Below are 60,948 nucleotides of genomic sequence, written 5' to 3'. Positions count from 1 at the left end.
TGTTAAAAAGGCCTTATTACACTTTGAACTAAGTGTGCATCCATCAAAAAAAATGGACGAGGAGGTAACTCAGGATTGATTCAAGGACATGATATATACAAAGACATAATCATACAGCCAGAAAATCACAGAATATGCAGAAGTGAAAGGGACCCACAGGGATCATGGAGTCCAACTCCCTGTCCTGCACAGGACAGTCCCGAAGAATCACACTATGTGCCCAAATTCCAGCTTACATTGTGTACACTATCATTGTGTACACTATTTAAACAGAAATTAATAACGTGTTACAGAAATTATAAGCCTATCTTGAACAACTTAAGGCCACAGTATATAGAAGACAAAGCCAGAATCTTCTTCAGTGTTACACAGTTAACAGGAAAAAAGGCAAAAGACATAGGATGGTGTATCTCTAAAGTCTAGTTACATATTAGGGAAGCCAATTTACAGTGAGGACTGCCAAACAGAACAGTGAAGAACAGAGAATTTGTTCCATTTGATTTTTTAAAATTTACATGGAAAATTCTTTGAGTAACTACTTAAAGTTGTCTGTAATCTGACTGAGAGGTATGACTAAGGCCTTTGGAGGTTCCTTTCCATCCACATCAGTGTGGGAATCTGTAGAATAATGCCATTCTTTCCCAAATCTTGCTCTTTTCACAGATATCAAGGGATCTGCTAATATATGCTTTAGGGAATCAAGAACTGAGATGCAACTATGTTTATGTAGACAGGCACTAATAAGTCAAGCACAAAGTGTAAGAAATATTCCTTTTGCCACGATCCTTCATTAACAATGCATTGGGATAACTAAGGGGCTACATTTGTGCTTTCAATTATTCAAGGAAGAATACCAAATGAGAAAAACTAGTGCCTTCATGCTGCTAAGCGAATGTTAAGATGTACTGTCAAGTTTTAAAGCTAGTCTGCATATCTTGTAAAAGCAGATGTCCCAACAAGGCCACATCTTTCAGACACACACAAATCTAAAAGTATGTCAGCAAGAATAAATCAGTTGCAGAAATAGAAAAATAAAAGTGAATCAAAAAAGATGCACAATACTTGTACCACAAAATTAAAAAGCAAACATAGTAAATACCCACACTCAGATTTTTCTTAAATTAAAAAAATTTTACTGTCTACAGGCAGTCTTTTCATCAATGTTGACAGTCAAAGGGAAGTTTGAAAGGGCTAGTCAAATCTGGTGACTCAACAAATGCTTCTGAGACTGTGTGCCAGCCAGGGTTTGGTTGCTTTGACCATGGGACTTGCTTTTAGAAATTGGGTGTACTGAGGGCTGATGGGTTCTATCTGTCAGAAGCAGGGAAGAGCATCTTCTGCCAAAGGCTTGCCAAGCGGGTGAAGAGGGCTTTAACCTAAAGATGCCGGGGGAAGGGAAGTTCAGTCCATCCCACTCCTACCAGTTTGGTGCCAGTGCAAGCAACAGATACCTAGAGCCTGAAGAGGGATCAAAGGTCAGCAGAAAAGCACCTGAAGAACTGCACAAAGGAATGTCAACCACTCCAGTCAGTAAGTCAGCTTCACTGGGGTCTCAGCACCAAAGCATCCATGCAATAGCACATAAGAACGGGAATAAACAAGATGAGTTAGAGACACGGGCATGCCTGCAGGCTACCGTGGGGGGTGGCTATTACATCCACCCAAATGCCTCCTGCAAGAAGCAGGGATTGGTCACCCACATGTGTTGCACTGTATGGTGATTGGATGGGAAGGCACATGACTGACAGGCGCACTGCCAATCCCTGCCTAGCCCGCCAATTGGAAGGTATATAAAGGCTTGTTTCTTTGTTCATAAAGAGATTTTCTGAACACCATCCAAGGAGATCATGCCTTGCTCCACAATGCTACAAATGACTGCCCGATACAGGGACTTATAAAACACAGTCGAAGGAAACAGACTGCGTGGTAGCATCTCCCTGCTAGACTTAAGGATTTAAACAACAAGAAAAGGAAGATCCAGGAAAAGAAACCAAAGACGCAAGCGAATCACAGCTATATTTGAGGTGAGCAGCAGAAAAAGAATGGGAAATAGAACTTCTCTGGAGCAAAGGCGGAGCCTGGATTTTATGAAAAGGCTCCCGCATCGGCAGCACAAAGACATCTCCAGTGCTTACTTAAATGCCTTGCAGGACTGGATGTCCCTGCATGTAAAGACTTCCCCTTTGTCAAGGTTTTTGAATTGGAGACCTGGCAGATAGTGGGACAGAGACTCTTTGATATCGCCAGAAACAGTGAATTTGAAGCTTTTAGCCATCTCTACATGGAGTATGGTCATGACAGCTCGTAAAGAGAAGCATGCTGAAGCAGAAAACCATGTGTACAGCTGCCATCTTGATGGTGCAAATCACCATTCTGTGAAGCCATCCACCCCACCTAGGCCTAGTTTCTACGATTCCAAGGTCAGTGAATATGATCCTAACCCATTCGACCCCTTTGATCCGGGACCCTCAGATGTGCAATGGGAAGTGGACCCATCCACACCACACCAGGGCAGCAGAGCCATGGCAGTATGGTGATGCCCAAAGTCAAGTCCATGTTTCCTGTGGAATGACAATGGTGCAGAACAGCGTTGCTGGAGAAATAATGTCAGAGGACAGTGCTGGCAAAAAAACAACTGTGTGGCACATTTTCACAGGTGGGAATGCAAGAGAGATGCAATGCAGGGGGTCGAGTGAAGCCTGTAGTAAGGGGGTGGCGGAGATGCAATCCGAGCAGCCCCACCGGCAGCCCATGCCTGGTGCCCCCTGCCATGCCATGGGCAGCCCCACCATGGCCCACGCTGCGGGCGCCCGCTAGACTGTGGCCAGCAGGAGGCACGGCGCCCGGCTACAAGCCTGCAAAACAGAGTGGTGGTGCTGAGCCAGTTAGGTCAGGCCGAACACGGTGCATGACTTCCTGGATGAGCTGGCAGCCACAGGTGCCAGTCTGCCTCAAGGTGGTGGCTCACATGTGTCCCGCCTGGGTAAGAGGCCACGTGTCCACGCAAAGGCGGAATACAAAAGCGCGTATTCTGGGCAGGTGCCGTGCACCATGGCAAATGGCTGTGGGAGCCACCTCGACCCCTTGCCAGGAGCGAAAACAGCAGCGGCCCACTGCAAGCCACACAGAGAGACACAGCTCTGTGGTGTCATCAGGAAGCACTGCAGCAGCCACAGTGAGCTGGGCTCCGCAAGTTGCACAAGATCTATGTTACTACAGAGACCTACATGTTACAATTTGTCTTAACTGTTGTAAGACACTAACTTTCAAACTACACTTGCAGACTTTTCTAGTCAATCACTTATATATAAAGTTGTGCTACAACATAACCCCAGTCCACGAATTTTCGGATGCATCCAGCAAAACCAGCAAAACCGCAGCAGTGTAGTGTGTAAGTAAAACTGCCGATAGTATATAGTATTTTGTTTGCAGGTCATGACCAGTCTGTTTTGCGTTAAAGTTTTGTGTAAAGTTACCTAAGGTCTTTCTATAGTTGCTAGTACCACCTTGATGCATTTAATGCCTACAGGAGTGCAAAGAACACTTGGAAATTATATAGATGCTTTATTAATTGGATGTTATTCCACCACTAGATTGGGGCCTTTTGTGTTACTGAGTTATAGATCTGAAAATTTTTTTGTTTACCATACTTTTGCATCTTAAAATTTCAACCTTTTACTGATTTATTTCAGTGTTTCATAAGAATCCTTTACAAATACTAGCATGAAAAAAATGGGCAAGGGGTGGCTGCAGACACTCCAAAGCCACAGAAAGGTCTGCTGGGGGACGCCCAAGTAGATTTTAATTCTATACAGAAACCTCTAATGCTGTAATTGATTCTGCATTCATCTAGAGAGCTCTCTTATCCCCTTTTTGTTTTTACAGAGTTAAACACTTATTTTTAATGGCAACCACACACCGGAGAAAAGGCCCATGATGTCTCTTGACACTAGCTAACCTGCTTTAGCATTTTAGGTCTCCCAAACACTATTAAAAGTGATAATAGCCCAGCTTGACATGACAGATTATGAACATGGGGCAGAGGTTCTCCACAGGTCACTACACGAAATGTATTTCATCATGGTATGTGTGAATTGATATTGTTCATGTTGGGGTTTTCAAAAGATTGTTGCCTTATTATTTTTTCAGATTTTTCTGAATAACCTTGGTTTTGGGATAAAGTTTGTGTTTTCATGGAATAAACAAAGAAGAAGATGTGGGGAGTGGCTGTTAGGTCCACCCAAATGCCTCCTGCAAGAAGCAGGGATGGGTCAGCAAGATATGTGGACACTGTATGGTGAGTGGATGGGAAGGAGCATGATTGACAGGCACACAGACAATCCATGCCTAGCCTGCCAATTGGAAGGTATATACAGGCTTGTTTCTTTGCTAATAAAGCAATTTTCTGAACACCATCCAAGGAGATCGTGCCTTGCTCTCCAACACTACTATGATCTCATTGGCATGTCATGGACACAGAGGGATGGCTCCAAAGAACGGAATGTTGGAATGGAAGGATACAGGGCCTTCAGGGAGGACTGGAAGGGCAGACAAGGGGGTGCTGTTGCCCTCTATGTCAACGACCAGCTGGAGTTCAAGAACTTCACCTGCAGATGAATACAGAGCTGAGAGTTAATGAATCAGGATTAAAGGCAGTCAGGGGACAGGTGACTTTATAGGGGGGTCTGTTACAGGCTGTCTGGCCAGAAAGACAGATAAGATGAGACTTTTACAGACAGAGGGGAGCAGCCTCATGTACACAAACCTTGTTCTCATGGGGAACTTCAACCACTCCAGTATCTGTCAACACAGCAGCACATTCCTGGATTCCTGGAATGCACTGATGATAACTCCCTTCTCCAGGTAATAGAGGAGCCAAGGAGAGGAGGTGCTGCAGTGGACCTTGTGCTCACCAACAAGGAGGGGCTGGTGGGGCTGGTGGGGAATGTGAAGCTCAAGGGCAGCCTCGACTGCAAGGACCACAAAATAGAGCTTGAGATCCTCAGGGCAGCAAGGGAGATGCACAGAAAGCTCACTACCTTGGACTTCAGTAGAGCAGACTTTGGCTTCCTCAGGGATCTTCTTCATAGAGTATCATGGGATAAAACCAAAAAAGCTGGTTGGTATTCAAGAATCACCTCCTCCAAGCTCAGGAGTGATCTTCCTAACAAAGAGGAAGTCAAGTGAAAATGTCAGGATGGTATTAGATAAACAAGGAGCTCCTGGATGAACTCAAACACAAAAAGAAAGGCTACAGAGGGTAGGAGTAACAACATTTAGGCTAGGAGGAAAAGAGGTTTTTTGAGCAGTCCAAATCTATGACACAGTGAAAGCTAAAGCTTCCCTTGAAAAGGGGAAATACAGTTTGTAAAAAGGGAAATAAGGAGGACACAGGGAATTCTAAGTCTGCCAGTCCCACCTTGGTTCCCAGTCAGACTATGAAGTAGATGGCTTCATTAAAGGCAAATTATGCCTGATAATTTACTGGCCTTCTACAACAGAGTTACAGCACTAGTGGATAAGAAAAGAGCAATTGATGTCATCTACCAGGACTCATGCAAAGCATGGGACTAGCCCAAAAAACATCCTTGTCTCTAAACTGGAGACGTGGATTTGATGGGTGGATCTCTAGCTGGAAAAGGAATTGGCTAGATGGTCACATTCAAAGAGTTGTGGTCAACAGCTTGATGTCCAAGCAGAGACCAGTGACGAGGGGTGTCCCATAAGGATAAGCACTGGTACCAGAGCTAATACACCTTTGTTGGCAACATGGACAGTGGAATTGAGGGCACCCTCAGCGAGTTTTCTGACAACACCAAGCTGTGTGGTGCCATCAACACACTGGATGTCATCCAGAAGGACCTGGACAGACTGAGAGGTGGGCCCGTGAGAACTTCATGAAGATCAACACATACCATTCTATGATTCTGTGAAATCCAAAAAATTACATCTCTAAGGGGCATATTATTCCTAAGCCAGTTGAACTTTCCAGTACATAGCATATTCTGCATATTTATATAGTTGTGTTGTACGGCACTTATTATAGCTACATATGTATGGTCAGATTGGCTGCTACCATTGAGGAACATGTTCACTGAGGTAGCTCAGGGTGCAGCTGCAGTGGGAGCTGCAGGTTGAGCTCTGGCTGGTGGAGCCCAGGCAAAGAGACCATGAAGAGCTGACCCTCAGCACAAGCGCCTGGGGACCTGTGACCCAGCCAGGGTACCAGACACTGAGACAGGGGCAGGAGCTGATGATCCCAGACCTTCCCACACTTAGACTACAAGGAGATAAAAGCCCAGGAGTTCCTTTGTTCCAGGTCCATCCTAGGAGGCATCAGCTCGAGCTTGGGGTGGTTTTGATTGGCCCAAAACATCAGCAAGGTATCTTTAACATCTAAGAGAAATTTAAACCCCTCAGAAGCTGTTGTAGTAAGCCTGAGAAAGTGTCTGAGGGGTGGGGAGTGGCACAAAGATGGTTCCTGTGTGTCCTGAGTTAATGTTCTGGAAGTTTTTACATCCAGTCCAGCAGAGCCAATCTCTGATAGCTCTGAAGGTGATGGACATGCTGCCAGCCAAGTGTGAGCCAATTAGAGGTGCTAGTTACACCTCTGTGAAAACATATTTAAGAAAAAATCAAAACAAGGTAGTCACGCACTTCTCTGTAGTTGGAGGAGGAGGAGGTGGAGGTAAAAATACGTGAAGGGAGAACAGCATGGAGACATCAAGGTCAGTGAGAAGGTGGGGGAGGAGGTGCTTCAGTGCTCCAGGCGCCAGAGCTGAAAACCCTCTGCTAGCTGTGCTGAAGAGCATGGGGGAGCAGGAGGTCCCCCTGCAGCCCATGGAGTCCACAAGGATGCAGAAATTCACCCACAGCCCATGCCAGAGGAGCAAGTGGATGCCTGGAGAAAGCTGAGATCCAGTTGGAGTCTCATCTAAGAGTTAAAACTGCAAAAGGCCTTGCAAAGGAGAGAAAGGCCTTGCCTTGCTCCTGGCATGGAAGCAGCCTGGCCTTGGCTCAGGAGAATCTGCACAGCACCTTATGGACAAAAACTCATGTTGCAGCAGAAATTCGGGCGGGATGTTGCTCCTGAGATTGGACCCACACCAAGAAGTTCCCAGAGGACTGTCTCTTGTGGAGGGACCCCATGGCTAAGTAGAGAACCCCTCTCCCTGATAGACTGACCAGAGAACAAACCCCTTACCCTGCCCCCTGCACATGCTGCTGGTTTGGAAAGAGGGAAGGGGGGTGAGTGCAGAGACTGCTTCTTAAGAGGGTGGGGGTGAGAGCAGAGAAACTGTCTGGAGACAGAGATAAGTAGACATAAAGAGTATTTGTAGTAGAAGAATTGTGGTGATGAATAGATTTATGGACCTGCTCTGTGGACTGAGAAAATACCCACACCCTGCCCCCCTACCTGAGCTGCTGGTTAGAAGGAAGACAGCGGGTGAATAAAAATGGGTTTGTAAGAGGGAGGGGGATAAGTGAACAAAATAGTGTATGAAAAGTTTATTTCTGCCTCTCATTTATCTTCTGACTCGGTTAAGTAATTAAATCACTTTGCAACTTTAAGTTTAGAGCCTGCTTGCCCTTTCTTCCATGCGTCCTCCTACCAGCATCCTATCTCACTTAACTCAGGAAATTGGTGTGTGTTTTTACAGTTTTTTTTCTTTCCCCTCTCCTGCATGTCTGCAGCAGGAGAGAGCAGAAGTGCCTGGCATTTAGTCAGGATCAAACCCTGACAGAGCTGCTGATTTATCATTTAGTTATTGCACCAAGAGGATCTGGACATCTGAGCCTTTGCTATGGGAAACCTGGGCTCAACCCAGTAAGGAAACCTGGTGTGACTGTGTGAGTGGGGGGCGGGGCTGGGAAAGGGCCTCAGTCCCAGCTCAGGTGGTGCAAGAGTGACTGCCTGAGTGGCTCCTGGATGGTTGAGCAGGGAAGTTTCCTTAACACTAAATCTGTAATCCATTCATGTATATTAAGCTAGTATCTGGCAAGCTAGTATTGTGCTGATTTTGCAAAAATAATTCAGAGAGAAAATTTGAAAGGTTTTCTTACTCTGGTAAGATAAGAAAAAGGAGTGAGAGATCTAAACCTAAATAAGTTACCGCTGTGCCCCTAAACATGAGAAAGAAACAATTTTGTTAAAGAAAGAAGCAGAGAATGTGGACATGTACAACTAATTGGAAAAGACACCTGTGGATAGTTTGCTAACCAACAGTAATGTAACATGGAGCACCTGCCATGCATGTGAAGAACGGGTATAAAAGATGTACCAGGAAATAAAAAAGGGCTGATGCTTGCTGCCATGGTGTCAGCCGTGAGCCCACCATCACACCACAGGCTACTCAGAACATGGTAGAAACATACTAGAAAGATAAAGTCATACAATTTAGATGAATGAAAGCAATTACAAGTGGCAAAATGTTACAACAGAAACAAATTCTGCAACAGTTAGAAGTAAACAAATGCCACGTTTCAAAGAAATAGGTCTTTAAAATGTGACAAAGTAAAATAATTTTAATCTTCAATTAATTTTTGTTAAAAAATGCTAGAAAGAAAATTCCTAAAATTCCTAAATTCCTAAAATAAAATTTAGCTTTTTAAAATACTATCAGAAGTCATTAGTATTCATCTGTAAACTCATGACCAAATTTAACTGCATCTCAGCTCATCCCCCAAAGAGAAATCAAGATTTAGTATCCACCATCTTTTCATACTTACAAAGGAAAGAATGATAGCATTCTATTATTTTAAGTTTAATACTGATAAAGATATGCAGAAAGCCAAAAGAGAATACTCTGATACAGCCAGTGTCTCTCAAAAAGTTAGATGAAGTGCAGAAACTGAACTGTATTTGCTGTTTGGCCTCTATATATAGGTTTGTTTGGGTTTTTTAGTGTATTTTTTCTGAGTGTGAATTTTTTATCAGTGAAGTACTACCATCAGAGAAGTACATCTAGGTAAAGAATCCCTGTGTGATTACACAACAAATGAAACCTAATTCCCACGTATATCCAATATCCATAAGAAAGTAACAGAAACTAGAATTCAAAGTATTACTTAATGCAAAAATATATTTTGAAGTATCATGGAAAACATTTTCAAAAAGACCAAGAGGAGAATTTTCACAAAGCCCACAACGTTTTTGCAAGATACTTCAGACAACACTTTTACCTATTGTATCATACACACATAGTAAGGCACATAATAAGAAATCAGGTAAATACACAGTAATTTAAGTATCAGACTTCAGAGTGGTAAAGAAACTCAAGGTTTAGTTTTTCTGCCCTGAACGATGACCTTAACAAAAATAATTTCTTAAAAATTTGAGAAACCATCACAGACCTGAATATTTTCCATAAGACTGCAAACATTTAATTATTTAGAGATATGTAAGAAAGTACTTTAAATCAGGACCATTTTCTTGTCTTATTTTCTCCAAAGTACTGTTACACATCACTTCATAGTAGAAACAGGTCATGGTCAAGGTAACCTAACTCTCCAATACCACATCTTGAAGAAACTTGTCAAATACCTTTTACTCCACAGAGAGAAGGCACTGCCTTTTCTATAATAATATAATCTATTAGAACAGCACATACTTTTTATTTTTATAAACAAGTTATTTGTAAAGATTTGCCAAAGTATGAACACATACCCTGGGAACATAAATACTATTTAGTGGATACTCACAGTTACTATTTGTTTTTCTTCAAGAAACCCAAGCACTATTTCACATTCAAATTAGTGTTTAATCTGCACAGAGTAGATTTACTATTTTATTAAACATACTCCTCATTTGGTATATTGTAAAAGCACTCTAAATTGTTTTGTAAGGTTGATCTCAAACAAAAGCTGAAAGTATGTTCTCAAAATATAATTTTAAGTAGGAAATTTGATGATAAATATTGTTGCTAAAGCTATTTCACAGAAGAATATGGATGACATACTTCCAGCTAGAGTCAGAACAAACTTAATTCTTTGTGTATGAATGAGGTTTTTCTTTTAAGAGACAGAGTTGGTCACAGCTGTCTCAGTCTCTATTCAAAGATTTTACTAAAACCATTATGCAGCCTTAAAGGGAAAGTTCACAGCAAATTCAGATTGTAGATTTTGAGAAGGAAACTCGGAGATGTTGGTTTTCTCCAAAGTCATGATTGTGAAGCTCAATGAGAGCGTGAACTGCTTCTTCCACAGAGCCCAGTTGGATAAGAGCCATTTTGCAATCTTTCCTGAAGTACAATAAAAAAACATTATTAATCCTAACTAAATTTTCAATAGCCAACACAGAAAAGTGACATGAGGTTGTTTTTTTTTCAGCCATATCACACATACTGGACACTTGTACAGCAAAAGAATCAGAACCATTTATGCACCTGCTAAAATGTAAAGATAAAAGAACTACAGAAATTTTGCAAATCTATGGCTTGAAGCCATGTCATTCTTTCATTACACTGGACTTCAAAACATTAGGTCAAAATAAGGCTTGAAGACCTCTAAGAAATACTTGTATTGTCCATATATATAGGATTATTCTAGCAGGTATGATCATAATAAAATAATGCTGCCAAATAATCTTAATTAATGGAGATAGATTGTCATCACTTTCATTTTTATATGGCATTTTACATACACACAGCTTGTGTTTTTTCAAGAAGCAAGCATCTACTTTCCTTAAATTTTTTTCTCTTTGAACACATGGAATTTTTCAAAAGGCTGCATATTTTTAGTTTAGTTATGCTAACACAGTATTCCATTTAAAATTTTAAGATTAAAAGTATCATAGAAATCGTGATAGGTGTACTGCTTTTTCCTATAGCTATATATACATGGAATTCTGCCTATAGTTAGATATACACATAGAATGTCACCAAAAAAAAAAAAAAAGCAATTAGCTATCTTCCAGCATGAAAGCTTGCTTAGCAATTTTACAAGAGAACTTACTGGAAAAATTTGAAGCCTTTCACAGTTGATCCTTTACGTGTAAAAAGGTTCTTCAAATCATCAACAGTAACAGAAGGCCTAATTAAAAAAAAAACAGAAAACAAACAAACCAAAACCAAAACCCCCTCAACTTGTAGAAGAGCACAGAGTTCTCTAATAATATCAAGATGTCAATTTTGGCTTCTAAATTAGTTTTTGCTGTTCAAATTTATCTCCACCAACTCAAACACTGTCAACACTTCAGCCCAAAACACTTGCCTTTGACTCTACATTTTAGTACCACATTGTACTACAAAACTATTTTAGACTCTATAGTTTTTCATCCAAAACTTTTTCTTCCTAGTTAAATTCAGGCTGCAGCAACATCTCTTAAAATCTTAAGGAATACATTTCATCTTGCAATTTGTGCAAGTGTATTTCACATATTTTCAGTTTTGAAAGATTTTCATTTTACTCATAAAGCTGCTTTCAAAGTGTGGTTTTTTTTTTTTTACTTGGACAAAATTCCATGGTTTCCTTTCTTTCCCTCCCTGCACAGCTGCCAAACAAGAGAAGCCTCTAAAAACTTGTGTTTGGCTGTTAATCCACACACAGTTGACAATATTTTAGACATAAAAAAGATTTCCATCTTAAAGAACATGCTTAATGCTTTTTTTCTTACAACTTCCACATAAGAGGTCTGAATTCTGTAGAAAGTGCTCTTTTAAAAGTGTTAGAATTATTAAAAAACTGTATCCATACTAAACAACGTCAATGATGAATTTGTTGTCACGCAGATTATCTCAAAAAACATGTATTTAACCTTTGTGAGAATTTGTCAGACAGGATTTAATATTAAAAAACCAAAAGCATACTCTCAAGAAAAAGTAATCTAATAAAAACCTCAAAGATTATTCAGTTATCCTCTTTGCTAATGATAAAAAAAGGGACAGTTAAAGGATTCACTTATTGTTAACTCCACACCAGAATGACCGACAGCATAATGAATTGTAAAAGGCCAAGGAAAGAAACTAAAGCTTTTATCAGACTTTGTAACTTGACAACATAACCTAAACAACATCTTCCTAAGATCACACATGTAGATACTCACGGGATGTTGGAGAGATGCAGGGTAGCAGAGGGAGGAAAGATATTTTGGAAGTTCTTAGAGCAAGGATTTTTAAAGCGATGTAAAGGGCTATTGCTGTAGTCCTTTGTCAGACCTTTGTCCTCTTGTCCCTCACGAGGAAGTTGAATTGTGTGATATTTTGAAAGAGTAGCACGCATGACTCTTCCATACAGCCTTTGTCCATCCAAGTAATTGATAGCTAACAAGTGGAAATGCAATTTGAACAGAAATTAATGGAGGGGAAGAAAAGATGATTCTTCAAATACTAATACTGTTTTCTACTTGGTGTCAGATTTCACATGCTAAATTTAAACTGCAACATCCACATGTACCAGGTGGACTGTGTCACAACATTACATTTAAAATAAGTACAAGGATGTAGTATAATCTCCAGTTCAAATGCCAAAAAATTGCAGAATAGCATTTCAATGGCAAACAGTTGATTATTCTTACATAGCTAAATATAAGATAAATCACAGAAAAATAATATAATGTATTGTTAAAACAAATGACAGGAAAGTCGTATGTTTTAATTGTAACATTTAGTAGATTGAGATTCACAGGACTTTTTTTTTTAAACACTAAGAGCATTATCAAAGTTTTTATGTAGTAACACAGCATAATGCTTAATTTAATTTGTTTATGCTTGTCACTGACAGATGGCAAATTCCTTCTTCATTTTAAACTCATGGTAGCTTGAAGCATAACTGTGCCTTAAAAATCAATTACCTATTTGAGCCTGGGTTGCATCTGCCATCTGAACCAAAGCAATTCCTCTTTTCTTAAACATGATCTTCACACGATGCACATCACCATACACACCTGTGGAAATCCAGAGAGGAATTTTTTTTCAGAGCACTACTATGAAAAGCACAAGGCCAAGTCTGTTCCTTTTGACTAATATTAGTGTTACAAAGAATAATCACCTCATTAAACAGGTTGGTTGAAATATTAGTATAAGGAGAGTTTCAAAGTTTGTGTATTATTTTCTGAGGCTCAAAACTGGAGGAAAATCCCCAGGATCCTAGTCATACAACTGCAAGTTTACGTTCAGTTTTTAAACAGTGCAATAGTTGTCAAAATCCTCTTAACAGAGGCATATTAAAATATTACTATGCCAAGCATTGTCCCCTGTAACTAACGTACAAGCCAATTCTGTACAGTGTTTCCTCTGACGCAATCTCTGTTTTTTCATCTTACTTTGCTTTCTCACTTTTTGCAGTAAACAAATTGGACCACACACTGAAATTCTTCTGACACAACTGCTTTGCCTTTTTGGTACCTGTGGCTTGTAACTCCTGACTCAAATTATTGCCATTTTAAAACCAGTGCATTCTCTCAGTGCATTTTCTGGACATGGACAGAATAATGGAGTTTGAGTTAACCAGCATGGGTCAGATAAATAAAAAGAACCACTAGCCCTGTGGTTTCTCAAGGTATATTGACATATCTTACCAAATAGGATGAAAAGTCCATAAGGTGTGATGGCCTGTTTAAATGATAAAATGAGTATATTATTTCTAAAGCCATGCAAATAAAGACATCTATTCCATAAGTGCATGGTAAACAAAAAGAATGGAAGAGATACTACATACTAATACATAAACCTGTCTCTCCAAAAGCCATTCCCTGCATTAACCAGTGTATGGCACTCTTGTTAATACACATTTGCTCTGCACATGTAAAATATGTAAACAAGCTAACACTTCAGCTCACACATTTTCATCACTCAACTCATTCTGTCATGCTGCAGAACCTACTAATATTTAAAGTAGCTTCATTATTTGACCTTATTCTTCTAAGCTAGCAGCTCATTCCCTGAAAAAAATGAAAGATATTTGCTAAACTAACAATAAGGCATTAAAGAACTCCTTCATATTTTGTAAACAACAGACACTACCAACAAAACTAAACCCAGTTGCTTCAAGATGTGTTTGCTTTGTCTTCAGTTTTATCCCCACCTATCTACATGGCCGTGACATTCTAAAGGGAGACACATAGAATTTAACTGTCTATGTACAAAGCATATAAAAATGGTATTTAAATTGTATTCAATTAGAAGCTGTGAATAGAAAGCTAAATATTGAAAGGAATTAGTTTTCTTCAGTGATTCTCAATTAAATTCTTGTGTGCCAAGCACCAAAGAAGAAAATTTACCCCAGTACAGCCAAAATTTATTCAACTGAGGCAAACATGTACTAAAAATACTTGTGTATCAGGAGCACTACTCACACTCTCTAGCCCTGCTCCTTCTCAACTCTACTTCTCAAATGTGTATTAAACATACCTAAATTATTGAAAAATAGAAGACCTTGCAGCCTAAGTGCAAGCCCATGCCCATTTATCATCAGCATTTAGTAGCAGAAAAAAATTACTACGAATGTAAAATTTAAATTCATCAAGAGTTTATTCTTCTGGCCCAAATATTTTAATTCAGGATGGATGTTTCAGTTTTAAGAAGAAATTTCTTATTCAAATGAGACTACAATATTTCTACTAAAAAAAAAAAAAGGAGTGGGATTGAAAGACAAAAACAGATAATTTAAAAGTCATGAAGGAATGTTTAAATGCAAACCAATACCCTGCAACAAGAGAGAAATATGAACTGAAATAAGGTCAACCAGATTTCCTATACATCGAAAAAGAAGTGACAGGAGGCAGACAATGAGTACTGAAGGACAAGTGTTACAGAGCTGCCAAGAAATATATTTCCAACAACTAATGCTTTCATACATTCTTATTTTTATCCTTTCAAGAATTTGACCATCACTTACTATATTGATATTGTAATCATCCATTACAGCGCTAAGTTCTACATAAGTTCTTAGCTATGATTAGTACTATGTAAAACATCAGTGTCCTAAAAAGAGATCTGCATATGCTTCACATATGGTTATTCTTAAGAAGCACACTTTTCAGATTCAGAAAATCATCTTAAATAGTCAGCTGCAGAAAGCACATCCACAGCCATCATCAGAAACTCACTGATACGATATATTGACAAATCAAAGAAAAAGTGACTTGTCTTACAGCCCTACCTACAGTTGTTTCTTCTGATGCTTACTATAAATTTGGCTGTTAGTACGAAAACAGAAACAACAATTACTTAAAATTAAAGAAACTGGTCAACAGATTTTTAAACCTCAGAATATGAAGCTAACTTCCATTTTGCCAACAATTCCTAATTTTAACAGTTTTACAGTTAAGTAAATGTGCTGAGTGTGTATAACAAGAACTTATATTGCTGCAATAAGACTGGTTATCAACAGTCAAACAAAATTGTGTTTTAAGTCATGGTCTTGGTAAAGCTTGATTTTAATTTCTTTAGAAGACATACATTGCTTTTAGTTAAGCACTGATCAGTGTTTGAGTAACATGAGTAAGATTACAGACTAGCCTAGCCTATGTAATTTCCACTATAAAAGTAATTTTCCAAGTTGTCCTTGGTAATTTTACTGCCAACTTATGAGAAAGCATCTGTGTGGTACTATGAGAAGTGAACATGTACTTATTAACTGCTAAAAATAAATGTACAGTGATGTCAATAACATAGTGTACCTGTATTCTTTTTCAATCTGAAAGAAGTTGCAAAACTAGAAAGATCCTATCCATGTTTAGAAAGGTACTTGATTTGGCATGCTTTTATTTCTCTCCCCTATTTTCCATCTAATTCCTTGGTTTTTAACAAATGAAAAATTCTTTGCCTTCTTTACAGATAAAGCAGCACACAGAGGAGTCATTAACAGAGTTATCAGTGAATTATCAGATGTATGTTGTTTACATCATCAAACATTTCTTACATTTGACCACAGACTTCTCTCTAATTGCTCGATACACTTCTAACATAGGGTTCCTAAAGTAAATTGTGTTAGGAAGCTTTTCACTGACTACTGGAATTTTTAAACCTCACCAATATTGCCAACTACCTAAGAAAGTATAGAGCTGTAGTGTTTTTTATATTATCAGCACAGAGAATTTCTCTTAATCGTTCAGCTAATGTCAATTTGCAAGGACTCTGGCAGCTGGCATAAGGTGACATTTGCATCAGTTCTGCCAGTCAAACTTACTTCAGGGTTGAGGTTGCTGACTAGTAAAACAGAATTTCCTGGAATGCCAGGAATAGTCATGTGTCCAGGTACTGCTGATGTGGTAACTGCGACAGGACCAAGTGCTCCGGGAACAGGAGGAACTGAAGGACCTGGAAGGGTATAAATAGCATCACTTGACATCTCAAAGAGATAAAGGAAGAATACAAAAGCAGGTTATATTTGGCAAAAACATCAATATTCAATTTAAAAATGCATTTAAGGAATTTAGTTATTACTAGTATCTGACCAATAAAGCAGGAAGCACCTCTCTTTCAGAGAAAAAGAAATATTCAGCTATGCAGACACAAAAATAAAGGGGACATAAACTACAGCCTAAGAAAGAAGAAGAAGAATTCAGCACAAAAGTTTATCCTGCACCAGAAAGGAAAAGATCACAGTCTAAAATTCTATCCATTTCTCACCTGATAACCAGAAAAGGGGAGACTTCCCTTTATTTGGTTCGAATGTCACAGCAGTTTTATGATTCTTAGAAAAACAAATGCTTAATTTTTTCTCTTGCAGGTAATCTTTATTACAGCATTTAAGTTCTTTGCTTATTGAATGATACAGTACATCAGGATATAGTTTTTATTACAGAAATTTATTTTACTGAGTATATATACGAGAAGGAGAATTAGAATTACTCAAATTAATACTGTGTTCTGATTGCTATATTTTTAAGAAAATGGCTCTGAGCAGGTGTATTCAGATGGGCCACTAGGCATAACTACAAACACCACATTTCTAAAAAACACACTTACCTGCACCTTGAGGAAAACCCAAAGCTGGGGCAAACCCAGAAGGCTCTGTATATGATGGAAAGATGGCACCTTGGGGAGCTAGAGAGAACGGATACATCTAATTAAATTCAATTTTAAAAGTTTTGGAAAACATAAGAGACTTCAACAGTCACAATCAGCTGCCAGTGGTGCTATTTTGACTTAATCTGTGATTCCAGATGTTTATGAAACTTCTGGATTAAAACTCTCATTGAAATCCAAGGTTCTGTGTTTTACAAAGACAATTTTCAGCCACTTTTGAAGGCAAGTGTTCTGGTCAGCCTCAACATTCCTCTCTAAAATGAAGTCAAGGCAATATATAAATTAGACAATTTTGAATAGGAAAGCACAGCATAGATTAGTATCCATTAAAGTTAATATGCCTGTAAGTATTCAATGATTTTTAGTCACACAATGAACATGTATTCTAGAAATTTTCTGCAAGTAAATACAGTCAAAGATGTTCTGCAAAGATGAGATACAACTCCTGAACATTTCTAAGATCAGTATAAGCTAAAGACTACAAACATCTACAACTAATATGAGATTCTGAACTTTACTAGCTGCTGAAATGCATAAACTATACATATTCTGCTTCTTAGGGAGATGTACTTTCCCAGTTTGTGTAACTTCATAAATAACCAGTGTTGTTATGGTTCTCCTGGAAATCACAAGCATTAAACCAGATTTGGCATAGTAACATATGGAGAGTCCCAGTGTCAAAGATAGTTCAGTGATTTCCACATTAGTATGTGGGGTTAAGTGCTACCCAGGGTAGAACACAAAGTTGTGTTCTAAGAGACAGTTGGACACAAACTTGAGCTGTGGATTCTTTCATATGTAAGCACACACCAAAAGTTTTATTTTTTAAATGGGACATGGATAATCAGAAAAAACATTCTACCAGCTTGGTAATATGTCTGTTTTACTACTCAAACCTCCACACCACTGACTGAAATAGAGCTACTAGCAAATGGTTATTGCTAGGGATGACACAATACCAAAAGAAGCATCTATTATGAATTACAAAAGCAAATGGAACAGACACCACAGATCACATATTCATGAATATTGTATCACATTACACCTCCTCTTATCTGTGGCAACAAAGTGTCTTTCATACAAAAAACGGAATACATTTATCACACCAAAGCAAGCAAAAATGTTCTTGAAATACACACAAGAACATTGGTGTATTATACTGACATATATAAACATTGGTGTATTATACTGACAAGTTCTGGCAATATAGTTATTAATCACTTATTCACAACCCAAGAATGGTAATGGAAACATGAATGAAGAAATAGATCAAAAGCTTTTATTCTGCCAAATAAGACCTGCATGTTGCACCCTGATACCAAAATCACGCAAGTAAAAATTGTCAAACTGAGCTAATGCAGAAAGATCTGGAATTCTTTGTTGCCTTTTTTAAAAATTCATTTGCTTCATGGCTATCAGCCTAGCTTTCTAAGCAAGCTAATTAAGGTATTTCTATTTATGGTCACTGGCTGCAAGAACTCTTTAAATGCAAAATATTCACAAAATCTGCTTGTTTATAGTGCAGTATCTTTTGCACAAAAAGCAAAAGAAAACTAAAAAAAAACCAGCAAAAACCCGTTTCAAGAGCAGTTCAGTTATGTTATTAAACTAACTTCATTTCTACAGAAAAAAAAATGTATTATTCTGATCATTACCAGCTTTATCCTATAATTCTACATCTAAACTACATCCACCAATAATAATAGGTAGTGGAAGTACTAACATGACTTAGAACATCTTTTCCTCATGTTCTGTAACTAAGCCTCTCAGAACATGCCAATATATGCATCTTGTCACTAACATCGTGACGAGAGGGAACTCACGGCACTCTCAATATGAGATATAGAGTAAGCTCCATTTTATTTCACCAAACGAGAAACTTATATACTGTTACAGATGCTACTAATTATAGCTACACACACATCTGCAGTCTGTTCTCACACATTCAGGGATCCTCCTGGTAACTCCCTTTTTCTTTCTCATAACACTTCTGACTCCCTATTCTTTCCCATGACATTCTTCTCACAGAACATTCTCAGGTAAACAAGTCACTGTATCTTGTTAGGATTTTACTGAGGCCCTGCTTAGATGTATTCAGTTAGCATAAGTTTTGCTGGAAAACTGTGTTTTCCAACATGTCACCACTGACAGAAAGGCTAGGAAGCACTCTTCTCTCCATCTACAGCCTTTTTTTTTTTTTTAATATCTGTGCAGCTGCTTCACTGTGAATGTACCACATGCAAATTTTCGTACAGACAGACTATTTCAGCACTTCTTACCATTACAATGAAAGAAAAAAGGGGCTCCTAGTAATGAGAAACTTGGGAGAGTCACGAGGAAAATACAGAGAAGCACTCATGTTATTCTCCAAAAGCATAGTTATTTCTGCCCTACAAGCAAGGGCAGAAATAAACTACTCTGACTATACTTTCCCTTTGCATTGACATTTCAAATAGTGCAAGTCTAATTAATTAGAATATATTAGACCTGTAACAGCACATTTCTATAATGCTGTATGGTAAATTCCACTCTCCTTCTCTGCCCCAACTATAATGAGAGCTCTCCACAATATAAAGATCCAAGGCCTGCCTTTAAGGGGAACAGCAAAGACAAAAATCAAGAAAGCAGTGAGTGCAACTCACTTTCTTATTCTAATCTAAGCTAACTCAACTATCCAAAAAAATCAAACCAAACCCAGTATTTGCCCTACCTACCACAGAAAAGTAAAGAAAAATAGGGGATTATTCTCCCATCCTTTTTTACTGTGCTAATCAATTGAACAGCACTTACCTAGTCAACAGCTAAGACAGTTCTTATCTGTGTATTATTGCTAATGGTTGTCATTAGAAATAAAGAAAATTAGCTGAAATCACTCAAATTGCATTGTGAGCACTTCTCCAGTGTCACTTCAATCAGACACTGTCTCCTCTATGCCAAAAGTGACTTCTAAAATTTAATAAAATTTCTTAAATTTCATCTTTTAGAAGATGACTACAGACATATATAAATAAATATAAAATTCTGAATTTTCTTATAGTTTGTTTCTTGCAGAAGGCAGTTATCCTAAAATATTAACAAATAAGAGCTAATACCCTTAAAACACTAACTTTCAAGCAGCTTTAGGCAACTGGTGTCAATCTGTGATGACTTCCATTCTGACATGCAATATTTACTACATTACCTGTACCAATTATACCATTTCACAGAATTTTAGTAGCATTTTGTAGCTTTTTAAAAAGACTTTGAATTTGCCCATGAGTTTTCCTGATGTTATTGCTTCAAATATTCATTTATCATGACTTGTACTTCATGCTTTCCATACAAATTTTACTGGACCTAACAAACAGAAATGTATGCAAAATGTACCATTCCATGAAACTGACATGAAGCCAGAGCATAAATGCAACATAAAAATTATGATCTCAGTGTGTATTTAGCACTAGAAGTGAAGGTTTCTTACCAAAGGGTGCCTCCAGGGTTCGTTGGCCATCACCATAAGGAAGGTCAATGCGAGTGAAATCTCTACTTTTGTCATTGTTGTACTTTATTGTTAGGTTAGTTAACTTGGAGAAGTCAATATGCAGAGTGCAGCACCCAGTGTAGATACTATGGCCGTCTAGAGTCTGAAGAAAAATAATTACATTTTCAGAGATAAAACACCTTGTGGCAGCCACTGCTATAAGTTTATATTATTATTGCAGCCTATCAGTACTTGAAGGTGGCTTATAAGAAAGATGAGGACAGATCTTTTTGTAGGGCAGGCTGGGACAGGACAAGGGGTAATGGTTTTAAACTGGAGGGTCAATTTGGATTAGCTATATGGAAGTCTTTTACAATGAGCATAATGAACCACTGGCACAGGTTTCCCTGAGAGGTGGTAAATGCCAATTGGACAGGGCTCTGAATAACCTGATCTAGTTGATCCCTCCTCACTCCAGGGGATCGGGCTCGATGACCTTAAAGGTTCCTTCTAATCCAAACCATTCCATGATTCCATCATTATACAGTTTTCACCTTGCAATTGTATCCAAACAGTAATTCACCTTCTGGTTTTAAACTCATCGTTTTAAACACCAAGTAGACAATGATGCTGCCACTATCCTTACCTAAACATCCTGTGTAGAGGTCTAGTGTAGTCCACTAGTTAGTATTATATCAACTTGTGCCAATTGGACAAAACATAGCTTTAAGCATGACTTGACTTCCTGTGTTTCTAATCTTACTTCTCTCCCACTTAACATCCAGAATGAGACAGTAATAGGAATACTAATATGGAAATTGTAACTCCATGAACTGACCCTTACATGAGGGACTCTGATGAAGGACCTGAACCACAAGTCCTGTGAGGAGTGCTGGAGGGAGCTGTGGTTGTCTGCCTTGGAGAAAAGGAGGCTCAAGGGAGACCTTACTACTCTCTACAGCTACCTGAAAAGAAGCTGTAGCAAAGAGGGGGTTGGTCTCTTCTCCCATGTAACAAGTGACAGAAGAAGGGAAAATGGTCTCAAGTTCTGCAAGGGGAGTTTAGACTGGATATTAGGCAAAAATTCTTCATCAAAAGGATTATCAGGCATTGGAACAGGGAAGCAGTGGAGTCACAATCCTTGGAGGTATTTAAAAGATGTGCAGATGTGGTGCTTCACAACATGGTTTAGAAGTGAACTTGGCAGCACTAGGTTTATCATTGGACGCAATGACCTTAAGGTTCTTTTCCACCATAAGTCCCCAGAGCTGGGCATGACTTCCAGGGAAGTAACAGAGCAGAGAGACCCTGTGCCCAAGATCACCCAGAAGTGGTGCATAATTGTTGTGGGTGACACCCTGCTGCAGCAGAGGCACCCATCTGCTGACCTGACTACTGTCTAAAAAGGTCTCATCTGCCTCTCCAGGACTTGAATCACAGATGTCATGAAAGGATTGCTGAGGTTTTTCCACACATCTGACTATTTATTACCTCCTGCTCCCTTTACATGAAAACTAAAGGTGACTTTGATGAAGGGGCAGATGCCTCCTAAGCAAGCTCACTGATGTCATAAAGCTGGGAGGAGTGGCCAATAGCCCAGAGGGCTGTGCAGCCCTTCAGAAAGACCTTGACAGTCAAGATAGGTGAGCAGAGAAAAACAGTCTGAAATTCAACAAAGGCCAATGCTAAGCACAGACTGGAGCCTGATTTCCCAGAAAGCAGCTCTACAGAGAAGGACCTGGGGGTCAAAAAGATGCTGTGGGCCAGCAATCTGTCCTTGTGGCCAAGAAGGCCATGGCATCCTGGGGTGCATTACGAAGAGCATTGCCAGCAGGTCAAGGGAGGTGATCCTGCCCCTCTACTCAGCCCTGGTGAGGCCACATCTGGAGTGCTGTGTCCAGTTCTGGGCTCTTGAGCACAAAAGAGACATGGAGCTCTTGCAGCAGGTCCAGTGTAGGCCTACAAAGATGATTAAAGAACTGGAGCACCTCTTTTACAAGGAAAAGCTAAGGGAGCAGGGGCCTGTTCAGCCTCGAGAAGAGTGAGAGGGAATCATAAATTACTTTTATTTTGATAGACTCATGCAGGTCTTGGATTATATGCAATATATTTATTTGCAGTTGATGATAGAATGCTGTCTTCTTAACTAATGAGTGATGTCAAAGTTATTCGTGTGCAACAGGAGTGTTAGAATTACGAGAAATCACGAAGTTAATCGTCAAAATATTCCTAATGGTTCCCCTGTCCCTAAGCAGGGAAGACCTCCCTCCAAACAAACAAAATCAAGCTGAATACACTACACTTACCATTTTGGCATAATATGCGTTCATTGCATCAGCATATTGGAGCAAAGCTTGAAAATGATTGTTCTTATGGAACATGACAATCTTCAAGACAAGGCCAAATCTAGAGAAAATCTGTTACAGAAAGAACACAGGCTTTAAGAAGCAATGAATAATTAATGCACACTAAATACTAGCATTTAATATTTCAAATAAATTTCTGAAAAATACTTCTGTTGTTAGAGCTGAACAAAAATGGTGTGAACACAATTTTTTTTCAGGTAAAAAAAAACTAAAAGAGGAGGCTACAAAAGATGGGAAAGAAGCGTAACATTTCCTTAAAGATTTAGCAATATCTAGTCAACTCAAAGCAGGGAAGGACAGTCCAAACAGGCATTTGTCCAGTGTCTGCAGAGAAATTCTGGAAAATTAATCAGAGTTGAGGTTTGAGAAATGGACTTGAACAAGTCATAGAATCATGGAACATGTTGAGTTGGAAGGGATCCACAAGGATCATTGATCTAGTCCAATTTCCAGCCCTGCACAGGATACCCCAAGAGTCACACCATATGCCTGAGAGCATTGTCCAAACACTTCTTGAATTCTGTCAGGCTGGTGCTGTGAAAACTTCCCTGGGGAGACTGTTTCAGTGCCCAACACCTTCTGGGTAAAAACACTTTTCCCATCCAACTTAAACATCCCCCAACTCAGCTTCGTGCCAGTCCTGTCACTGATTACAAGACAGAAGAGGTCTGTACCTGCCCCTCCCACTTCCCCACCTGAGGAAGCTGTAACTGCAGTGAGGTCTCCCCTCATTCTTCTCTTCTCCAGGCTGAAGAAATGAAGTGACCTCAACCACTCCCCAAAAGGCTTCCCCTCCAGACCTTGTACACTGCTGACTCACATTCAACTGGGCATTGACCAGGACCTCTAGGTCCCTTTCCACAGTGTTGCTCTTCAGCCTCTTGTTCCTTAGCTTATACACATTCCCCTTCCCTGTTCCAAGCTAATTTAAAGTTCTGTCAACAAACCCCACTAGCTCCTATGCTAGAACCCTTTTCCCCCTCTGAGAAAGGTGCATCACATCAGGTGTCAACAGACCAGGTGTTGAATAGATCATCCCATGGTCAAAACCCCCAAAATTTATCCAAGTACACTACAGAGCCACCCATTGACCTGATCGATCTGTCTGTTTCTATCAATATTATTCCTTGTTACTGGAAGTCAGTTGAGATGGGAACTGCAAACTGCATTTCAAGGTATACACCTTTATGTAATGCACATTAGAAAAATTCTGCAAATCTGTTGAACAAAAATACAATTTAAATAGTTGATGTGCTTATTAAGACCCACTGCCTAAACTAGAAAATGAAGAGGAAAGAAGCAAGATAAAGACCTAGATTGGAACCTACCCCTATACTTTATAATCAAATGGTATTTGATTTATTGCAAATTTTAAATTGTAGAAATACTTTTGAAGGTTGAATTTAAATACATATACATTCAAAGTAAGAGTGCATGAAGGTATCTATACAAAAGCAAAGCCACAAAGAGTGAGGACAAAATTAAAGCCAGCACATATCATGCACATGCAGAAAAAATATGTCCAAATTAACAGTCAAAGAAGAAAGCTGTGTTTGAGAAATACTATTAGTTTTCAAACAAACTGTTAAAATCAATGCAAAGACAGGAAAGCAGAAACCCCTGAGAAATATTAAACCTGCAATGGAAAGAAAGGCCATAGATAAGGATAAACATCTCTTGCCAGCCTCTTAGACCTAGAATCAATGATACAAAACTAATGTCCCACCCCTTTGTACCCAATTTTTCCATTTCTCAGAAACAGCATTTTAATACTGCAGTCATCATTGAGACATAGAAAACAGAACAGAAAGCTTTTCACAGCAATTTAAAATTATTCTTTGAGTTGCTGTTTATAAAGCACTTCCTCTTAAGAAAGACCTAAACAGAGCTTCTCAACATATGCTTTTCAAAGTTTATCCAGAAAACTTAATAGACCTTTTCAAGGTAATGAAATTTAATGTATTCCCTCCTGTTTGATTTTAAACCTAAACACACTGCTTGTATCAATTTTGTTTCTGCAAAGATAACACTGAATTTTCAGCTTCTTATAAATACTTTAAAGTGAACTGTGGTTAAAAAAAAGTTAATTGCTTGGCAAGCAAGACAACTTACAAAATACAATCCGAGTTTGGGGTTTGGGATGACAGCTTGTGTACTAGTGTTCCATAAGATGCTAGACTTGTCAGTGAAAATATTTATTTCCATTAACCTTACTACACAAAGTAAAAGTTAAATTGTAGCAATCGGGCACAAAGTTATTACTTTTAAACTTAGAGCTTTCAACAGCATAGCCCAAATACCTAGCCGAAGTTACAGTAATGTCTTTCATAACTACAGCCTACCATTATTCTTACTGCTTTCAGAGGTAGTCAAATACCATTCTAAAGATGAACAAACAAAAACATTTGTCCAAGCAATTTGCATATTACATCACATACATTGAGTTATAAAAGTGAATATAAATATATTCCCTAATATATTCCCTAAATATAATGCAAACTACAAAGGTTACTCAGCAGAAATTGTGCTAAAATATGGATTCGCAAGTTTATAACGTTCAATATTTCACTAGCGCATCATGAGAGCAACAGTAAACGTTCAAGTTTGTTGCTGCTTCCATGGAAAGAAACTTAAAAGAGACAACACAAAAATCTGAGTACAGAAGCCATTTACTTGAACTTTACTTGTGCAGAATTATTTCAAACCTAGATCTTTAAACTCAGAAAATAATTTTAAAGAGACAGTCTTCATTCAAAAGATTCAGGAACCACAGGTACTTAAACAAATTAATGGATTTAAAATAGCAATACTGGAACAAATTGTAACTTCATTTATTTATGCAATTGTCATTACCTGATACAGCACGTCTAAAGTGACAGGGTAAAAAACATTTTCAACAAGGATTCGAAGAACAGAACTATAACTTGGAAGGACTCCACCTTCAGCAGCAACAGCACTTGTAATACCCAGGTTTCCATGCTGCACAGCATTCACACCTTGCAAGGCAGCTTGGGGTCTCTGAAATTAGGTCATAGCAGAGAGCACAATTAATTTACATACAAATTATTCATTCTGAAACACAGTCCTCCTAAAAGAAAAGCACATAAAACATAACTTCAAAAAACACATTTCTTTCATAATATTGATTCAAATCCCACATTAATAAATAACTCTTACTTTCCGTGCTCCTCTCTTACAACTAGTCAGTGTAATTCACAGAATTAAAACCATTTTTTAATTAATTGCTACTAATTTGTAATATCCTATAAATATGATTTTGCTTTGAATCAGTAAGCTATTGTCATTCTAGACATTTTTCCAGCAATATTGTTGATGACAATACTGATGACAATATTGTAATAGACTAACAACCCATCAGCATACCAAAACTTACTTGCTCTGCTTTATTAGGATTTCATTCTCTTCAGAAACTAAGATTTGGTGGGGATAAGCTTAAAGGTGCACACCCTACTCTTCGTCCAGAGCCAAGCCATCAACCTCAAAAAGTAAGTTGAAATCTCACTCATCAAACTGGACTTCTGTGACTACACAAGTCTCTACACTTGTTTTTCATGGGCTTTCCTCAAAAAGGGCTTCATACCTCTTGTGAGAAGAAGCACTTTGGAGAGATGCTCCTTTCCAAATGCAGTACTATGACCTGAAGTCATGTCTCAGATACACTAGTTCTTCAGAAGACAGACTAAACAGGACACATTTTACCTAGTTTCAGAAAAATATAACTCTGCAAAATAATCTGCACTGCAGGCCTAAGCCTAGGTACTACGACAGTAACAGTGTTCAGCTGCTCTACCACAGTCTCTTTAAAATTTAGATAAAACTCAAATATAAGTGCCAAACAGCTTATTTTTAAAAGTAGATGATGTTTTTATAGGAAAAAGCAAGTGAGTTGGGTGAGTTGCAATCAACTGTCCTGGTTGAGTCCCTTCCCATCTTCTTGTGCACTCTCACTGTCAGGGCAATGTGAGAAGCAGAAAAGGCCCTTAATACTTCCTGTCACAAACTGCTGTGAGGAAAATTAACTCTGCCCTAGCCAAAACCAGTACAAACTCATGCAATCTTATCCTGTTAAATGCAAATATTATACTTACAGCCTGATTATGTTGATTGTCAGTCCTAAGTTCTTTGTAATTGGAATACTGAATATAAACGGGCTGATTGTTGAGGTGAGGTGTAAAAGGAGTGTAGTAGTTCACCATAGAAACAGCAGCATCTACTGAAGCCATTTCCAAAAATGCCTGCAACCAATACATAGTTGATTTCAGTGCTGGTTTTGTTTACAAGAGAGAAGAAAGCATCATTTTTTGCCATTTCCACCCTCACTAGAAAAACATGACGTGAAAGTACAGTACTGATTTGCTCAGCACTAGAAGGCATTTGTGTGTGCATGTTTACGGGGCTGTTTTATTCAATTAGTGGGTTTTCTGACAAAGTTTTACATTGTGAGTACACTACATCATTTAAGAAGAGGTGGAATAAGTATGACATATGGGAAGCAATGCTGCTAAAAATACCACACTGCTAATAATTTGTAAAATTCCTGAAACCAAGCATTATTACCTAGGTAGCTGATATGCATACCCATTGGAAAAGTTGCAACAGAACATTAAACTTCCATCAGTTTATGCATTGTATTAATCCAGCTCAGTGCTCTAGACAATTTTTTGAATGAATACTTATTTTTAGGATTTCTTTGTTTCCTCATGGTGTAAACTACTCTGTCACATCTAATAGGATTAAAAAGATGTTAAGAAATTAATATGCATGTTAGTAACTTAAGCAGGCAGGCTCTCTGAAGACATATGTCATCAGCAATAGTGATAGTGTACTTTATCATCAATATGTTCTTACATAAAGTGGATATAATGTTTTGCATTATTATTAAAAATTTCTAGTTCATTATTTAATCCAAAAGTATATTAAAAAATAAATCTCATAACATCCTTTCATATTTAAAAATATGAATATCTTCACCTATCAATGAAATTATGCTGCAATGATTTCAGTCAAGCACAAGATCAAAATTGTCGCAATATAAACCACATCTGCAGCCTAGTTCTTCTAATTGAAACATTGAAAATTACATACCTGACCTTTTCCTCTTAGCATCAATAAATTGGTTACTTTGCCAAAAGGGAGACCTAATGAAATGACTTCTGCTCCAGTAACACCACTTGGAATACGACGAATATGAAGGACACGTGAAGGGGAACATGGTGATCTTCCTTTGCTTTTTTTCTTCTCATTACCTAAAATATTTCAGTGAGGGAGACAGACAAGCAAACAAGACAAACCCATTGCACAGTGTGTGTATCAAAACCCAAAGGAGAGAAACTGCTGCCTCAGCACTGACTTTGACTTGGATAGAGCTCTTTGAATCTTAAGAAAGGACACTTCATATCAAACAAAGGGACAGCGTAAGAAGACCTCATCAGCTATTCCAAATCTCAACAGCAAGGGGAGGGTATGGTATGTTTGGCTTTGTTTATTTTCCAGTGACTTGGTTTAGGTTTGCTGGGGTTTTTTTTAATGGAGGCCAGTAACTTCTCCCCAAATGCCTACATAAGATATTTACAAAATGTTAATTGCACAGAAGAGGGAAAAATCATAATTGATAGGTAATACATTAATATTCCTTTTATCACCAACTCATCTGTGACTGAGCTGCTAACTCACAGTTTGGGTTTTGTTTTTATTTTCTTAAAGAAAGCCTACTTCCAAATGATTTTAAGTTTTAAAAAGTATCTTTCGAAGAGATAGACAGCATGAAATCCATACAAACTCTTAAGTCTTCCACTTTGACACACTGCCAGAAGTGGGTTTTTTTGAATATATGCCTATTTGGATCCTGTATGTGACCAGTTTGGATTGGTAAGTAAATAATGATTATATTTCAAGGACAGTATTCAGTATCCTTGAGAGCACTTTTAAGCAGAACACCACATCTGGAACAGGCATCTCATTCTAGAAGCAGTTGCAATGGAGGCAAGAGAGATAGCCTTAACACCTAATCTGTTGCATTTACCCTTCCAAGGAGAAACAGAAAAGATTGGGAAGAAATTTCTGTATGAGCTTTACAGGAAACTCCAGATTTTGCTTTTTATTAGTGGAAGCCCGTAAAATTTCAAGTTAGATGATCAAAACCCCAACCATACCATATTTAACAATTCTCCCAACTGCAAAACTGAAAAAAGTCTGTTATGCATCGACTTCTCCATCAATAATTTTTAAATGGCTTCATGTGTTGTTTATGTACTCTGAAAAATGAGAACTTTAAGACAAACATGAACATATCAAACACAAATCAATTACTAGTAAAGTCAAACAACTTATTTTGTTTTCAGGTTCAATATGGACAAGACGTCCTTGACTTAGTATATACTAAATCAAGGAATGCCTAATATGAATTTTGCCTTTAGTTTAATATGAGAGACTCGTGCAGAAGCAGTATCTTCTGGATTCTGACACATTGTCAGAGGTGACAAAATGGAGCTAAATGGCAAGCTATTAAAGTGCTTCTTTTCCTGTGAAATTTTAGTGAAGTTACTAAATCAGCAATAAAAGCTAGCACATCTCAAATATAAAGATCTCATGTTTTTTAAACCATGCTTCTTTCTCCAGCTGTGGTTTGATAATAATTTTGATGCAGAGTGATAATAATGTGTATCATCCAACATCCAAATTTCAAAACTGATTCAACAATTCTTTAAAGCATGCCAAACCTTTTCTGACTTTTTCACTCGAGTGAACGTAAAAAATGCTTTCAGACAGACAAAAAGAAGCCTTATGAAAAAAGTGAAATATGGTTACTGATGTACAAAGGGAAGTTCATTACAATTGCAATTCATGACTGGTACAAATGTATTCCCTGAGTAGCCTGAGATAGAGAGGTGCACATTTTAGATATGTGACCCACCAGACCAAAAAAACTCGCAAAATCGCAAACATAACAACAAAAAAAAAGCATCACAGCTGAAGCAGCTGTTTCAGGTAAAAAGATACATTTCAACAGAGATTACATTTAATTTTAGATTTATATAGTGATTAACGAAAAATTCTCCTAATATGTCCCAAAAACTCCCAAATACCTCTACATTATTTTAAAGTTTAATTCCATTTAGACATCTTGGATACCACTGTGAAGGATCAGTCATTGCACCAGTAGTTAATAATATATATTTCAGCTATTACATTGCTAAGCGATGAGCTAATGCAATTTCAAGCCAAGCAGAAACATTTGGACATCACGTTGAATTGATTAGCAGAAGTATAAACACTCTGACATGTGCAAGTCAAAGAAATCAAAAAGAAAAATCTTCAAGTTAGCTCCTCAGACAACTTCTTCCCCACTAACAATATAGCAAGTCTTAGATACTTATCGAGAGGCCATCTGCTCTGCCCCTTGCCCCAGTATAAAATAAATTGTCTGGAAAACAATGCTGACAGACAATTGCCTGTCATGATTTAGTTAATTTATTTGACATGGTTCATTCATGCAACCATTGGTCATTGATGCTCCAAGTGCCCTAATACTGAAAGTAACACTAACGAAAGCAATACCTAGCTTTCTCTCACTTTCAACTTCTTGCTTGGTCTAAACTACAGGTAAACGTAAACACAAACACTTACTGTGTTTTTCTCAACACACACATGCACACACACACCAAACAACACTGATTTTTTTTTTTAATGTATACCTGTAGCTGGAGTAGAATTGCTCATGGTAGATGGTCTGTTACTGGCACCCAGAAGAAGCTTGACAGGACCACACTAAGAAATAAAAGATAAGATTACTAGCAAAAGCTGTTACAGAGAAAGCTAAATACAAAAGTGCAACAATTTCCTTTATTTATTCTTCCCAAGAACAACCTCTTTGTATACACATTATCCACCACTGCCAGGAACTTATTTTTCAGGAAAAAAATGCCAACAACATAACTTTTTCCTATGTCTCAAGAAATTAGAAAATTCAGCTGTGTTACACTTCATACTTAAATCTATCCCACTACAGTTCACTTTTTAAAAGATCAGAAATAACAAATGCTTATGAAAATAAATGAATTGGCTGCAGACTCTGAGTCTGCAATACAACATTACTTCTACATCTGAGAAAATGCACAGCCATTCAGGTAAAGTCTGCATTTGCAACAGGGGGACCTTGAGCAAAACTAGTTTGAGTACATATTTAAACACACCTATGGCACTTAAAATAAAACAAAAAAAACCTGGTTTTCTATATTTTTTCTAAATACATATGACTTACCAACAAATTTTTATGACAAGAATCAAAGTATTTGCTTTTAGAATATTAACTATTTGAGGCTGTAACTGCTAACAGAGAAGAGTTTGAGTACTACAGGTTCTTCATCCAAAAATCAGCATCTATCTGCCAGTTACGTCTGTTTGCTCATTAAGACTGCTCTAGTATTCCAGCCAAGCATCAACTTCAAAATGTCAACAAGAAAAAAGGTACCACAACACCTCTGAAAGGCAATTAGGTTTCCTGAAACTATCACCACACTCTTCCATAGCATTTTAATGAAAAAGTTGAGACCAAGGGAGTGATTCTACAAGATGGAGTAAGTTGATCCAAACAGCTTCTCACCACATTGGTGGAAGGAGATGTTCCCATTGCCCTTGGTCCAGTATTCCCACATATGCATGGTCATGAACTGTTTATCTTGCACCAACTCCACTGCCTAAGAGTTGTTCTACAAGATAAATCAACTCTCCAACCTGCCAGCACTCTACGCTGAGTTGGATTAGTTATTCAGCTGAAAGAGGGGTTGAGAAGTGGCAGGGACCACTGCAAAGAAAGGGGTAAGGATATGCCATAATGCTGGCTTGCACTGGCTGCACAAATACTGCTCAGAGTACTCATTTATATGGAGTCTGTGCTTAAAGGAGCAGTTTGATTCTGTTCATCCCTGTTAATCATGAGTTCCCGCTGCTCCCCTAGTGTGGGAAAGTCATTCACAACAGAAGGCTGTGACGAGGAGAGGGTGCTTAAAAACCTTTTCAGCCAAATTTAGCTGCTCATGAAGGAGCACAGGTTTTAGTGTGGGATGGAAGAAAACATGACTGTGTTCATTCCCCTCTGGCAACGGTACAGACTTATTTTTAACCGCAAAACTGCATCTTAACAGTATATTTAAATACAACATGGAATTGTGTCAAACAGCAAAATCATTTTTACATTAAGAGAACTAAAAGATATAAACCCCGTGTTTTAAAGAGGTGTCAATTAAATGGTTACTAGATGTCATGCATATCACACTGTACTTGCACAGATACTAATGTAATTAACATGAATACTGGTACTAATTTTCACTTTTTAGCAATACATTGAATATACCAACATTCAGATATTGCACATAAAGAGTATAATTTTAAAAAAGCATATCATGATTTTAAAAAGCATATCATGCTAATTAAACAAAAGCTATACGCGCAGATGTGGTAGAAAGTTAAGCATGGTCTTTTGTTATACCAACCCTTCCTTTTATTTACTGGAGGGCAGGAGGAAAAACCACTACTGATATAACTCCAATTGTGGAAGCTTTAGTTTGGTTTTTAACTTAGCATTTATTCAACAGAAGAAATCTCTGCCTATTTCCAGAAGACTGTGAAAAAACCTGGTGTATTACCATGTCCAACATGTATTCTTACAATTTCATATTTAGTTCTATATACACTGATATTAAAAAAACACCTCAGACTTTTTCAGAAAATGTTTTCCAACCTCTTCCATTTTTTTAGCACACACACAAAGAAATACAATTCAGATGGCTGCAGTGAGCTGTGTTACAACTCTGTGCAACTAGCCTGTAGCCATAAAACTGAAGCTGTAGCTCAGTGAAGCACACAATGAACTGCTGCTCCAGTATGGTGGACTAAACCAGCTTCAACAGGCGAAAAATTATACCAAATTACAACCTTCAGCTGTGACATGTGCCTGCACTTAAAACTGACACATAATTCAATCACTGTATTGTAAGACAGTTCCCTAGATTATGCCATTACACTGACAATCATTAACTAGCTACCACAGCCAAAACACAAAGGAACTCTTTCAAATCCCAGCTCATCACCTATTCAACTGTTCTGCTTGGTTTAATAAGAGATCAGCAAAGCTTTGAGCTTCTTACAAGACAGAGAACCCTCATAATTTCAAATGTATATCTGTCTTCATATCTTCAATCTGATACAAGGAGTACTTTTAAATTAACATATTTTTAACTATGTTTGTGTTAAAAAACAAAATGAAACAACTAAATATTAAATCAAGACACTTTAGTGCAATTGTCCTGGCACAGGCTTGCAAAATCTAGAACCCTGACTACAAAACTTAGTTGCTTACAGAAGAATTTAGAATCTTACCAGAAAATTTTGATTATATGTTCTGTTATTATTTGAATGCTCCACTGAAATACTATTCCAGTTTTAAACTTTTTATATCAATACTAAGTTATATACCTACCCATACAACTACAGCATATTTATTAACTATAGCATGCCCCTTGGATGGATGTGGTATAAGAAAACTGCTAGGAATGCCACTGTCTTTGTAGGTGGCTGATCAATTTATTTCTCAAGTGTAAGAATACTAAAAAGATGCTTTCCATCATCTCCTTATTTAGCCAGCTTATAACTGATAAGGCTTCTCAGTCACTGACTGAAAGTAGAAACAAACCAAAAGCAATATGCTCTAGAAGAATGCAAAGATAAATTGACACCATGGGATTTGTGCAAACTGAAGTACAAAATGCATATGTTTGGGATATTCTGGATTAATGGAAAAGATGACATTTACTTCTTCAGTGTTTTCACAACTCTGCTCATACAGAATCCACAAAGAAATTACAAAATTCCAGTTTGTAAAGACTGTTCAATCTCTTTCTTTCCCACATGGAGATGAAAGAGATACTTTAAAATACTTTGTAACATGAGGCATTTAATGTGGTGACAAAGATCTGCTACAGGCTGCTCTGGTAAAAAGGTTTCCAAGGCCTTGAGTGCTGAAAAAGTCCACACAAGAGGGTAGTGCGCCCTAGATACTGTAACAAAATTCTTCCTGAATCGTTCTACAGAAGCTAGAAAGTCCTACCATGCCCCTAATCTCTTCTGTACACAAGTTTTCTGCTGGCTACTTTTTAGTTATTCACTATTTAAGTCCAGCTGAGAAACAGTCAAAAGAGCAGCCAAATCCTGCTTATAACACTAGCTTGACATCCTTCCTTGTCCACAGTTCATAGACAGTTTACAAATACTTCTTTAAGCGGGGACATGAGCTCACACTGCCCTTGTGCCATCACTACCATTTCAGTTTTCACAGAACAGCTCTCTGGAATAAGACTCCTGCTGAACTTCAGCGAGCTGCTTGCACCAGTTCCCTGTGAGGCCACACAGTGAACGTGAACAGGCAGGAGGACAAGTAACCATGCTGCCTAACCCTTCCCTGATATACACTTCTTCCAGCACAAAGCTACCTCTCAGAAAGCAGCACCTGCCTTCTGTCTGAATGTCACAAGGACTGTACCAATAACGTGGCAAATATTCCTTCTTTCAGAACCATGGCAAATGAGGTAAGTGGAATTGTTCAAAACAAAGACAGCTACCAAACCAAGGCTGCAACACCCTCCTCTATTCCTGCACTCATTCCATCATTCCAAACACATTAATCATCTCCTAATATCTTAACACTGCTTTTTTTTGCAGCATAAGACTTTCCACCTCTCCTACTTCAAAGCAGTATTTTTGCATTTTTTGGGGATTATTAATTGGTAACAGGGAAGGTAAGAGCAAAGAACAGTTACAGCTAGCTTAAGTTTATTCTTTCCTTGAATGGAAATAGAAACCAGTTGCTTAAAAAGCTTCTTTTGATTTTGGACATTTCTTTAGAAACAGGTAACATTTATAGTGCTGCATATACAGTCCAGCAAGAGGCCTCTACAAAGTGTGGCACTCAATGACAGGTTAACAAAACAAAGTATTCATCTGTACCTACCATGGTCAGTTTCCCTGACTAAATAAGGCATATTACACAACTGACTACAGTAACAGGTGCCTTTCCTGAAACTGCTTCAGCTGTTCTATGATTTTTAAATTTTGGATAGTAAGTTATACTAATCATTCTGCAATTCCAGTATAAAACCTACTGCATTTATAGCAAAAACATATAACAAATATCTGCAAGTCAGCAACTCTGATTTCTAAATCTTTGTGAGTCACAGATAGTTAGAAACAGAAGAGGAAGTATAGTACTGCAAAATACTTCTTTAGAACACGTCCATGTGCTAAAACTACAGTAAGTATCTATTTAGCATTACTTCTGGAATCAATGAATCCTGAAAACAATCTTTTAATTTTTAAAAAGGCTGTATGTAAATAACACCACATTATTACCCCCTCCCCCCGCTTTCAACTGCAGTATTTTCTTCCTTTTATTTTCTAGAAGTCAGAAGTTCTTCAGGACAGTCCAATTTATTAGAAATGGGATAGTCCCAGAGAAACTTATACTTGTATTGATGGTTTTCCTAGGATTTAGCTAGTAATCTTTCTATGCTATTATTTTTAAGTCAACAGTAAGGAAGAATATGATGATTGGTTTTATGATGAAATAGCTAGCTAAAACAACAAAAAAAAAGCATGGACAATTCTAAGAGAAAATAACTCTTTCAAAAAGCACCTCTCACAATGCATATGAATTAAAGCTCTACATTTCCCTAAAAGATTCTACATGGCAAAACTAATTACTGTACCCAAAAGGGCAAACTTCAAAACATGACAATTTCAAGCCATACCAGTGATAAATCACTGTTAAGTTTAAACTAGCTGTTCTAATGCACATTACTAATTTTTATAGAATCTGGGGGGAAAAAAAGCAAAAAGCTAAGGAGTATGAGAAGAGTGAAAATTTCCATTATCTTCAACTTCTCCAGCAATATCTCTGGATAATTCCTATATTCATTTACTCTTTCTTCCTCTTTCATGTTTGCAATTGAGATGGAGCTCCTACTTCCAAAATGGGGATTTAAAGTGAAGTACAGTGCTCTTGGTGCCAAAATAAAAAGATTTCAAAGAAAACAGAGGCAAACTATGGGAAATTTCAAAATCATATATTTATATTAAAAATAAACTGGCCTTACAAGGATAAAACCTGCCATTTCAGTAAGCTGAAGCAGAATGAAATTATAGGCAATGATCACAAATAAGCAAGCCTCCTTTACTCCTCTACAAAGACCCCCCAAAACACAGGCTGAAGTTGCTGATTGTCAGTCACCCTAGAAGCACAGTCTTAGCACTGATAGCTGCTCTTCTGCAGGTTTGAATGCTCAGTGGCTCTGCCAGCAACACAGCTTGCTCCAGTGCCTCCATCAACTACTGAAGCTCCCTCCTATACTGGTAGAAAGATAATGTGCACTTTCAAAGAGTCATGTAAGAGTAATTAAAAGGTTAAGAGAAAAACATGTACTTTGCATTTATGCTAGATACAGGGCAAGCATATAAGCAAATAACATTTTCCTCTTGAAGATGCAAAATATGTAAAAGCAACCCTGAGCATGTGATTATCAAGAGCTGTAAAATTAAGAGTGACAAGTTTAGTTTTTTGATGAATATAAAACATGCATTTTCATTCTTAAAAGTCAGAAATACCTCCACTTACTATGAAGGCTTTAAGCTCATCCAAAAGGACAATAAACCATGTACCACTTCCGAGTATTCCAGAGACCCAGAAGCCATTACGACACAGAGGCAGAGGTTTCTTTGAAGCTCATCAGAGATAACTGCTTTTCTTTGTGGTACCATCACTCATTCACAATTTTCAATAATATTGTTTTCTCACAGTATAAATACAAACTTTATTAAAACCAAGGATTGATGTCTATGCTTCCTAGCTAGTTTAACCCTTAAATATGTGAAGATTAAGTTTTCCTCATGAGTTAACACAAGTTTTTTGTTAAGAAAACTTACCTAAGTTACTGCAATATATTCCTTTCACATATATATCTTTTTCAAATTATCAACAGAACACTCAATACAATCCTTACTAAAAGTCTTCATTCTAATTCTTAATAAGCAATTGAATATGGGAACATGCCAGTAAATAAACACTGAATGAAGTCCTGTACAGATGAAGATACTTGGCTTTAAATTTAAAGGTTTTATACCTGAAGTCACAAATGTTTCTATACAATGCCACAGTGTCATGCTCTAAACATCCAGGATCCCAAATAAACCACTAGTAAACTGTCTCTCTTGAATTTTGTCAGACGAAAATTTACATAGCCTTATAAAGTACAGAAGCACCATGACTGGACAATCTGGTTATTAATTTATTATTAAAGGTTAAAATTGAGAAAGAAGTGCTGCTGAAAGAAATAAAACAAAACCATGATGCTAAACAATTATGCCAAACAATATGCAGCAAAGACTTCACAATGAAAAGTTATTTTCAAGTTACTTTTACAAATTAAAGCACTTTACTTCCATACCTTTGTTTTCTATTTTAGAAAACCATTGTACATTTACAAGCAGGGTTGTACACAGTAGAAGAAAATTATATAGAAAGAGAATCTTTTACAACAGACTTTCAAACTAATGACAAGTAAGACAACTCAGTTTCTCTACCAGGTTCTGTTGCACAGAAAAAGTTTCTAGCACTGTCAGAAATCAAATGAGAAATGACCATATCACATACTTTTGAGGTCAAGAAGTTTCCTCCACAGAAACTAAGTTTTCTGCTACAGCTTCCACCACGTCCAAGGTCATACATATACTGTGCACTGAATAGCTTCACAGTAATTATTTCAACATTGACTGTGTTTTAGGAAAGAACAGATAACTGAGATGATGGGGGAGGAACAGATGTGAAGCTAGAGTAGTTTTCCTGGTAACACAAGATCAGAACAAACAGCTTGCCTGTACACATGGAGCAAGACAATAGAAAGAAAGAAAACAGAAACAGGTGAACTGACAAATCCAAAGAGTAAGAAAATTAATGCAGTATCATGCATAATAAAATGAGGAAGTGAACCAGCAAAAAAACTACAGAAATGGAACCAGAAACAAAATCCTAATTAAGCTGATCACAGCCGGGAAGACAAAGAAGGCACGAAAAACCCAACAGGGAATTACATGTAATTTATTACTTAAACTAAGTCACAAAGTTACAAGTTAATAATATTCTTGGATGCTATATTCTTTTAACTTGTAGCAGTGACTTTTCATGCTGACTGCCAGAGTATTTTTAGTGTTTTTAGCCTAGAAAACACTAAGGTTAAAAGCCTGAATGCATATAGAATCACAGAAGCATTTAGGCTGGAAATTACCTTTAAGATAGGAGAGTCTGTATCTCAAAATGGTGAAGCACAATTTACGAACTCAAATGCAGCCCTTGAAGTATGTCATCACTCTGGACACATGCAAAAATGTGCTTCGAATTCTCACTTCAAAAATGTTTATTGTCATTTCCAAAGCATTGCAATCTAGGAACTACCTTGTCATCTAAAATCAAAAGCTGGAGCACTTTGCCCTAAAAGGAGTGATTTGCCCTAAACCAAATCACTGCAAGGTGCAATAGAACATAACCCTCCTCTTCACTACACATGAAAGTTTTGTCACATCTTTCTCATGTGCCAATTCAGTTGTAGCTAACTTGAAACCTACAGACCAGGAAAGGGTCATCATTACCTAATTTTGCCATATGGTCTGTTCCCACCCAAAGCATATGACACGGTAAGATTTGATTTGATTTCCACCTGTATATGAACTGGTTTTGGCGCATCCTTATTCCCGTGATTAATGCAATCCCCCTCCCAAGAAAGAGTAATGTTTCATTTAAATGGTAAGATCCTAATAGCGAGCACAGAGCCCACCATATACTCATGCATTTCTGTGAAGTATGCACACTTCCATAGAGAGTACATATGCAAACAAAATTATGGTTCCTTTGCTTCTGCTCTTCACTGTGCAGAAAGAATTATATATCTGCTCCTCGACTTTAAATGCCATTGCAAGACACCATGTCTTTTAATGAATAAGAGTAGCAGCAAGTTAAATTACTTGCAGTGCACTGTGATTAAGGAAGTCAATTGCAAAGATAATGGTTGGTTTATTGAATCAAATTAGCACACATTTCATTGGCATTCACAAGAAATTTAGGGTGCAGTTTAAGCTGATCTATGACTGCAGAGAGCAAAGGCAGACATATCATTCTCACCCTTGTGTTTTCATGGCTCTCACAGCAGTGACTAACAACTGCAAGAGAACATGGTACCAGAATAATTTGATTTACCATGCAGTTCACATATGACAGTTGCTACACTATGAGGGAGGTGCAGAAAAGCACTGTTGAGGATGGTGCTGCTCTTTTGGCAGCAGACCTGAGTTTGAACAACTTCAGCCAAGAGGGAAACAGCAAGAGCAGGGAAGAGTGGTATCACCAGTAGACAAAATATTTTTTCACCTACCCACTCTGCAAAGCAGCGTCAAAAATGCTGCCTCTAATTCCAGTGTAAAACTCACGTCCACAGACCTGAAGAAACAGGCACAATTTTCACATGCTGAAATGAGAAAAAAAAAGAAAAAAGTCTCTTAAATATCACCTTTCATAAAATATAGGCAGCACCAAATGAAATTAAAAGTATAAAATACATATAATGCCCAAAAGCAGGAAAAGCAAAAAACAGAGTGCAATTCCATGCAACAGTTAATGAGTGCAAAAGAAGTAAAAACTGTACCTCAAAACAGCAGCTGTAGGCATAATTTTATGACATAACTAACTCTCATCCTCATGTTTTGACACAAGATTATGTTTAATCACAATATCCTTTAACAGAAAGTAGACAAACACATACTTGTGCTTATCATTTAACACAGGATTAGTTCAGCAGGAAACCTGACAAATACTCCCTGGTAGAATCCAATTCAACTGCTTATCTCCCTGGATGGGGTACAAAAAGCAGATTAATATTCCTGACTACAGACCAAATCAAATGAACAGCAATTTGACAACAGCTAGGGAAACTAGGAGATTGATTTATATTTTGCTATTTTCATGTTTCTGATTGTAACAGATGATTTCCATTTCTGATTATATCAGATAGTAGTATTAAACAAATGTGGTAAGTGAACAGCAAGCTCATAAGGAGAGATAACTTCACTCCTGCTAGGCTATACTAAGTATTTTCCACAAGCACATAACTCAGAGTGGGTTAAAAACAGGTGTTTATGAAGCAACTACAGGAAAAAGTAAGCTATGTAATTCTATGTAAAAAATACATTTAAAAAGGCTTCTGAGCCAGAAACCTATGGATAATAATATGGAAGTGGTTGATGACTCTGCTTGAGCATCATCTTCCAGAATTCCAAAGTCCTGTTAAGCCTAAAGATTTAATGTGGTACTGGAGTGGCTGAATTTAACTTGAAAATATAAATACAGCTGCTGTGCTTAGTGTTCCTGGTTTTCCCCTCTTACTAACGCACAAGCAAGCTATCAGTTATAAAAACCCATAGGTCTATGTACATATCTGCTCTGCTTTTGACAGTCAATAAAAAATTACAGTTCACACCATTCTGCTTTCTTTGAATTTCATCAGTTTAACTTGAGTCACATTTTCCTGATAACACAATAAGCTTAAATAAAGAGCCAATATCTTTGCCATAAAACTGAAATTCTCACAAGCTTCCTACAGAAATGTTCTGATCCAAATAAAAATGATTTCTTCATGTTCACTTTTACATATTCTTACCCTCACTAAACATAAGTTTTGGATCTAATTTAGTCTCAGCATTCCACAGAAATCAATTAATGCCTCTATTTCATTTCTGTATGAATGCAGCAAGGAATCATAATTTTTTTTATATTATTATTAAATGCCCTTGAAAATAAGAAGTAACAAGGCAGCTTATGAAAATTTTTGTTTTACTTTAGGTTTACTAGGGCAGTTCAAACCAACAGCTATCTTAACAGCTTACATTTTCAACTAACAGTTTGGAAATCACCCAATGAAATTTAATTCTCAGAAGGTATTGAGCATCTTCTAACAATAAAATAACACCCCCAAATCACCCCAAAACCCCAGGTCTTCCTGAAGTGTCATAGGCAGGACTTGGCATCTCGGAGCATACTCAAACTTGCAGTTATCACCAACCACCTGCATCTTCATTGAAATACATAAAAGGCTCTACTTCAGAAAATTTCTTACAAAACACTCAATTGATTCACTTTTCGTATGCCTGTAATCTTTGTTTCACTCTCTGAAAAGGAAGTTTATTAAGCAGATTCTACTTTGTGATGTTAAATTTCGGCAGTTTAAGAACTACATATATTTCATCTGCATAATTTCTACCCAAAACAGAAAGAATGTCAATAGTAAGTTATCTTTATTAAAATTTCAAGGCAGTACACCCACTGACTCTTTTCCCTCCTTTCTCAACTGAAATAATAAAAATGTAATGAAAGTTTTAAAAAAATACTTGGGGAAAGAGACTCATCATACTAGTTGCATGAAACCATAGGAATCATACACCCACATTAGACAGCAATTCCACAACCTAAGAGAAAAAAATAACTGTATTTTCAAATAGAACAAAAGAATAACAAAATTACATGTTCCTCCATAAGCATATTTGATAGACTAATGAAATTCTCACTCCAATGGGAAATTTCTTCATTTTCCCTTGATATTTTGCAAAATACAGTTTTAAAGCAAATGTGAAAAAATGCTGATCATAACAAAATTAGTCATTACATTTTTAAATTAAATTCTTAAAAAAGATACTTCTTAAGACTGTTTGCTTTTTGATTAATCAGCATTTATAAAAGACTGTTCTTGACAACATGTCTCCCTATAAAAGGTTCTACTATAACAGTGTTAAAAGATGTCTGAAGGTTTTTTGAATCACAAGGAAAAAAGGAAGCCTTTTTAACTTTTGTATCAGAATACCTAGATTGTAAAAACAGCAAAGATTTGACATGTCACTCAGATACAGGATGCAAGTTTAAGTTAGTGCAACATCTACATCTTTGCATGAAGCTGGAAGTGCTGACTTCAGTAAGCATTACCATTTTCACCTACACATACTGTTGTATATAAATAAAAAAAATAAACGTTAGGCATGCTTAGTTTCCTGGGACAGTTGAATCTCTCACCATGGCTAAGCTTCCCAGACTTTGGATTTTGAAATATCAACAGGTAAAGAAAAAACACTGGCAATCAAATTTTCATTTAAAACGTAGTGAGGGAAGTTGGTAGTGCACATAATGAACTTGGGTTTATTACTTAGTTTCAAGCTGAGAAACTTTATCAAGACGTATGAGAGATAGTCAGCATACATCACACTATCCCAGCAATGGGAGCACAATACTTCAGACTCACGAAAAATATTTTTATCTTCTGAGAACGACATGTTGCAGAAACTTCATCCCTGTAACAACCTGCTGCATAGTTAAGGCTTTCAGTAAGGTCTATAAAAATGCTTTACGTGAATAACCATTCTGATTATTGATTAACTCTGCAGAATGGATGTCAATCAGTTCGCTTCCACATATGCGCTTCCACCAGGCTCCAGCGACAAGGCAGACAGCTCCACGTTTCCTCTGCTACAGACAAGCACCCCCCAGACCTGGGGTACTAAACTTCAACTACCACGCGAAACCACAAATACCCAAACCAAGAAAATAAAGCCGTGCGCCGAAGGGGTTTTTTTACCACCTTAACAGGGGCAACTCTGTAATGAAGTTTAAAAACCGGACAAGCGCAGGCCCCGAGCTGCGGCCGCCACCTCTGCCCCGCGGAAGGAGGGAGGGAGGGAGGGAGGGAGCGCGCCAGCCCGCGGAGCGGCGCTTCCCGGAGCTTCCCGGCAATTCCCGGCGCTTCCCGGAGCATCCCGGCCCGCAGCCGGGCGCCGGGAGACATCCCCCGAGGGGCGGAAAACCCGCCACGGCCGCCAGCGAAACGCGGCTCCGGCCGCGCAACGAGAAAAAAAAAGAGAGAAAAAGGAAAAGGAAGAGAACGGAAGCGAGACCGCACGCCCTAAGTACCACAAAGTTCCCCGCCGCAGCGCCAGCCCCTCAGCTCCAGAACCGCGACGGCCGCCGGCTTCCTCCTTCCACAAGTACCTGGCGAAGCAGCCCTCGGAAATATCCCCACCCCAAGCCCAGCCCCTCCGAAACCCGGCCCCTCTCGACACCCACCTTTCCCCTCGCTGCGCTCCCTCCGACGGGGCGGAGGGCACCTCCCCCAGCCCCTCTCTCTCCACCCCCGCCGCTCCGAGGAAGGAGCGGGATGTGCCGCTCCCCACCCCGCCCGGCCCCGCCCCGCCCCGCCCCAGGCGGCACCAGGTGGAAGCTTCAGGGTGCTCACGGGCGCTCCCCGCGGCCAGCGGCCGCCGCCCGCCCCTCAGCGCGGCCCCGGCGCGGCGGCGGAGCGGGACGGCCGTGCGCAGCCCGGCGGGGCGGGCGGGGAGCGCCCGCGGGCTGGGCCGCCCCGCAGCGGAGCGCCGCGCAGGCGCACCGAGGGCCCGCGCGCCCCCCGCGCCTCTGCATCCGCGCCTGCGCAGTGTGGCGGCCTCGCCGCTGTGGGGCGCGGCCGTGCCGTGCTGTGGCTTCGCGCGCCCGCCAGCCCCGGCGCACGGGAGCGCGGCGTCGGTCACAGCATCACCTGGGCTGGAAAACGCTCCGAGAGCATCGAGTCCAACTCGTGGCCGAGCACCACCTTGTCAACTAGACCGTGGCGCTGAATGCTACATCCAGTTCTTCGTTAAAGACCTCCAGGGACGGTGACTCTTGCCTCCCCGGGCAGCCCATTCCAAAGTTTATTCACCCCTTCTGTGAAAAACTTCCTCTTGTCCTCCCCTGACACGGCTTGAGGCCACTTCCTCTTGTCCTGTCTGTGGTTGCCTGGAAAAAGAGACTGACCGCGGCCTGGCTACACCCTCCTTTCAGGGAGTTGGAGAGAGCAAAAAGGTCTCCCCTGAGCCTCCTTCACTGCAGGCTAAACACCCCCAGCCCCTCCGCCGCTCCTCATCACACTTGTGCTCCAAACCCTCCCCTTCCAAACCCTGCTCCCCTTCTCTGGATTCCCTCCAGCGCCTCAGTGTTTTCCTGCTCAGAACCAAAAGCAGGACTCGAGGTACAGCCTCACCAGTGCCCAGTACACGTGGGACGGTCACTGCCCTGGTCCTCTTGTCCACACTACTGCTGCTACAGGCCAAGACGACACTGTCGTTTTTGACCACTTGGGCACAGTGCTGCCTCATGTTCAGTCGTCTGTCGACCAGCACCCCAGGTCGTTTTCTGCCGGCTAGCTTCCCATCCACTCCTCCTCCAGCCTGCAGCGCTGCAAAGTCCAGAGGGAAGCCACAGGTCATGGGCCCTGCCATCCCTGGAGGGTCCCCGTGTTCTCCTTTCCTGTGGGTCCCCCTGAGCACCCGGGCAGCCAGGACAGAGGGAGAAAGCCGGCCACTCACCCGGGGCCTCCAGATGGGATTCAGGCGCCAGCCCTGAGCTGGATCGTGCATCTCTCCATGCGGCACAGCCTCAGCGCTGGCTGTTGTGCTGTCAAAAAGTGGTGAGCCTCTGTCCGTGTTAGAGCTGGACATACGGGTTTGTTAATTCACTGAGATGTATGTTAAGGTAACATCCTTACCTGACAAGCAGCCGCTCTGGCCCTCACACTTGTACCACCTGGGCTGGGACCATGGCCTCTTCACAGCATCACCCCCCACACTCACACAATCACACCAGACTTCCTCACCGACTCAACCCCAGGTTTCCCATAGCAGAGTTTCAGATGTCCACATCCTCTAGGTGCAACAAAACAACAAAATAACAGCTCTAGCTGGTGCCTCCTAAATCCGTAGGTGGGACAGTGGGCAGATGCCTGGTCCCCTGACTGGAAAGTAGGGCAGGGAGCTCCTCAGTGAAGCAGGGCAAGGTATGGTGACACACACGTGGCTGCGTGCGGGGTCAAGTGAGCACTGTTTGCACCCTGCTCCCTATGAAGTGGGTGTCCAAGGGCAGGAGGTGCAGTGGAGGTATCAGAGACCTCTGCGTTTCTTGTAACTGCAAGGGATTGTGTTCCTCTGGTTATGTCCTGTGTAGGGTGGACTTTAAGGACTTTCCTGAGCTACCTCCTTTTCTGGAGGAGGTTAAAGATGTTGTTAAAGAAATGTGTAGCCTCAATCAAATGGATGACAGTCACATGACAATTCTTGACATTTTCAGTGTCCTATGATAGGATTTCAGTGAAATCCTGATAGATTTCACTCCTAAGAATACAGGAGTATCTAGAAGTTTACTTTTCTGCTTTCCCACAGACTACAAGAACAAGATAAGTCACCATGATCACAGAAGTACTTTGGGGAGTAGTCATTTGAAAAAAAAGAAAAAGTATTTTAGTCATAACACAAGGCTCAAAAATAAATTTTAGACATAACATCAGACTCAAAAATTACTTTATTTGAATCAGTTATTATGAGAAAAGGGAGGTGAGAATATACATGTATCTATTCCAGATATTCTAATATGAGAACATACATAGACAAATATGAGAATATATTAGTATTTTCAGTATTTCCAATGTGTTGGAATGTATTTTATATATGTTAGAAATTAAATTTTTATACACATATAAATCTACAAATTAAGGAATTTTCAGTCCTTTGAAAGAGCTTTTCTTTAGAGGTCAGATTGTGAAAAATGACATACAGTTTCATCCCTTAGCACACATGTTTCTTGTTACAAGTTAAATATACAATGTAATTTAAAAATACTATAAGGGTTCTCTTGTAATTGCTCTGTATACTATAAAAATAGAAATAAGTGTGTTTTGCCAGTAATCTAGACTGTGCTGCCATTGAAGAATGCTTTTAAATTAACTTTCAACTGCAATTCACAAAGCAAATAGAAAGTTTGATAGATTGTTATAATAGAAAAAGAAAGTAAATCCTTTGTGATAGGGTCTGTGAGCTGGTTGCTAACACAAGCAAGGAACAACAGAAAGGAAGAAAACTTTGATCGTTCTCATCCTGGGAGGCAAGGAGTGAAGGAGAGGGAGAGAGAGATAAAGATAATGTGAGGGAAAACACTTCTAGGAAGCAACCTTGTGCTTTGGGAGTTATATTCCTACTTTGCCTGTAGAATTTTAGTGGGTTTTTGTTTGATTGGGGTTTGAGGGGTTTGGTTTTTTGTGGTTTTGTTTGTTTGCTTTTAATTGGTCCACTTGTTTTATTAATTAATTTCTTTTCTGCTTGCTCCCTGATTGGTTATGGCTGTTGCTTTCTCTCTTTTCTGCATTAATTTAGATCATATTCTTCCTAATCTATGTCAAATTCATGTTTCATGCAACTTTAGGGAAGTCCATGGAGTGGTGCTGTTTATAAATTAGGTATGTGTGATTATGTTGAATGGATGTGTTGTTTCCAGCTGCCTCCTTTATAAGGACATATAAACTGAATGATGGTCTTGTTTACTTTAAAGAGGTATATAGTGTAATTTAATTTAACAGAACTTCAAGCAAGAACAGAGATCTGTATGCACAGATCCAATTATGGCATCAGGGCTTGGGTGCACAATATTTTGTCTGCTCAGCATACAAATACGATTAGACAGATGCAATTAGTCAACCTGATTCATTTTAAACAAGCTGTGTTTATCTGCTTTTAGCAGCACAGTATTTTACTCAAAATTACTTGTCTTTGAGGTTATTCTATCAAGCTTAAAGAAACTAACACCTACTGTGTTTTTCTCATTCATATGTTGTTGATATTGTTCTTGTCTTTATTGCTAACACTTGCTTACACTATGAAAACAAAACAAAAAAAGCTGTTTTTCCGTTTTGCAGTTGTAATTGTAATTTCAATGTTTTTGAGTGTTTATGACATAAATTAGAAAATGGCAGCTAAAAGGTCTTCTAAGCTACTCTGTATTCAAGGAGGACCTATTATCCGTTTTATATAGCTCCTATTTACTCGGACTAATTTGATACATTGTTGTTTTTCAGGTAATTGTCCTATTAAAACTCCAGATCATTGTAACATGTTACATTTATGTAACTGGATACATTATGTTTCTGAGAATACTGTGCAGTACCACTTCTAGTAGGAACTCCTTTGTTTACTTTCCTGGAAAAAAAACCTAAGAGATTTCTTAGCAGGGTAGTCATTGAGTCGGTCATTTAACTTTGCTCCAGCCTGACAACCCAAGGCTTTCAACTAGAGACGGTGGCTCAAGAAATAACAGTCCTGATTAAACCTGGCAATTCACTGCAATTTTACCAGCTCCTCAGCTGTTCTGGTGCAAATAAATTGTAAGATTGTTCCACAAACTGGATTTAAAAAGGTAACTTCATTCTCGTTTTGGTTAGGATTAGTACAGCAGTGTAGCAGAGCAGACATCTGCAGAGAGCAGCCATGGACTTCCATGATCCAACCCCTCTCTGGTTTACCATGCACTGTACGGGCTGGCAGCTCCTGGGTAGGGTATGGCTACTCCACTAAACTGCTCACTGCACCGAGAGTCAGAAATACATGCTGCATCTTTGATTCTATGGATTACTTCCGGTGAGAAACTAAAGCAGATGCTTTCTCTGACCAGAGCAGTTCCTTTAAGTGAACCACTCAAAGTGACAATTAGATATTGTGATTTACTATTCCGTGTCTTCCACCAAGGGGTTTGATGCATTGCAGAAAACTGGTGCAGAATCTTAGCAGAATATTAGTGGCAGCAAAGAAAAGGGAGAAATTGTTTTGCTAAGACTAAAAGCTGTGTTTATCAAAAGCCTGGGTTTAATTCAGGCTAAATCACTGTGTGTCCATGGTTCAGCAGCAGATTTTTCTTTTTTTTCCTGAGAGATAAACTCGGGAGATTTTTGTTCAGTCGGTAAATGTATTAAAATATGTGTGCTCTTGCTACAGCAATGCATTAAGTTACCATTAAAAAATTAGCTACGCTGTTTCACTATAAAGGCTGTAATATCGTCGCATGGGGAAAATGTTTTTTTACTTAGGACTCAGCTGCCATTCGACACTCTGTTTTATCTCCTGATTTCAATGCAGAATCATTCTAATATCACAGAAAATGGCAAATGGCAACAAATTACTATAAGTCTATCTCATGGAATGTACTAACTAAATTATCAGTGATAGAAGCAACATCACTAACTTGTTAACTATAGCCCAATCAATTTAGTCCAGAGCTGTCAAGATCTTTGGATGCTTCAGAATGTGTCAAAAGATCAGGTGAGAATGATAAAAGGTTTTGGCAGAGTTTGGATTTCAAGAGACTTGAAATTGTGTAGGATATTTAGGAATGGCAGAAATTGAAACATATTGTAATTGTGCTGTTGATATAAAATTTTAAATTGTTACCAGACCTTATAGTAAACACTGATGAAAAATCTAGTAAGCTAAGGATGTAAAATTATGCTCCACAATCAGTATTTGTGCATAGAACTGGCAGAATCTGTAAAATTGTGAACATACAGCCCCCACACCCAGTGAGGTAAATACATTTTGTTTTTAAAATAAATATTTGGCATTGGTCAGTTCAGAAAAAACCTAGAATATCACCCCAAATCCATGTTTAAGCTCAAAGGTAGCCATTTGAATCACAGAGCAGAAGATCAGGAGACAAAAGACAGGCTAGGAGCAAGAAGAGTACTTGCTGTTGCAACTCTCAGGTTAACCATTTCTCAATGCTGGTAAGACAATACCAAACACTTGCTTGTTGTTTCTGACCATTTTGAGACACTCTTTGTCCTTGAGAAAAAGAAAGCAGAAAAATTTAATGGGAGTATATGCAGTGAGTATGGCAGCAAAGATCTAATTCTTAGTCCTTTTCATTGCCCTTCTCCCAGGATCCAGTCAGCATGAATCTTGGGTAGGTAAGTAATGCATCACTATTGTGGTGGCTCTTTTGAAGGTGCATCAAAAATTTTGGTATGTTCTCAGTCTAATTCATAATACATGCTTGTCAGGGGAAATTACATCTTGTTTCCCATCGCATTCTTATTACGCTGAATTACGCTACCATTTACAAACCTTTTAGATGTTCCTGGATGTGGCAGATGGGAGAAACATTTAAGGACTTTTATTAAGGAGGGCTTTCAGATGCAGAAGTTACTGTCCAATTTGTAAGGGCAAATGAGACTCTTTTAGCAAGCTAGGTCTCTTTATATCTTGGGAAGGTCACGTAGCAGGAAGAGGAGGCTGTTTCCCAAAAGAAGGTTTGAGGAGACCAGCCACAAAGGAGGCCAGGCTGTGACCTCAGCAACAGAGGGTTGTCCCCTAGCACCAGAGGCAGGTGAATCCAAACAATGACTCAGGCAGGGGCAAGTGCACCTACAATGTAGCTAAGCAGAGACCAAAGGCCTAGGCATGAGGTTAAATGGAGTCTCCAGTCAGAAGGTGTAGGTGGATGTTCCGGGAGAGGCTTGTCAGGGCAATAAAAACCCATTTGTCATCAAGGCTCCTGACAGGGACATACAGGGTGTGGGTTCTCCTGTTGACTGTGAATTTCAAAGGCAGAAAGAAGATGGGATATCAAGATGAAGAGAAGCCAGAAGAAAGGTTTTCGTCTTCACTAGTGGTAAAGGGCTGTTTGGAAGAAAAATAATGGTCAGAGCTTCCTTTGGCCAGAATGTCTGTTGGAAAAGGAGACATCGCTTTTGGATGGAGAAATATTTCTACTTTTTTTCCCTTGATGGGACACAGAGTAGTGATAACATCTTCTATTGGAAGAGATTCTGCCACAAGCCTTCTGAATAACATCAAAACACTCTGTCTCATGTTTTTCTCACTCCATTTTTTCCCCAGATGGAAGTGCCTTGAATACATTATTTGCTTTGTATTTTAGCAGTACTTACAGTTACGATGTTGCTAATATAGCTAATGAAAATATATTCATGATGTAATGATTTTGGTAATGAAACTCTGAATGCTGGAGATCATTTGGCCTAGGGTTTCTTAATTGACTTGTCTGTTGACTGGAGAAATGGGTTTTTTTTTTTCTATCTTGCCTATTTTAACCATCTGCCTTTCAAGCCACAGACTAATTTATTGCACTTACATCTTGACATTCTGTGACATGGATTTCTTGACATTCTGTGACATGGATTTCTGGTACAGCTTCTCTTCTCTAAAACTCTCTTCTTGTAAAACTCTTTCAAGTTTTCTCAATTTTTCTTCAACTGAGGCTACTGCTGTGCCTAATAATGGAGAAAAGATCACATATTTTCCATAAAGAAGCCTTCATACTTCCTTGTGTGAACAGCACCACATGGGTATAACAGGTTTTTTATCTCCTTCATGTGCCTTCCCATCACAGCTTGACATAACACCTGTAATAAATTTGTTAGCACCTCCAGGTGCCTTTCTTTTACAGCCTGACATAACAATACCTTCCAGTGGTAAGCTTTGTTTGTTTGTTTGTTTATAACATATTTGGTAGTGTCAGGGAAACAGCAGAGCTTCCAAGATGGCCAATTAGCTGATAACTGTTATAGTGATATATCATTATCACACAGCACCTTCTTTTCTCCCTTAAGAATTTTCTTTATGTTCTCCCAGTGTTGTAGATGAGTTTACAGTAGCAAGGTTCATTAGTGGACCAAATGTCCCACCAGTGCATGGCCCTAACAAATCAAAGCAGATCTTTATTTTACATCTCTAGCATATTTATTTACATTCTTTTTCCCTTTGCAATATCCAAAGAATCTCTTTTTTGGTAGGTAACTGCCAATTTCAATTTTCTTAGTATCCATATTTAATTTGAAAGAGTATCATGTTAACAACCTCTTTCTTCTATATATCTGTCATTAATTAGTTGTCCCTTAGAATGCTCCAGCATGATTTTAGAGTTCATTCCCATACTATGTTTAGCAAATCACTATTTCCAGCTCCACAGACGTTGTTTCACAAACAGATACAGAAGCACTATCTCACATGAACTTTGTAAATAACTAAGTGTACCAGCATACATGACTGGGTGAGGAGTCTTAGCCAGGGAAACAACAGTCATATGTTTGATTTCTGGACATCTGGAATAAGGATCATTTGTAATTGTACAGTGTTACTTGTTAAAGCAGTATGTATTGGTCGACTACAGTTAACAATTCTATTCCATAACTCTTTGGAATGACTTGGTACCAAAGTGTTCATGGAGTTGCAGAGTTTGAACTCAAGTTTGCTCATGCATTTTGGTCATGTATGGTCACAAACAGGTCACTGTTGGCATATGGGCAATTTCTGAGATTCATTGCATTAAGATTAAACTCTCTACTTGCAGTTCTGGGGATCTAAATAATATTTATCTTCTAGACTAAGCCATTTAATGCAAAAATTCTTAGGCTCTAGCATAGTGGCTGTTTGTGTCTTTTATCAGGTCACCATCTAAATGCCTAGAAAAGTGCTGAAGGACTGAGACCAAAACTGGTAATTCTGTGCTTAGTCTTAAGCATCTTCCATTGGAAGAGCTTTTAATTGCTGCTGGTAACAGTTTGTACCCTAGACTTAAACCTAAGCTTTCTTTTATGCACCATATTTTTCATAGACTCTCCTGAATAACCTTTTGATAAGCTCTGTCCTCTCTGCTCAGGGAGCCTTCCATATTCCTGGCAGACTTACAAGGCTACATCTGCCTGTGTGAAGGTGTATTTCCATTCACAGCTCTTTTCTGCTTTTTTTAACTGTCAGTGGAAAAAGAAAATTGTAAAATGCACGTGAGAAGTGGAGCTCTTTTGCCTTTTAGGATGAATTGGAAAATAAATATGAAAAGGGTGCCCTTAGTTTTATTTAAGAAGACTGCTTCTGTCAGCTCAGATTAGTCCCATCTTGCAAGCACTTGACCTAGCAGAGCTAAAGAAAAGGATAATCTGCCAGAGGATGAGGTGAGTGTGGGGCATAAGAATTTACCAAGAGAGATTTGGCATAGCTTTTAGTAGAACGCTTTCCCACTCTCTTTTTTCTTTCTTAATGACTCCTTTTTCTCCTGTAGTTCTAAGGAATGACAAGTCAACCTTGTGTATGGCTGTACTTGAACAGAGGTGGGAGAAATGTTCATTTGAGTAAGGTGTGTATCTCTGATAATGCTGTCAAAAAGTGGTCAAAATTTGTCATAATCATAATTTGTAAAAGAGTTACAGCAGCTCTATTAATGACTGCGTTGTTGGTCTGCTTTTTCCTGCACCCAGCCTCTTGCTTCTCTTTGGGTTGCCCGTTCTTCAGGGCAGGGCTAGTCATGCACTCCGTGTTTGCTCAACAGCTGGCCCTACACAACTCAGCCTTTAGTATATTACAGATAAGCAACAAGAGAGAATGGAATAGGGTAGGGTAGGGTAGGGTAGGGTAGGGTAGGGTAGGGTAGGGTAGGGTAGGGTAGGGTAGGGTAGGGTAGGGTAGGGTGGGATGGGATGGGATGGGATGGGATGGGATGGGATGGGATGGGATGGGATGGGATGGGATGGGATGGGACGGGATAGAATATTTTCTCTGGAAGGAACTTACAAAGATCATCTTGTCCAGCTGCCTGGCCCCTTCAAGGTTAACCAAAAGTTGAAGCATTTTGCTAAGGGCATTGTCCAAATGCCTCTTGCATGGGGAATTGACCACTTCTCTAGGAAGCCTGTTTCAGTGTTTGACTGGATAAGATCGGCTAGTGAAACAATCCACCATTCCTCTTGCAGGTTTTTTTTTTCTACTTTAGGAGAACTGTCTGACAACTGAGAAACTTTGTCAAGCAGTTGCAGTACGCAGTCTCCTTATATGTTTCTTGTAGCATTCTTTTGTGTTCCTCCTTCTGGACAGCTCAGAGGAGGAATTCCTGGTAGCATTTAATCCCCATTGTTTTCAAGTGCAAATATCTTTTGACCATAGTGTGAAGACTTCCTATTCAGAGGATGTGCCTCATTTCCGTTATAATATGTTGGGATATCAAGAGCCCTTTACAGTCTGAAGGAATAAAAAAATGTCATATAAAAGAGTGGCCTACTGTATTTTCCTATAAATAGAAGCTAAACTGATGTAATGCACTAGATGTCAGCCTTTTTAGTCTGACTTAAGGTAAGGGCAGTGCTTTCAGAACCAGAACCTTATTCTGCAAGACTTTTGCCCTGAGATACAAGGTTTTAATTCAGGTTCTGTGAGATACTGGATCAAAGTTACAAATTAGTTTCTAAGCTGGGGATACTGGGCTAAATCCTTAAGGGTGTTTATATTCCTACCTCTGGTTTCAAACTGTGTTTTCAGAACTTTTCTAATATAAGATGTGGTCAGTCATATCAGTAGCAATGATGGATTTCCCTGGTTTTGAGAAGGCTTGAAGGGGCATTGTGCCAGAAACAAGTTAATTAATCATAAGTTTTCCTTGTATTATTATTGTAAAAGTGACTAAGAAGTATTTGGCAGCAATGGGCAGGGAAGGTGGTTAAAGCCAAGGTAGCGCACGGTTGTAAACTAAGAGAGACAGAGAGAAATGGTTTTTCTTACCTTCTCATATTCAGGAAGGAAACACCTGAAAATGCCTCTTGAAAAAACTCCAGCCAGAGGAGTTTAAAGAAATTACTTAAGAGCTTTCTTAACAATAGTACTATTTTGAGGAGTATTAAATACTAATACATGGGGGTGCTAGAGAACCCTTATGGTTGTAATTTACTCAGCTCACATTTGTGAGTATTTTAAAATTTAAATCCAATACTGAAGTCCACATAATCAGACCTTTTTGCATGCAAGAATAGTCACACAGATGTCCAGGGCAAACCCCACAAACCTGGAGCAGATTCATTGTTCATCTGAAGTCAGTTATTTCCTGTTGCCTGGCCATTCATTTAAATCCCTAGTAGAGTTATGTGCACACACCCTCACAAACAAACAAACAAACAAATAACAAACTGTGTTTAAAAGTTAAAGTTTTCAAACCACGCACTGTTAGCATGAAGTCCAGTTTTCCAAATGGTCAGTCAGTGTTACTGAACTCAGTGGGACCTCCAGCACATGTTACATGAACAGGGCTGAACACGTAACTGGCCTGTTTCTTTACCTGTGAAATTGTGGCCTTTCAAGACAGTTGGAGTGTCACAGTTGTCTCTGCATCACCTCTCTCCAGAAGACTTCAGAACAAAGTCAGACCTTATCTGTAGTAAGCACCCTTGCTAATTCCTGTTAGCATAACCTTGAGTGAGAACAAATCCAGAGTGTGCCATCACAAATGGTTACTTTTTTTGCCTAACTTTTGCTAAGTTCCCAGAAGGGAGCTGGACCAGACTCAGCTGTTCCTTGGGGCAGAGCACTCTAGATGGGCATATGTGTCTCCACCAGAGGCATGCACAAAAGAATTGTCCAGGGTGTTTTCAATGCTAGTACAGTTTTGGAGTTCTTTTAAAGAGTTTGTAAGAATGCAGTGAATAAAACTCTTGGAGGTCAGTTATCTGTATGAAATGTGATAGGACATTCAAACCTCTTGCTGCTTTGGCAGAATTGCTCTGCATTGATCTCCAGCATGACACTGAGGGCATGGTCAGACCCTATGAAAGTCACGCTGGTTGAAAGATGGAAGTGAGAGAACTTCTGTCTCACAACTTCCCTCCAGCGAACCCTTTTCCTTTCCATTCAACATCAAGCTTCACGTCTGTATCTCATAAGCAAAGAGATGTTAAGACAGAAACTGAGGCTTCATCTGGGCAGCAGATCTGGGCAGCTCAGAAGCTAACTCTTTGTAACGGATCTGGAGGTTCAAAGTCTAATCTGGGCTCCGAGGCACAAGCTTTAAATATGGTAGCATTTGGAGTCAAAAGTTGGTGAGGGTGTCATAGCAACTGGGGAGGAACACTACTAAACCTTGAAATGTTGAAATACAAGCTAAGCATGAGAAATATTAATTTTGTGAAGGTCTGAACTGTATTTCACCTACTCAAGTAGCAGGAAGTCCACCTTGAAGGCCTTGCAAAACAGTAAACCATGAACAGATGTACTGCATTACGCTACCTCCTTTACAGATATCAGAATTACAAGATAAATGCCATAGAAAGTAAGTTGTAAAATGGAAGACTCTTATCCTGGTTACAGCACAACACTGAAGGGTGCACATTTTTAGGCTCTGAAGTATTTCTCAGGTAGCTGGAGACATATTCAACCTCTACTATGCTCTTTAATAGTGCAGTGCATGTGGGCACATGCCAATGGAAACCTGCCTGCAGCTGATTTCTCTAAACACTTGTACAAGACAGCAGCAGCAGTCCTGATGACTATTAGTAATAATTAAACATTTTGTTGAATGAACATGTTATTTGAAGCTGCAAGCCTTCTTTTAAACCTTTGGAAACTTGAAGAAAGTTGCAAGAACAGGAACACTAGAGGGCTCACAAGGTGTTTAAAGAATGTACAATTTCTTCTGCATAAACAGCACCCATAATCTCATGCTTCAGACTGCATTAAAATAAGATACATTTATTAAAAGCCTCCATGGTTCAAAGTTGTACAAAAAATTTGTGGTCGAAATAAGAGTGCCTCATTTTCAAAGGCATTGGGAAACGGAAACAGTGCGCTTTGTGCTTGGCACGTGTGATCTGCCCCTGTCTGCAGTTAGCCTTAGCATATCAAATGAAGGAAGAATGTAGTAGAAGGAGATTGCTAATTAATCTCCATGTTTACATTGGCCCTTCACATCTTTGTATACACAAGTATGTGACTGTTCAAAGGAGAGTCTGCACCTTAGTTGATATGTTATGTGGTGAGATTTTGCTTTTTTTGTCAACCTAGCCTTTATGCTAGTTGTGCTCAGTGGTAATTTATTACAGACTTATTAAAAAGCTTCACTTTGAAGAAGGTAATTACTTTATTTCAGCTTCTTTTTTTGTTTTCTGTGGGCTCGTCTTTCTTAAAAACAAAACTTTTAAGATCTGCATCAGTTAACTATCAAAGAAATAAGAAATTACATGTGGACACTTGGCTTATTCACAAATTTTCCTAGCCATCTGCATTTAGTTGTGCAGATGTTACAACCAGTGTTCCTCATATATCAACTTATTTTGAGATATGTTACTATGAAGACTAGAGGATAGCTATTCCTTCTACATCTTTTCCTTGGTTTTCTGTATATTACATACATATGCTAAAGCATGCAGAACCCACAAAGTGAATACAGCGTGTTGTCCTCACCACTGCTGCAACATGGAAACATAGTCAAAACAGAAATAGCCTGATCATGAGATTATCTGTTATTTCAGTGTGATCAACACTGAAAAGATTTTGCTGCCATAAATGATGTAGATTAAAGAATAGGGAAAGATTACATACCCACATAGCTGAACATAGCTCAACTAAATGTAGCTGTACTGGCAAAAAAAAAATATCCTTTTGCCATTATACAAAACTAGGTAACAGAGACTAACAAAAGGTTTATCACGGAAATGTCTTACTTGCAAGCAAGAGAAGAAGCTGACTTTTAGTTGCATTAATACAGGCCTGAATTGCTTTTACAAAGAGAACCACAGCATACTGCTTTATAGAAAACTTTTCAGCTGTGGTCTGATTTCAGCTGCTTTGCCTTCACACTGTGATATTACAGTAAAACTCTGCAAAATTGTTGGCATAAGACTAGTAATAAAGCCCTGCTGAATCCTGCTCACTACCACAAAATATGCTCAGGTAAAAAACAAGTTCTTTCTGAAGAACTTGTGTTCACTAGCAGAAAATTGTGGAAGAGGTCTGTAAACACCCTGTATCAATCACCTGAGGAGAAAGGAAATGCAGGGTTATAAAAAGGAAGGAGCCACATTATTTGCTCTTTGACAATTTTTAGCATCCCAATGTGGGTGTAGAGAAGGGAATTGCTTAGAAGAAAGCAATTCAGCAATCCAGCTCAAGCAATTGAGCTGGGAGGAATAATGCTGCACTAAAAGAAGTTTAGGGTAATTCTAATGGTTTTCACTTTCTTTTTTGAAGAGAAAGCAATGAAGTCAGCATGGCTTTGCTTAGACGCAGATGGTGCTTGACAAATTTGGTGGCCTTCTTCCATGGAGTTACAGCAGTTATGGGTGCAGGAAGACTGATTGACATAATCTACCTTAGACTTGTGCAATGCACTTTACACACTTTCTTAGAGATATTCTTGTCTCTAAGCTGGAGAAACATGGAGTTGATGGATGTAACACTCAGTGGACAAGGAATTGGCTGGATGGTTGCATCCAAAGAGTTGTGATCACTGGCTCAGTGGCCGAGTGGAGACATGATGGGTAGTGTTCCTCCAGGATTTGCACTGATATCTTTGTTAGTGACACAGCCAGTGGCCCCTCAGCAAGTTTGCTGATGATACCAAGCCATGTGGTACAGTTAACCTGCTGGAGAGAATGGGATGCCATCCAGCAGGATCTGGACAGACTTGAGAGAGGGGCCTGTGAAAATGTCATAAAGTTCAACAAAGCCAAGTGCAAGGCTCTGTATCTGGGTTGGGGCAATCCCAAGCACCAACTTAAAATACAGCTAGTTCATGCATGTGGGACTGAGGTGTTCTGAAGGGTTTAGGTGTGAAACAGAGGGTTTCAGTTTTCTGGGATTCTTGTAAGCAGCTTCTTTCCACCAGAAGAAGGAAATAGAGGAGCTTGGACATGGTGAAACACAGTGGACAGAGAGCTAAACTTCAGAATTGAAATCTCAATGTCAAATTATGCAAAAACCAAACTGTAGCTTGGGGAGAATGTACAGAAACCTGAAGTCGAAGAGGTCTCAGATTAGAGCCTGGAAGGTGACGCTGGCTGAGGATTCAGGAGTGCAGTGCTTTACCAGCAAAGTGGTGAATGGCTAATTGGGGATGCTGCCAGATACTATCACAGGCCATAATTGTCAAGTCCCAGCTCACAGCTAGATCCCTGTGGTCAGGCATTTGGGCCTGCACAGTGTCTGATGAAAATAACTGCATAGATGAAGGCAGCTTTTTCTTATTATAATATGCTCTGAAGCCAGTGGATACAGATTCTCTGGCTTAATGAAAAGTAATATTTTATAATCTTGTGGTGTCAGTTAGGTAACAAAGAAAACTCTTTTATCAACTTCTTCTAGGCCTGGGGGTTTGTTGTATTTTGTCCCCTTGTTTTAGATTAGTTTTAACACACATTAAGTCTGTTTGTAGACTGATTTTTTCAATCTAATCACACACAGAATCCACAGTTTTGTATTGTCCTTATGTATAAGGTTTTGGTTTTATTTTAATAAGCCTAATTACTAATATTGGTCTGATTTTTTTTGCCTCAGTCCTGATCCTGTCTATTTGAAAATACATATCTTTTATTTCTGTGCTCCAGTAAATATTTATTCATCAAGAATGTTCATTTCTATGAGAAATGCTAAGTCATTTCTCCAAGCAAGCACCACAGCTTTCTTCACTTGCAGTGTTTCCCTGTGACTTATTATGAACTGACTTCCTTTATCAAAAATAAATTATGTTGTTTATTTTTGACACAGTCCTGCTGGTATCTGATATTATTTCACTCTGGTTGGGCTGCTCTTATGTTTACTCTAAAAAAACGGTTTCTTAATTTGTTTTGAATTCCTCTTCTCCTGAATTTCTAATTGATAAGTTTTCAAGTGGCTTGGCTTATGTCTTTGTTTTGGAAAGTTTTATTTCTTTATTTTATTCAGGCTTTGCTTGTTTTGTTTGTGGGTTTGTTGCTTTGACATTTTTTCATTTTTCTTTTTTATTACTGTTTTTTAAATAATGTTCAGATAAGTACTGCAGACAGCTTAGGACATATTCTAACAATTTTTCTTTGACCTGTTCATTAGAATACCACATAGCTCAGAAGATAGTAATTCTGATTGCTGGCACATTTCCTGTCTTTTCCCTTTGATCTATAAAATAACTGCTCTGTAAGATGGCCTCTCGGGCAATTATTTGTAAAGAAAATGTGCCTTTCCCCAGAGAGGTTTTTGCATGGATCAGAAAGCTGAAGCTCTTGGCCTCACCCAGTGGAAGTGTTCACAGCTTGAATTTTCTCTGGAACTGTGGCTGGAAGAGTTGACAGCTGTGTGGATGTGCTGTAGCAGGAAACATTTGGCTGATCAAGCTGCTTTGCCCATCACTAGGGAGAAATTCATCTAGTATTAACAAGAACATCTCTTAGTTTAGAAACCTCAACTCCTGGTGAGCCATTCTTCACCTTCTGCAAGGGTGCTGCATGGTCCTGCAAATGGCTGTGGGCACTGCACACGCAGCTTTATCTGTGTGTGTGTCTATGTGGAGCAGGCTGTTGCTCTTTGTAGTAACTTGTTCTCACTTTCTTCTAGGAAAAAATGAAACTGGTACAGGCACTGTTTCCTTCCTGCCAAATGCCCTACCTCACTAAGGTAATTAGCTTTATTTGCTCAGCTTTGCATGCTCAGAATAAAATTATGCAATTTATTTAAGTGACAAATGTCGGGATAAATCCTACACTGACCTGTACTTTGCCAAATGCAGATACTAATTGAGTCACTGGTTGATTTACACAACAGTGGGATTGCATAGGATGCCTTTTCAGCATGGAGTATTGCTCCAACTATTTATAGTGTGAGCAGGAACAAAATATATGTTGATACATAAAAACAAGAAAGATCTAATACTCAGAATCTGCAGGAGTGTTACAAAGGAATGATTCCACTTGGACAAAAAAGGTAAGTGTGTTAGAGATCGACTAGTTTACTGATCCTACAGACTTTACTTTTTTACTTACACATATTTTTATTCTCATTCTCATGATTTGGAAGACCAAGTTTAAGAAAAACACAAACACACAAGTATATATATGTGTGTGTATGTGTGTGTTTAAGACAAACACACACATATATAATGCACAGCACCAAGCAAAAGTTCATCTTTCTCCTCACTGAGTTTGATGACATGTCAAGTTTGGGGTGGACTTTGTCCTGCACAATTTTGAGTTTCACTTTCAATTAGGAGCTGTCAACAACTTTCAGGACTGGATCTTAACAAGGCTGATTGTTTTGGTGGCTAGCAAAGAGGTTTCCTTTTACAATATCTGTTTGAAGCAGTATAAGCAGCAGAAAACTCCATTAATCTAATGGTTACCTGATCCCTGCTGTTTTGTGTAGAGCGATAAGGTTTTGAAAAAATGTTTCAGTTGAGCCAAGACATACAGAATGAAAGTCTTAGCAACAGCATCTTCAGGGGAAAGGTAGAAAGTACCTGCATTCTGCTATTTGTACAGTGAGTCTGGTATTATCAGTGCAAACCTGCAGAAGTACAAGGAAACAAGAGAAAGGCCAAAATGACAAAGACTGGATTACTGTAGGAACGAAGCCTTTAGTGACAAGTATTCTCATTCATGGATGACTGACTTAGAATTGTTCTGAGTTACTATGAACATTAGTGTTTAGTGAGTGCTTTGGTATTGAGTGTTAAATTGTAAAGGATTGATCTTCCCTCTGCTGCTTAAGGTTTAAGAGCTACATGGGAAAATTCCAACCCACTTGATGCCTGTGGCAAGTTGTTCAGTCACAGACTGAAGCGTAATCCTTACATGTCTGTTTTCACTGGATATTAATTCAAGTGACTGGCACACAGACAGAGACAGGCAGTAATAGACAGATTGTGAAGCTGCTGAATGGTGTTGTATTTATCTCTGTGTATTGCTTCAATGAACAGGACCATGTTTTATGGTTCACAGAGATGCCCTACGCAGACACGATGCATGAATGGTACTTTCCTAGGTAATTGTAGAGGCTGTGTGAGACAGGGCTGTGTCTGTCACTTAGGAAAATGGAGAAGCAGGCGGTAAAAAAGTCCAGTGAGCAGCTTGACTGCCTGAACAAAAGATGTGCTATGTCTTTAATTTATATTCCCAACAGAGTAAGGACCAAAAGTTCCAGCAATATTTAGAAAGTTAAATGGAACATGGACAGTGAGCGGCTCCAAAATAAGGAGCTGTGATTAAGCTTTGCCTGCAGTTTTTCATGTCCCTATTGGCAGGAAGTCACATCAGCTAACATGCAACTACTGCAGTACGAGGCCCAGTATGTTGAAGGTAAACTGTGTAGTTTCAGCAGTTGCTGCACAAGCAGGAAAGTGGAAGTCCCTGCCTCCTTTACAGAAAACATGAGGCAGGTAATTTCACATAGGAGCCCTCTCAACAATCCGAGCTCA

At 38.9% G+C, this 60,948-nt stretch overlaps 1 protein-coding gene and 1 long non-coding RNA gene across 4 annotated transcripts; one reads left to right on the top strand and one right to left on the bottom strand.

Moving 5' to 3' along the window:
- Positions 1–9,065: 9,065 nt before the first annotated feature.
- On the bottom strand, positions 9,066–43,300 carry PTBP3 (polypyrimidine tract binding protein 3). Of its 2 annotated transcripts, none has more exons than XM_085042959.1 (15): positions 43,015–43,300; positions 39,287–39,379; positions 30,512–30,584; positions 27,903–28,063; positions 26,906–27,052; positions 25,650–25,814; positions 22,737–22,847; positions 20,431–20,593; positions 16,911–16,988; positions 16,129–16,259; positions 13,517–13,550; positions 12,791–12,883; positions 12,044–12,260; positions 10,954–11,031; positions 9,066–10,241 (listed from the first exon to the last, which is right to left on the bottom strand). In XM_085042959.1, exons 3-15 carry the CDS (start codon positions 30,534–30,536, stop codon positions 10,109–10,111), a joined length of 1,536 nt encoding a protein of 511 aa, XP_084899085.1. In that variant the 5' UTR covers positions 30,537–30,584; positions 39,287–39,379; positions 43,015–43,300; the 3' UTR covers positions 9,066–10,108. The 2 variants fall into 2 exon arrangements, with proteins under 2 accessions (XP_084899085.1, XP_084899087.1); XM_085042961.1 differs by lacking the exon at positions 43,015–43,300 and adding an exon at positions 42,862–42,969.
- Positions 43,301–51,537: 8,237 nt separating this feature from the next.
- Positions 51,538–60,869, top strand: LOC146424522 (uncharacterized). 2 transcript variants are annotated; one of them, XR_014846938.1, is made up of 4 exons: positions 51,538–51,706; positions 51,814–51,862; positions 59,094–59,153; positions 60,654–60,869. It is a non-coding gene; the product is annotated as an uncharacterized LOC146424522 (long non-coding RNA). The 2 variants fall into 2 exon arrangements; XR_014846939.1 differs by lacking the exons at positions 59,094–59,153; positions 60,654–60,869 and adding an exon at positions 52,692–52,776.
- The last annotated feature ends 79 nt before the right edge of the window (positions 60,870–60,948 follow it).

The sequence above is a fragment of the Lichenostomus cassidix genome, chromosome Z, assembly GCF_008360975.1.
Source record: "Lichenostomus cassidix isolate B80296 chromosome Z, HeHo_3.0, whole genome shotgun sequence".
In the NCBI taxonomy this organism is placed as follows: domain Eukaryota; kingdom Metazoa; phylum Chordata; class Aves; order Passeriformes; family Meliphagidae; genus Lichenostomus; species Lichenostomus cassidix.
This window is presented reverse-complemented; position numbering and strand designations above follow the sequence as displayed.

Coding starts and splice junctions, on each gene's coding strand:
- PTBP3 (XM_085042959.1), bottom strand. CDS start 30,536: ATGAGCAATTCTACTCCAGCTACAG. Junction 20,594..22,736: donor ACGCATATTATGCCAAAATG/GTAAGTGTAGTG, acceptor ATTTTTCTTCAG/ACTCTAGACGGCCATAGTAT. Junction 12,884..13,516: donor TGGACTTTTCATCCTATTTG/GTAAGATATGTC, acceptor GGATTTCCACAG/GTGTGTATGGTGATGTGCAT.